Here is a 72,089-nt window from a genome sequence, read left to right on the forward strand (position 1 = left end):
TTTCTTTTTAACGGTGAGTGTATCCACAAAGAGCAAAACTAATTTGCCCTCATGCTTGGCGGATCACTCGAAGAGAAGAGAACTTGAACATCTATAGACATCACCGCAGGAAGAAGAAGAAGACGAAGGGGTGTGCTTTAGTTGGGTTTTTCGGGGTAGCGTTTAAAAAGTACTCACGAAACAAGTTAGAGTGGATCAATCTGAAGCTCCGAGCGGGAGCGGGAAATGATTTAATTGCCTGGAAGTTATTAATTGTTTCGGTCATTTCTTGCTTTTTTTTGGTGTTCCAAATCGCGTACCCCATTTACGTAAATTAACGGGTTAGTGGATGCGCCGGGCCGCACGTCGGTTGAATCAATAGATGTAAACTGTTGTGCTTCTAGCATTGTGATTTAACGTTATAAAATCTACAATGCATTATCGTGTGTTATGCGTTGTTGACTTTGAAGCCAATCAGGGCTGGGAATTAAGCAGTCGTTCGAATGGAGGTTGAGGGATTGGAAAGCTCGAAATTGCGTTTTCGATTATGCGGTATTCGATTTACCGCACCGAAAGCTTCTTTTTTTTTATTGTGCTCTGTACGTTATAGGTAAATCATTCACTTTGTGTCGCCCTTGCGGTAATCGCTCTGGGTGGTTTGGGAGGAGGTTGTAGGTAGAAGGTTTGAGGGGATGATTCTACCCTTTGTAGTGCGCACAATAAAATACACTTTTGGAAGGGGAAGACTGATAATAATAATGCACTAACCGATGCTATTGGCGCTCGATGCCGAAACGGCGGCTCAGCGTCGACGTTGCCTGCACTTCCGGCGTCGACGACACCTTTTGAACTTCCGGTACAGCCGTCGTGCTCGGCGTTCTTGCAGTAGTCATTCTTCTTCTCGAAGTCGTTGTACTCATCGTCGTTGGCCTGAAAATTATAAAATATTACTTTACAGTCTCAACAAAAAAAAATAGTCTTGGAATTTTACATTTTAGTGAAATAAATACAAAATTGCCAGAAATTTCTAAATTTAGTCCCAACAAATTTTTTGACAACTGAAGATTTATCTCTTGACCAAATTAAATGATTGTACATTTACTAGAAAATAATAATAATGATGTACTAGGTATGTTGAAAAGAGTTAAGCCCCCTAAGTAACATATACATAATTGATTAAACTCTGGTCGAGTCGTGTGCCCCACGATTGGAAACAGTAGTTTTTATTAAATTAAATTATTGATTTTGTGTTCTATTTTATTAGAATTATTTAAATAAAGAAGCAAAAACAAGATACGAACTTCAATAACACAAAATTATTGTATTTAGATTTAAGATAATTTAATACAATAAAATTAAATTTATTCTAAGTAAATTCTTGCATTACATCAAATATGTTAGAATTATATAAATAAAAAAGGAAAATAATAACAAAACAAACTAAATCTAACTTGATTTACATTTTAAAGCTTACAATTTTTTATTTGATTCAAATCATCATAAATAATTTCAAATTTAATATATTATTTTATATTTTTTTAATAAGAAATATAATCCACAAATAGAATTTTAGCATGTAAGGAAATCCGCATAGGAAAAGAGTAGTGGTTTCTATTATGTAATTGTGCGCAATTTAAACTTTGGTAAATATATAAGTTTTCAAACTATATAACGTTAGGTAAAGCCCTTATTACGGGGATTCGAGTTTCTATACTAACTCAAAGCTGATTGATAATATAATAATATAGATATTTCTACGTTTCGAGAAGATTTATATTAATTAAGTCGTCTTTATTAATATGTAACAAAATTTGCTATGGTCCGATATGAATATTTCAATTGAGCAAAATCAAAATAAATTTAACAAATGCCAAATAATTCGGGATATTGATGAACACTATTGCCAATTTTATAAAAATAATTATTAATTTGGATATTTTCATATAAAAATATGAAAATTAATATTTAGCATTAATAAAATAATGCTCTAATACCATATATATTTAGTTTGGTTTATATTATATTTAATTAATATGAATTTGTAGGTTTACAGAGCTTGGATGATGAAGATTAAAAGTTTCCAAAACAAGAAAACTTTTCTTATTTTCATCTTATTAAGCACAAGTTATTAAGCATAAGTTGTGAATGGAACAAACTCTCATTCATTTTTGTTAAAATTATAATAACAAAATTGACTGTATCTTTTAAATAAGTACTTAAATATATAATTAAAAGTAATATTATATAGATATCTCGCATAGTGCGATTCCGACAATAGTGGTAACTATTCGAAACAGGACTAATCGAGGACTTTATAAGCGCAGAAAAATAAATTTATAAAAAGGGACTTTTCTACTTCTATTTTGTCAATTAAATATTAATATTTAGAACAGAAATAATTAGAATATTTAATATATTAAATTCTATATGTAATACATTTTATTGATTTCAAAGTAATAAAATAAAACAATCATAAATATTGATTTTACAATTCGTTTATACTAAACCTATAATAAATTCGTACAAATAGTCTAATTTGTGTAAATTTTATTGTTGGTATATAAATAGTGAAACTGTGAAAGCGTTATGCAACGAAAAAAATTTAGTATATTGAAGCGAATTTACGAATAAATCATTCCAAAATCAATATTCCACTCAAAGAGTGAAAAAAATATATATAGAGGGAGAGAATAAACCTAACGCGAACCAAGCGATGAATAATGCATGCCAATAATGCTGCATTTCGGATATATGAGGATGGAATTTAAATAATAACATTCTGATACAAAAATAAATTTACCACAAAAATGGAGCTAAAAAAATATAACGGTGCAAATAGATGCATGAAAATTGTATCAATTTCGTTTTTTGTGTTCTGATATTATATAAAGTAATTTGGTCGTGTATAAATTTGGTGTTAATTTTATTTTTCTAAAAAAAACATTATATGGATGAGAAATATCAATTCTCAATTGACAAAAGTTAAATAACGTAACATTATATATTATATTCTTATAAAATAGATAAATTTAGGCATATTTTGATGTTGAATGTGGTTTTAAGTCTTCTTATTCATAAAGAAATCAATATACTATTAACCGCATGCGGCTCTTTCATGAGAATTTGCGGCTCATTTCGTGTAAACTAGCAGGTAATCAGTTCCGCCAATATTTCGGATTATTTGAAACATGACTACTCGAGGAACCAAATACATACAAAATAGAAAAAGAAAATTTAAAAAAATTTATAATCTTTTTTAAATTTATTTTGCTCAATTAGAATTTAGTTTGTTTTGAAATTTTCAAACCGGACTACCTTGAATCCGGATTGTTTAAGTCATACTATATGAGGTATTTTTTATTATTTTTAAAACGTAATTAATTAAATTTACAAATAAATTTATTTAAATAATTATTTTAATAATGTGGGTTTATGTACAATAGATTACAATAATTATATACTTATTGGACGATTCCAATTAAAATTATGTGTAACACAAACATGTAATCCACAGTGTTCAATCTCACAACGTGCAAACTTTTAACAAGCATTAGGAGCTTGAAGTAAGACAAGATTTTATACGTAAATTCAGAAATTTATAATGAAGCTGAAGCTAAAACTAAACGCGATAACCAGTTTCATTATTAATTACAAATGATCATAAAATAATTAATGATGTACATATATTTTTTGGACTGAAAAATATATATCAACTTTTTTCAGTATATAAAATCTATTAAAAAAAAAGTACAGGGAATCGCACGTAGTATTATAATCGCTCTTTTTAGTTGTGAAAATAATTTTCCAGCATAGTATAGCATCTCCTTTATTTATTTGTCTTGTAATTAAATTGAATATACTACTGGAATAAAAAATACCAAACAAGAGAACATATGAATATGTAAATCCGTTAAAATTTAAATTTTCCATTGAAACACTGACATAAATATGGTATTTATCTTGCAAAACCTATACAGAAATACCTTGCATAGTGTTGGCAATCATGTTCGTTAATATAGAGATGGGGAAAAAATAATAAATTATGTATAAAAAACAAATTTTAGTTTTGAAACCTACAAACAGTACTATAGTGAATCCTCACTGATCAAAACCGTACAATGCGAGGTATTGTTGCATAATTTTTAAACATACCTAAATGAAAGAAATTAATGTTATTAAAGTAATTTTAAGTAAAATTTAATTAATAAAAAAAAATACAAAAATATTTGTTGCAACCATTGAATTTTTTGTACAATAACTTAAAAAACATGATAAATTAAATATTTCTACTAATTATAAATCCTATACAAGTCCATAAACACAGTTACGTTGTTTAACCATGAAAATGTAGCAGGTTATTTGAGGCAAATCTATGTAATGCTGTGTGTATAGAACTTATATACACACTTTAAAGTAATTGGATAATCTTTGTATAATTTGCAATTAAATTTAATTAATTACATCTTAGCATTAAAATAAACATGAACATTGTGTGATATTAAAGCCTGTTCGTATACGAACATTATAGTTGTTTAACTTACAAAAACTATCAAATTTTGAGTGACAAGTATTTGTATAAAATTAATTGAATATGCATCTTCAAATAAAATTTAATAGATTATACCAATACTCAAGTTACTGTAGTTTACCGAATCTTAGATTAATTTATATGAAAATGCTCCAAATTTACGTATTAGGTATTTACTGTTTACTTTTAGCGTATACGTAACTTACAGTATACGAAACTCAACTTTTCTAAAAAAAAACTTTCTTAAAAAACTCTGATATATTACATACAATTATAACACTAATGCTTTTTTCATCATCTCAGTCAAATTGTATTAAATAATTATGATTATATAATTAATTATCTCACTTTTTAAAGCTAGTGGAAGAAATGCGTTAGACAATTAAAGGAGAAATGTTACTAATTTTAGTTTCTCCTGAATTAGTGCTTCTACAGCATGTAACACATTAGAACTAATTTCAGTTTTCATTTTATCAATTCACGAGAAATTAAAATATACCTTCATTTGTTAATAAAATCGCATCTTGTCGTCGTAAAGCCTCACTCCTAAACATATTGTTAAGAAGCTTCACAATTTTACTATACTCTTCTTCATTCCATATGTGAGAAGCAGCAATGTCATTTAGAGCGAGATCAAAACTTTTTTATGTATATAAATCTTTCTAACGTGGCCTCTAAACTATTCCACCTTGTTGGCAGTCAAAAATAAGTCTTAATTCCTATCCAATTTTCTGTTTGTTTCATAAAACAATATTATATTTCCGCTTGTTTTTTGGCTAAGACCAATTGGTGAAACGTAATAATTAATTAATTTTTATATTTTTTATTTGACTCAAATTCATTTTTTGTGAACAAAAAACGGCTTAAAAAAACTGACAAACCTAATAGTAAAATTGTCTAGAATTAAAATAAGCATTGTTTAACTTATAAAAAGCTGCTTAGTTCAAATGCGTAATCATATTTTTTTATTTTATTATATTATTTCAATACAAAAAAAAATAATATTTTTAATTCAATTAAATTAATTTATGAAAAAAAATGGAAATTTCAATGTCACACTTTTAAAATTTGTCTATTAAGTAGTGTATTGACTAGTTTTTATATAAATCTTTTAATTACATTTAAAAAATTATATTTAAAAAATGTTTGAAGATTTCTTACAAGTACTAACTAAACTTTTAAGGTAGTTAAATGTAGGTAATTGGATTAATACATCCAGCATATTGCGTAACAAATTTTAAATAGGAATAGTTCGCAGAAAGTTGAGTAATCTTTTAGCATCTTGAAATTAAGTTCAATTAATTGCGCTGTCACGCAAAGCAAAACTTGAAGTTGTTCACGAGATAAGAGAAAATGAATTTGCGGAGAATGGAAGTTTTTCACGCCGCATATATATTTTTTTTTATTTAGTATATTTTTTTTGTGGGAGGTTGAAAAACTATTATTCCGTTGAAGAAAAGTTACGACGGCAGCGGCCCGTGTAGTTGGATATTTCATATTGGATCTTATAATGCCATTAATCTTTCGACGCGAAAATAAATTCCTTTTTCGGGGAGTGGGAAAAACCCGTCGAGAAATGGATCGAGAGGAACGGGAAATGAGGACGAGCTAGTTTATAGATATAATTCGATTTCGCCTCCTTCGAGCGAACGCACTAAATCATAAATATATATAATTCTATCCACGGCGTGAAAATTCAATTTTCCCGCGCAAAATTAAGACGCGTCTTCTTTAGAAATTAACTATGTTGAAAATAAAAAAAAATGCTAATACGCGTAATGTAATTTACGTACCGGTATCATTAATTACGTCATCTCGGGTAAGGAAAAAAATATAAAGTGAAGTAAAGTGTGCTCTGATTAATGGCGGAGGCGCCGGGGCGCTGATTCCACCAAAAACATACATAGGGCGCGTTTCAGTTTTAAGTTTTAATCTAGGAAATTAATGATTGATTAAGCTATGGGTACATAAAGCCGTGAAGCTCCTGGATCGATTCTATCTAGAGTGGACCCAGAATACGGATATCGCGTAAAGCTGCGACGCGAAGTGAAAATAAAAAGGGAGGAGAGCCCCTTCGGAATATGTTAGCAGAATAATTCCCCGGAGGAAAATACAAATCCCGGGGAAACGTCTTCGTAATCTGAACACATCTGATTGGGGAAAGACGCACTGGAGAATTTACGGAGAGAGAGACGAAAAAAATAATAAGATACGTATGTATAAGTGTGTATACGTGTATAGAAAAACACGCCTTACAGGAAGAGTAAACACGTACGTCTGTGTGTATATATTTTATATACTTGAGCTCAGCGAGTAAATAAAATTTGGGTCATTTGATTTATTTTAAAAGCCCGAATATAAATCCGGAGTGTTTGCAACGTTTCGAGCAATTTATTTCGTGACATTTTCCACTAAGGAACGCTACATTTCCAACTTCAAAACACCATCACAATCCTTATAGAATTAGGTTTTATTCCATTACTACATTTGTGAATACAAGATATGTAACTATTATTTAAATTATTACATAATTAATTTATGAAAGATTTTGATTTATAGAATTTTGGATAATAAAAAATATAAAAATAATAGTAGAGCAAATTATGTAATATTATGTTCTTCATAATATAAATAATAATCTTCATATAAATAATCTTCATATAAATAAACATGATTTATAAAATATATTCAAATGTAGGTAAGTTACATAATTTAAAAATTGTTATAACTATTTATTAATTTATTTGACTTCTATATGAAAGCATTTTCAATATTTTTTTAAATGAATGCGACAATGTTATATGTTCATTATCGTATGTTATATATGTTTCAAATAATAAATAAAATATAAATATAATGGACAGTTCAAATGTGGATTTACAATTTCGTTTTAATTAGTTATTAGTGACATGATAATGTGTGCATCATCGTGTAAATGTAATTGAAATTGCTACGTTTCCATTGGTCAGAAAATTAATTACCAACTGTGAAATTATTTGATCGGTGTCCACATAAAATACATCGTAAATAAATATTGGACAACAAAAATAAAACGTGTTTGTGGTAATCATATTTACTGTAATGTAAATATTTTTTTTCGAAATTGATAAAACTAATTACAAAACTATACATTGTAATAATATGTCATTTTCATATTCTCATATTCACAAAATTGTTGCATTCACTATAGTCTGGTTTCATGCAGTCCGTAATATGAAATCAATAAATAACATAAATCAATAAAATTAATAGTTTCTAAAAATTGATTAATATTGAAAAAACAAATATATTTCTTCAAAAAAAAAATAATGAAAATTGTACTAAAAAAAAGAGACAAGAAAGAAATCTACAGTAAAGTTATAAAATACATGCAAAAATAAAAGTTTCTCTCATTTTATCGTTTAGATAAAATGAGATTATGGGTTTATTGAGTATGGATTTATTTCAAATGGAAATATTTGAATTTAAAAAAACACTTGCAATAAATATATTTTTTTTAAATAACTTCCTATGATAAGTTTATTGATTACTTAAGTTTTTAAAATCATTTCATTGTATAATTTTTTGATTTTTTTTTAATACGTAATAACTAAATGTGTATAATTAATTTTGTGAACTAAAATATACTAAAATTAAACGTAAAAAAAAATACGCAATATTTCACATTTCTAAAAAAAATATTATATATTAGATAAACTAATTATTAATGGATGGAAATAATTTATTATAAAATTTTTACAGTTATTTACTGTGATTACTGATTCTTATTTAAAATATATATTTATTTGGTTTATTAGTTAAGAAATTAATTATACATCAATGCCTCGCATAGTGCGGATAATTGTTTCAATCAATATCCCAGAATGTTTAAAATCGGACTAATCGAGGAACTAAATACATACAAAATTTACATCAAAATGAATCAATAGAAAGTATTATTGGATTATGTATCAATAATAAATATATTTAGATTTCTATAAATTTACGGTCATTGAATAATTAATTATTCTAATGACCTGCATGTTAGAGTAAGTTATATGTGCAACTATACCTGCAAGTTTGTGAGGATAGTGAACTAAGAGAATGGTTGCGAGCAATTAAAAAGTTTGTAATTTCCGTTAACAACCAATCGGGCGTTTCCGAATAATTTCCAAAGTTTTAATTCAAAGTCATGGCAGACGACAGGCTATTTGCCACGTACAACATTCACTTTTCACCGCACCAACTTCACACTATATAAAAAAAACATCAAGAAAAAAAATAAACGACAAACATTGATGTATGTTCGCATATTTTGAAAACTTTTAATTAAAATAAATACAATAAAAGTAGTTACATAATTATTTATAAAATTATTATAATTATATCAAATACTCAATGTGTGAAGAGATATACAGCATAGTATGATCAGTTCCGCCAATATACCGAACTTTTTGAGACTGGACTAATCAAATACCAAAATAAAACAACATGTATCCCGTAGATAGGTTCCTAAGAAAAACGAGTATATGGAAATTGTAACTTTTGAATGTAAAACCGCAAAACACACAAACCAAAATATGAAAAGGCTAAAAAATATATTAATTAAATGCAAAGTACAAAGGATAAAATAATAAAATCTAAAGGATTCATTAAAAAAAAATGAAACCGTATTAAACATTGTTTCAACATTTATTCTTTTTTTTTTAAACCGTCTAAAAGCCAAAAATTGCAAAGAAAGTACCGTGTAAAACGAGGGTAAAGAAAGTATCGTGTAAAACGAGGGATAGGTTATTTTGAACATATATTATTTATCATTTTATAAACCGTGTAAAAACAAAAACTTGCAAAAATAAAAGTACCGTGTAAAACAAAGGATAGGTTATTTTCAACATTTATTATTTATCATAAACCATGTAAAAACTTGTAAATAAAACGAACACGCGTAACGCATTGTTATTTTCAACATTTATTTATGTTTATGTATAAAAATTAATATTATTTAATATATTTTTAAAATTTATTTTCATTTAGCTCAATTTTACTTTAGTAAATTTTGAAATTTTCCACCGCACTAAGCGTATAAAAAATATTAAAAATTAGATTAAATTGATTTAAAAAAAAAAGTACAATTTAAAATGAATTAATTACTAAATAAATAACAATTAATTTGAAAGAATTTTATTTTTCATTTGAACTATCTTATCTTGTCTTCGTTATAATTGCAATATATAAGTTTTGTTATAAAAAATTATAAGCATTTGGAAATGCTCTGAATTTGGTGAGAAAAAAAACTAAACAATCCTCTTTTAATTATTTTTTTATTATGCAATAAATAACAATTATTTTAAATGAATTTGCTTTTCAATTGCAATTACACATTATCTTCTGGTCGTTATAATTGAAGTGCAATCGTTCGTGGAGTTCGAGATTTTATTTTGCGTTCAGATTTACGGAACAAAAGGAAGAATTTGATCTGAATTAAAAGCCGGCTTTGCTTGCGCCCTTGATCTCATCCCGACTTCATAGAATGTCGTCGTTAATTTACGGCCGCTCTTTTTATCGGCCAATTAAATGGAAACTTTTAGGGAAATAAAAATTGCAGAATCCAGAGGTCATCATAATCCGGAAGTGATAGAGATTTAGGTCGCACCGTTAAACTCCTTAGCGACATTTATGATTCGAAGTTTTATATATACCAACCGCATCTTGTACATGAAATTTAAATGGGCAATACTGGATTATTATTTTTTATTACATCAATCTATCTTACAAGACAATAAGTATAATTATAACAAAAATAATATTGAGTATTATTATTAAAAATATAGGAATGTTCATTTCGAATTTCATTTATGTTAAATCTGTATTACAATTATTTATTTCTTAATTGATAAAAAATATTAACAATATAGTATAAATTTAAGAAAATACAATTATGAAAATACTGGATAATAATTATTATTACCTCACATAGTGCAGATTTCAATATAGTCCGGTTTGAATATTTCAAAATAAACTAATTTGTAGTTTTGAATTTTTGTATTTAAATGATATTTTTTACAGTCAAGCAATTGGTACAGTGAAGTGCTGTTTATTCTTTGTATGTATTTAGTCTCGATTAGTCCGGTTTCAAACTGTTGGGGATACTTGGCAAAATCGATAACCTGTAAATAACTTCTTCTAAATTAAACTTTTTTTAACTACTTCAATTTACTAATTTCCATTTTTTAATGTTATTAATATTATACAAATAGTAAGTAATAAAACTAATTTTAATTTAAGATATGATAGTAAGATTTTAGGTATTTCCAAATGTAAAAATAATACTACTATTTCGTAGATTAAACCGTTTTCAATGGTGCGTTTTAATCCAAGTTTTAGTGTTACACATTTGTACATTTTCCCCACATTAGCATAGACAGCAGGAAGGCCTAATTGTCCCTTCAGAATTCCGACCTTTTCCGCATAAACGAAACATTATTTCTACTTATACTACGCTTATATCTTCTCATCCCTTTATTAGCACTTCCCACATTCTATGTGTATTTGCTATAAACTCACATACAGATATTAAATGTATATATAAAATACATCATAAACAAAATAGTCCATAAATTATACGTAAAAATGAATGAGAATCTTTTTTCAATGAATTTATTTTTTATAAAATTATTTCAATTACACTGAAAATAGTAAAATATTATTCATATATTAAATAAAAAGTCATATAAAAAGACAGAATTTTAAGAAACAAATTCATTTTATAATAAATAATATTTACAGTATTTAACTATATTTTAATAATAATATTTTTTATTATATAGAATTTAATTAATTTGCTAATTTATTGTTTTCTGTTAATTATTTGAAAATATTATGCTTGTTATTTTAATTTTAATTAAACAATATTTCTATTTTCAAACAACAAAATCTATATCTATATTTAATATAAATATTTTTATTATATTGAAATAAATACTGGGCGTTGAAATCCTAATTAAGAGACTGGAATAAAGACGTGTGTATGCGTGTATGTAGATATGATTTCGTGGTCGCCTTTGGGGATTCAATGTCGGAACTAAATTAACATTTGAAGCGAGCTCCAATTTGTTTTACGTTGCGTATGAATGTTTACATTTCAACGAGTATATTAATTTATTTTAATTCATAAAATTTCCTGTGTTTGCTTTGCATTACATAATTCTTTTTAGTCAACAATTTACATATCATAGCTTCTGCAAAACACATTTTAATGAAGAGTCTCTTTATTGGCAATGTTTTATATAAATAAAGTATAATGAGTTTCTAATATAGCAAAACCTAACGTAGTTTGACTTCGATTAATCCGGATTCATTACAGTCTGGTTTGAAAATTTTAAAACAAACTAAATTTGAATTGACAAAATAAAAATAAATTCTAAATAAATTATACAAAACAAAAAAAAATGTATTTTTTTCTAAATAATTCATTTTTATTATTATTTATACAGTAAAGTTCTCAATTAGTTCCTCGAACTAATTATTCTAATTATTTATTGATCATTATAGTAGCGATTTGACGAAGTTTATCAGTTATTCCCATATTCTATATATGTTTAACTTTAAAAAGTTGTCTTATATTCATTTTAAAGTTTTTTTTTTTTAATTTTTTACAATTTTTCATTGTTTCTGTAACTAATTCAATCTAAAAGTCCAAATATATCTTTAAAAAAATATAAATTTTCCTATATTTATAAAAAAAAATAGACATGACTAAAGGATAATTGTTAATGCTTCCTAAAATATTGAGAAAATGATGCTCTTAAAGATTAAAGATAATCCACTAGTATTTCATTCTATAATGGGCTATAAACTGGAATTAATGTGAATAAAAATATAGTTATAGCTACATGGTTAGAATAAATGTAATGCTGCATCCATGTCCCATAAGTTATTGGGACATACATGTATATCAGACGTACCAACTACGCAATGTATCAACACGTTTGAGAATATATACTGTCTATAACCACGTATAACTTAAATACAATTTTATTTACTTATATTTTTAGAAATATACGCAAATTGCATTAAAAACTACGATTTTACATCTCATGTATAATGTGTATTCAGTAAACGCCATCGCCTGGGTCGCAAATAAATGTACTTGTATAAACTGTATATTTTATAACGCAATTTTTTCTAAGTAAATTTACAAATATTCTTAATGTAATTTCCATGCTTATGGTTGCTTGTTTCCAAACACATGATCTTCTCGAATCGTGCATTAAGAGGATTAAAGTATAGAATATATTATAACTAATTGGCAGGTTGTTTATGTGATCATCTTAGATTATGTCACCCTTTAACATGTTACTTACTAGCAAAATGCCATTAGTAAAAATGTTTTATTAACATATTAATTTGAAATATTTGTGCTAGATGTTATGATACAGATAGATTTTAATTTGAATATTACAATGCAAATTATTTTATTTCGTGAAATATATGAAGATTTTTATAAATTGAACTGAAATTTGTTTATATAAGTAAAGAAGTATACTGTAGTTGTAGTTTTCGTGATCTTCTAGGTGGTGGGTTTCTTGGTGGGTTTAGGTTTGAAGCTTGTGGGTTTGTGGCTTGTAGGTTTCTGTTGGGGTTTGGTCCTGACTTTGGTGACGAACCCCGGTTCTGTGGTGACCTGCCATTGGTGGTGATGTGTGGGCTTCGTGCTGTGGCTAATAGAGTTCTGGCTGAAGGATTCCGTGCTCGTCGCCAGATGCCAGCTCGAGGGTTTTCCGTCGGTGCTCATTGGCCTCAAACTAAAGCGAGAGGGCGGTGGTGGCGGCGACGTCGACGTTGTTCGCACATTCAATGACGTCGCGACGCCGAACAAAGAGAAAGGGGGTTGCGAATTACCGCCGTTAGGTCGACTGGAAAACGAGAAACGTCATTTACTTTAGCATCTTTCGCATAGTACCACTAATATTTAACGGTTTTTAAAACCTGTTATTTTATTTAAGTCTATATTATCAATATAATTTGATATTTTTGCTAAATAAATCATAGAAATAAAACCATTTTTCCATAAGGTTTTCAAAATTGATATAAACTTATGTAAATTCAGAAGTTTAGAAAAAAAACTGCATAAGATAATTAGTTTTTCTAGAAAATTTGTATAAACTATACTTAAGTCAATATTTGTACTAGCTTTTGATTATTTTACCAAGTTAACGGAAAAACATATACAAATTATATAGGAAAAACATATTTTTTTCAAGAGATTTTCAAAATTGATATAAACTAAATATCAAATCCTTTATGCAATAGATTTAAGTTATATTTGGTTTCAGTCAATTGATTTGAATCGGCGTTTATTTCGGCACCGTCGGGATTTACATGCATTTACATATTACATTTCCGTGACAGAAGAAACTTCCGGTTTATTTTTTTTTGTATTTATTTCCATTTGTTTCATATATACAATTTTTTTGGTTGATATTTGTATTTTATTTGTGCCACATGTCTGGTTTTCACCAAACGCAAAAATATGCAAAATGCACGTAGGGAAAAACATTTTATTGATGCAGCAAATGCAAAAAAAATAACGAAACAAACGATTAACTAAAAAGCACATATCAGTGAATTTAACATGTATATGGGAGGACAGGCAGGAAAAATGTTCTTCATCCCTAACACACATTTTTTTGTATGGTGAAAATTCAATTTTCCTGGAATAATATTTGCAGTGCTACACACAAAAGATGCGAGCCGGCTTTTGCCACCTCATAAACATGTTTCCATCTCCTGTTATTAAATTTCTATTTTCATAAGACTGTTTATTTATTATTCGGTATTCTTTCCAAAACAATTTATAGCCTACTACGTCTATGTATTGAGCTCCATTCATTTGTTATAAGCTGTGAAAGTTGAGCATTAAAAAAAACTAGTTTTAAAAAAAGCGGCTTCACCTTTTATTTAATTTCAGTTAACGTCCGCCAGTTACAAGCTACCAAAGTTTTGTTCGTCAACCAAGATTTCACTGCAATTTTTTATTTTAATCTATAAATTAATCGATAATATTAATATTAGTTATGTATACAAAAAACATTGATAATCAAATTAAAATATGTACAATTTCCAATAAATGTAAATTTTGCAAATATTTCAAAACATTTATATTTCTAAGAATTAAAATTAAACTCAATTTAATAATACAATTTTGATTTCCTAATTCATACTATATAAATATAAATAAGGAAAGTTGGATAATAAAAAGAGAAAATAATTTGTATTCCAAATGTATTATTTGTTTCATTAAAATATTGTTAAATTATGATTTTTCAAACAAATTTTACGAGTTTCAATGATTTGCGATAAATTTTGCTACAACTTCTCGCAAAAACTACTTTTTCGAATGCTTGCTATTTCGCAAAAACTGTGGCTGAACACAATTCGAACACATTTTTTTAAAAAGGCACGAAGCAAAGAAGAAATGTATTCATTTTATATCAGAAACGACGAATTTAATCATACATAAATATAATCAAGAAAATATAGCGGACAAATTAGTAAGAAAAAAACGAAGGTCAACCATAAGGGCCTTAAGAAAATTGAAGAAAATGACTTGTACTCATGATTCCAAGTAATAAAAAAAAGTCAAAAAGAAAAAAAAACTATTTAATAAAAACCGAACATGTGGCGAAATGCTGACTCATGAAATATTGAGATTTTGCAAATAATAAGAGAATTACACAAGAGAAGACAAATCGTGCGTGAGTGAGTACTCAACGACAACAAAAGAATTTCAACAATTATATAATCAACAATAAAATACAAAAACCTAACATCAGTAATCCGATGCGAAATGAAGAAGACACAAGAGTCAAAAGCAAAGAAATATAGTCTATATATTCCATTACTATTGAAAAATCAAGACGATCTATGGTAGATGCTTATGAAAAGCTGGATAATGATGGAAATGAAGAAGAAATAAAAAAAATAATTAACCCATTTCCGGATTAAAACAAACATAAATGGAAACAAATAATTGGAAGCACTTGCAACAAATCAATATTATAATAAATTACACAATTGTTGGTGTTACTGAGCTTTGAATCTGCCAATTTTCATATCAGTATTGTATTTCGAAATCAAATCAAACATAACTTGATGGTTTTTAGTTTGTGTTGGTTAATATTTCTATACTTTCATCAATATCATGGACATAATTGCCGAAATAATTAATTACATTTCAAGTGATTTGGATATTTAAGATGTCCAATATCCATGTATGAGAAAATCTTTAACTAATGTATCTTTATTAGGAACTATTAGAAATTACAAATTAAAAAATCACTGTACTTGCAATTTTCATTGTTTTTGGTAGTTCACAATTGCTGCACTGCATAAATATATTTTTCACATTTCTGACAATAATTTGTATCCTTATGTTCTATCCTTGGAATATGGACATAATTTAAATTAACTTGGAACACCGGCGACCTTGTAAGGTTTTACTAAAGAAAAACCAAAATCACTTAGAAAAGTAGCTCCATTTTTTTATTCCATAACCGTCAAATCAGAATTAGCTATAAAATGGAGAACTCTACAATGTTTCTTGCTGTTATATATTAATAGCATAATTGATCAAAACTGTCTGTTCTACCTTTTGTTGGAACAAAATCATGTTGAGCCGTCCAGTTGTTTCAATCGCTTCAAGATCTCCTTTGTTAATAAATCATACGCAATACTAAGAGTCTCTAGTTTGATACTGATGTCCACATATTTTTCACAGCGTAGCTGTTTCGAACAATAGTTCTTTGTGTGTTTGTAGCTTTCGCACCTCAGACACTTGAGACATATCTGCGTTTGGTGTTGGTGAGATGCCAAACCTGCCAACTTTCGTATCAAATTATCTGATAAAGGCTATACGTTGCTATAAATGATTACATATATTTTTTTACATCGATACGGTGTTTCTTTCTCTTTTGCTTTCGATTTCAATGATTTGTAACAAACAGACAATCTATTTTTTCTCGAATGATAGCCAATCCTCAAAAAAACTGTGGTTCACTACATTTCGAAGACATGTTTTTTGTTTTCAATTTTATCTGTTTCGGATTCATTCTATATCAAAATCCCATAGATGGATTCCAAAACTTTCTTTAGAAACCCAATTTTTGGTGTTACTCAACAATTTTATTGAGCGTATATAAATATTTGAAATCAATGCGTTCCCCAAGAGCGGCTCCAAAATGTGAAACAAGTAATGAAAGTTTTCGTTGAAAATATTGTGCATTGTATGCGTCAACGATTTACTTCCTATATACAAATTCTCGACGTGAATGAAAAACAATCCATTTACGTAAGCATTAGCTTCCTGCGAAATGATTTACATGTGGAAATCTCCTTGCTTCACGATGATCATCATATTTATAGTATAATTTACCAAAACGTTTGCTGAAATAGGAGTAGAAAAAATGAGAGAAAATTGTAATAAGAATTGAAAAAGTTATAGAAACTTTCGCTAAAAATAGACTTACTTCCATTCACAAAAATATGGCTCGTACTGTTCAACTTCAAATTGAACACATTTCCTTTGAGTTGGCAACATCTTATCCATGGGTGATCAACAATTCAGCCGAAATTCTATGATTACTCAAATCCGCATCGACTTTCGTCACTTCGATGTCTTCAAGCCCGGTCAGCTTGTAACTCCAAATCCCGAATTGGAAGCCTACAAACTCTGTGAAGGCGTAAGGAGTTTCGATTACCTTCAAACTGGGAAAAGAAAGCTCTGGAACACCTTCGAAAAGGTATGGTTTTGAAGCTTGGATGTTGTTCAAAATGCAAGTGTTCAGATCAAGAGAAGATCTGCTACAAGTCTTGATGAAAAAAAGCTAAAAACAAATTGATTTATATTTTTTAATTACAATACAAAATATTTACCTAATTCACAGTACACTAAACTCGTATAAAAGCCTAATAAAAGAAGTTTAATCATTGTGATTTTTCATGTTAGTTTTTCACATAATACTCTGCTTCGTTTAACGATATCAAACTTGGAGTCTTCAAAGTATATTAGGAGCAACGACTAGTCTGATTGCAAAAATATCGATAAGCTGAAACATTTTATATCTACACTGCAAGTGATCGACTAGGTAAAGTTAAATAAAATGTGGAATGAGATACAATCTATTAAATATTTAGTGTAATTTTTATAAATTGAATGTTATAAATAACAAAAATATAATATCCATTAAAAACATCTTGTGATCGCGATCGACAGTTTGAGCACCCCAGCTCTTAGACTTCATGTAGTCTACCTGCAGGAAATGAAAATTCAAACAATTTTGCACCCTAATACCAAGAAACTTACCTGCTTAATCAGTTTATTGCCAGGCTGTCTTTTGGTCAGAAAGTTCTCTATCTTACTTGATGAAAAGCTGTACAAAGCTTAGTTCCACAGATAATGTACACATGAAAAATATTAATTTAGTTTTTAAGCAAAAGTTATTATATTAAATGTGATAGTAAATCTATATAATATATATCATGCTCTATGTCTGTTATTCCAAAAACTAACTTTATTTATTAAAAATATATTAAATATATTTGTTGCCTGTACAATTGCTGTATTGGTTAACATAGTATTATTTAGATATTAAATTTAATAAAATCTAAAACGTTAATATTTAAAGTTTAGCACGTCTGTCTTTGGTTCAACAGTGTTCAATCTGATTTAATCCTATATTAAAATATATATTTGTGTGGTGTCGTCTGCAAATGTAACAATAGTTATTTTATTTGGAGGTGGGATATCTGATGCGAAAAGGAGATTTAGAGAATATATTTTGAATTAATGTATTATCAAAGAAAGATGATATTCTGCGAAATAGTTAGTGCATAATTATACTTGGAAGAATCCTGTCGCTAACGTGTTCGTATTTTTCCAACATATTTGGGCGGTTGGGTTAATCATTGTGTATCAAAGTTTTGTGTTATTTTCTTAAAATGTAAATTATAACTCGAAATTAGTAAATCTTCGATTTCTGAACAAAATAGTATTTTATCCAACCATTTATATACGTATAGTACGTATATAAAAAAAATAAGTTTTTTTATATAAACAAATAAATCCGGTAAGATTAGTTAGTACTCATTCTAGTTGCATCTTAGTGTCGTTTATGATCATACATATTTACAATTTGTATTTAGACGTGTTATTTGTGACTTTTATGTGCAAAATTTAATAACACTTGTGTGTATCAATAATAAGTAAAATAAATAAAATGACCATTGTTCATTAATATTTATTTCATTATGACTGCCACTGATTATACTGACAGTCCCCGCAAATACGTGTTTCCGTATTTGAATTTTAATCTAGTTCCTTGGAAAGATCTTAATATTTCTTGACAAACACCCTTTTTTATTTTATCATATCAAACTTGAATTCAACGTTCGAGTCTGTAATGATCATTAAAGACTCATCTGAAATCTTATAAACGCAGAACACAAGTATATATTAACGTAATATATTACTTATCCTCTTTTATTTAGTTATATTATAAATCTTGTTTATTATTATATATATAGATAATTTTGAATATATGATTTTTATTATTCTTTTTACAAAAGAGACAATTTTTTATATCAGGTGTTCTCACAAACTTTTTTTGTACATAAGGCGCCCCAAGTCAAAACATTGTTCATATGAAAGATATTTCGTATATAATTTTATAATTTCATATATATGTCATTAATTAATTATTATATTTTTAATGTTATATATGATTTATGAAACAGAATTTAGTACATTTTAAAAAATGAAAATTAAATATATAAATATATACTAAAAACATATTGTTTTAAAAATTAACGAACAAATTTAACAACAACTTTTTGTTGCAACGGATGGGTTCTTCCAACTAATTGCATTATACGTGTTATTTGATTTGGTCCAAATTTAAGTACCTTTTCATCATTTTCCATTGTTACCAACACATCAGTTTAATTATGAGCTGCTGGAGGTTTTTGAACTTTATTTGGAGCTTTCGAAATCTGGATTCCAATAAAGTTTAAATGTTCTCGGTAATAAGCGTTTCGTGCTTCTTCTTTTGCCAGACGATTTTTCCACATTAATAATTCCTTCTCTGTACTCGTCATTTCCGCGGCCAAATCGTGTTGCACCTCATCATCACGGCTATTTGGTAGCTGCAACTCCGTGCATAAGGTTTTACGTTTGCTAGATTTCCGTGATATATTTTTTAAATGGTTTTCACGCATTTCCTCTAAATTTTCTTCAATATATTTTTTGGAATCTGCATAAAGAAATAATTGTTAATGCTTGAAATAAATATCAGTAATTGAAATTAGTTACCATTGATACTGACGACAGTCCCCCGCATTTTTACTTTTCCACATTTGATTCTTATCGTTGCTCCTAGAAAAATATCTTCTTCTTTTTCGCAAAACACTCTGCTTCTTTTTATAATATCAAACTTGGAGTCTTCAAAACACATTAGGAGCCACGACTCATCTGTTTGACTGGAGTCAAAAAAAGCTGTAAAAAATAAACGTATTGATCAGATTCCATTTAATTTCCTAATTCTATTTGCAAGTTATAATTAATGGAATATAGTCCACTAGAATTTAAACTTGACTAATTTGAATATTTGTATTTAATTAACAATAGTTTTGTGCAATAACATAAATAAATAATTGATAATTTGTAATGATACTACAAGCAAACATAACTTACCCATTGCTGAAGTTAATGCGATGAAGTACAAACTTGCTACTATAATATATAAGCTATAATTGTAGATTATTTTCTTTACTTGAACGGAATACAAGAAACGAAGAAATGAAGCTAACTTGACTACTCAAGGTGCGAATTTTAACTGCTGATAGGAGTAGCAAGAACGTCATGTACTCTCTAGAACTTCATGTGGAAGGGATACATTAGGTACCTTTAGGAAAGGTAAATTCGAACAATTTTGCATCCTAATACTAAGAAACTTACTTCCATGACCGGTTTATTGCCCGGCTGGAGTTTGATCAGAAACTGCAATATCCTACTAGAAGGAAAGCTATTCAAAGCTTAGTTCCTCAGTCATTTTACACTGGAAAAATATTATATGAATATTTGAACAAAATATATTATATTGAATTTTTCGAGAATATTATAAATACTTTTTTATGATTTATTTGTAATAATAATTCTAGATAATAAATATCATGTTTCAATTTTGTATCTCATGATTTTAGGAAAATTACGCATAAAATTAACTTTTTACAATAGCTAAGTAAATGGGACACTCAACATCTGTACTAGCTAACATTGTATTATTTCGGTAATTAAATATATGTGGTAAGACTAAAATGATGCAATTTGTATATATATATATTTTTCAAGATGGTTTACATAATCCACAGTTTGTTATTTAAAGTTTCTTTCCTCACAGTAATGCTGACCTAAGTCTAGTACGTTTTATTGGCATTAATACGCCAGTCTTTAGTTCAACAGTTTTCCTATGTTACTATAATAGTGAATGAAAATACATTAGATCATAAAATTTTTGTGAAATAGATGCACTAAGAAAAACATCATTTCACTTGGAATATATCTTTAGCTAATGTTAGGAATATCTTGTTGGTGTGAAAAGCTTTAAAGGTTCATATTTTCCAACAAATTTGGAAAAAGTGACAATGAATTCGTTACAATAAGTTTCATCTATAATTATTTATTTTTAAAATTTACCTTTATTCGATCATATCATAACTTTCACTTCTAATATCGTACATATAAATTTTTTGAAATAATATTTATTATTACAATATTTGGAGAAACAATATTTAATATAAAAATAATTTGCCCAATAAAATATTATTATTAAAATTATAAAAATGCACATTTCATTAAAATTTATTTATTTTGTATATTTTTTTATTTTGGTATTTCAACAGTGACGAAATAATAATTGTATCCTCATCAAATTGGCATTGCTTGAATTACTTCATTAGACGGTGATGTACATTTTGCATTTTTAATGGTAATATTCGTTCTGGCGATAATTGCGATGATCTAGCAAATACAACATACAAAATCAAGAATCACTATCACTATCACTATCACTATCACTATCACTATCACTATCACTATCACTATCACTATCACTATCACTATCACTATCACTATCTTCTCCGTATTCATCACTTTCTTCATCTAATGCTTCCTTCTTTATACGTTTTTTGTACATTTTATTATCATCCGCGCATTTTGAGCTAATGCAATTTCTAACGACTTTTGCAGCTACGGAACACTTGGAACTTACTAAACATATAATGTCTGCAATCTTTTCCGGATCCAACATCGCTTTAACTATTCGCTTCTTCCCTTTCGATGCATTACTCTGTTTTCCTGTCATGTTATGTGTTGCCAATGTTTTATGGCTAAAAAATGCTGACAACAAACCTCTTGTTGCAGCAGATGGGGTCTTCCAACTAATTTTATTATACGTATTATATGGTATAACACTTTGATTTGGTCCAAATTTAACGACTTGTTCATCCTTCTCCATTGTTACCGTCACATTACAAGCTGCTTGAGGTTTTTGTGCAGGATTCGAAGACACACCCTTGATAAAATTTAGCGTTTCTTCCATTTTACAGTTTTCTTCTTTTAATTCTTGCACGCGACGTTTGATCTTTAAAATTTCCTTATTCATTTTCCTGATCTCATTGCAATGCTGCTTTTTATTAGAGGATGAGCGACTACGTTCCTTAGAATTATGTGATATTTCTTTTAAATGTTTTTCACGCAATTCCTCCAAATTCTCTTCAATATATTGTTTTGAATCTGCATAAAAAAGTAATTGTTAATGGTTTAAATAAATATGAAGAATAGAAATTAGTTACCATTGATTATGACGATATTCCCCCGCATTTTTACTTTTCCAAATTTGATTGTTACTGTTGCTCCTTGGACAATATCTTCTTCTTTTTCGTAAAACACTCTGCTCCGTTTTACTATATCAAACTTGCCTTCAAAATACATTAGGAGCCACGACTCATCTGTTTGCCTGGAGTCCAAAAAAGCTGTAAAAAATAAACGTATTGATCAGATTGCATTTAATTTTATAATTCTATTTGCACGTTATAATTAATGGAATGACTTGACTTGACTAATCTGATTATTTGTATCTAATTAACATTAGTTTCATGCATTAACATAAATATATAATTGATAATTTGTAATGATCATAGAAGCAAACATACTTACCCATTGCTGAAGTTAATGCGATGAAGTACAAACTACAAACATGCTACTATAATATATAAGCTACAATTGTAGATTATTTTCTTTACTTGAACAGAGTACAAGAAACGAAGAAATGAAGATAACTTGACTACTCAAGGTGCGAGTTGTAACTGCTGATGGGAGTAACAAGAACGTCATGTACTCACTAGGATATCTTGTGGAAGGGATACATCAGGTACCTTCAGGAAAGGAAAATTCGAAAAATTTTGCATCCTAATACCCAGAAACTTACTTCCATGACTGGTTTATTGCCCGGCTGGCGATTGGTCAGAAACTACAATATTCTACTAGAAGGAAAGCTGTTCAAAGCTTAGTTCCTCAGTTATTTTACACTGGAAAAATATTATATTAATATTTGAACAAAAGTTTTTACAAATTGTGCTGAAATGTATTTAAATGCAACCTGAGGGATATTGCAACCTCTTTAACATGATTGCAGATGATTTACAGCCTCGAATATTGTAGCCTCATATAATTAACAATACTTGAATTACTTTATTAGACGATGGACCAGCATTGTTAATGGTAATATACCTTCTGGTAATATTTGCAATGACTCTCTATGAACATTTTCAAAAGGTGCCGGTGGCGGTTCTTGTATAGGATTATACATGTTCCGAACCTGATATCTGATTAGCTTTATCGTTTCTTAGAAATGAGTTTCTTCTGTTTTTAATTTATCCAAGCGACGCTTCAATATTAAAATTTATATTTCGGTATCTTTGTTAATTATTATTTCCTTGGCCAAATCACATTACTGCTCCAAGGATGACAGTCCCCCGCATTTTTGCTTTTCCATATTTTATTCTGATTGTTGCCCCTGGGAAAATATTATTGTATTGGTTAACATAGTATTATTTAGATATTAAATTTAATAAAATCTAAAACGTTGATGTTTCCTCGCCGTAAAGTTGACATAGACTCATGTCACCTCTACGTTTTCTTGGCTTTAATACGTCTGTCTATGATTCAACATTGTTCAATCTGATTTAATCCTGTATTAAAATACATTTGTGCGGTGTCATGTGCAAATGTAGTAATAGTTATTTTATTTGGTGTTGAGAAATCTGATGTGAAAAGGAGATTGAGAAAATAGAAAAAAATATTTCTAATTAATGTATTATCAAAGAAAACTGAATTTTCACCTTAAATACAACCACAACCTATAGAATACATCACGTTTTGCGAAATAGCTAGAAATATCATGATGCAGTAAGATGTTTTTTAAACGGTTGTAACATTCCAAAGACAATAACATATTATAACTCCCGTACAAAAGAATTGTCAGTTTTTAAAAATATAGGTACTGTCTTGATGTCCATATTTTTCCAATATATTTGGGCAGTATCCTATTAAATTCACTAAATCTGTAACTAAAAGGTTCGAATACAAAACATTTTTGTGGAACGTTTTCTCATTCGACATTAAGATTGAGTGACAATGAATTCGTTTGATTATGCTTTAATCAATGTGTATCAAAGTTTTGGGTCATTTTCTTAAAATTTAAATTTTAATTATAAATAAGTAAATCTTCGATTTCATTTTTGCCATCTGCTATAAAAGTTCAACAAAATAGTATTTTATCCAACCATTATATACGTATAGCACGCATATAAAAAAATATTAAAGTTTTTTTTATATAAACAAATAGATAAATTATCCTCTAGTAAGATTAGTTAGTACTCATTCTAGTGTCGTTTATGATCACACATATTCACAATTTGTATTTGGACGTGTTATATCTGACTTTTTGGTGCAAAATTTAAGAACACTTGCGTGTATCACTAATAAGCAAAATAGATAAAAAATGACCATTGCTCATTAATATTTATTTCATTATAATGACTGCCACTGATTATGATGACAGTCTTCGCAATTACGTGTATCCGTATTTGAATTTTAATCTAGTTCCTTGGAAATATCTTAATATTTCTTGACAAACACCCTTTTTTATTCTATCATATCAAACTTGAATTCAACGTTCGAGTCGAACACAGTCGAACGCAGAACACAAGTATATAAATTTACCACAATATGAATTCCTTTAAAAAGAAATCAAAATGCAATGACACTATTTTTGTTGCGAAATAATAAGTTTTTAATAACAAAAAATGACTTAGGTTTTTAATAATATTTATTTTTTTTACGCAATATATAACATATCATCTTTTATTTACTTATATTATAAATCTTGTTTATTATTATATATAGATAATTTTCAATATATGATTTTTATTATTCTCTTTACAAAAGAAACAATTTTTATATCAGGTGTTCTCACAAACTTTTTTGACATAAGGCGCCCCAAGTCAAAACATTGTTCATATAAAAGATATTTCGTATATAATTTTATAATTTCATATATATCATTAAGAAAATAATGAATTATGAAATGCCATTAATTAATTACTATATTTATAATGTTATATATGATTTATGAAACAGAATTTAGTACATTTTAAAAAATAAAAACAAAAAAATATATACTGAAAAAATATTGTTTTAAAAATTAACAAACAAATTTAACAACAACATTTATACGTGTTATGTGTTATTTGATTTGGTCCAAATGCAACTACCTTTTCGTCATTTTCCATTGTTACCAACACATCAGTTTAATTATGAGCTGCTGGAGGATTTTGAACATTATTCGGAATTTTCGAAATCTGGTCTCCAATAAAGCTTAAACATTCTCGGTAGTGCGCGTTTAGTGCTTCTTCTTTTTCCAGCCGACCTTTCCACATTAATAATTCCTGCTCTTTACTCGTCATTTCCGCGGCCAAATCGTCTTGCACCTCATTATCACGGCTATTTGGTAGCTGCAACTCCGTGGATAAGGGTTCACGTTCGCTAGATTTGAGTGATATTTTTTTTAAATGGTTTTCACGCATTTCATTTAAATTTTCTTCAATATATTTTTTGGAATCTGCATAAAGAAATAATTGTTAATGCTTGAAATAATTATCAAAAATTGAAATTAGTTACCATTGATACTGACAACAGTCCCCCGCATTTTTACTTTTCCATATTTGATTCTTATTGTTGCTCCTAGAAAAATATCTTCTTCTTTTTCGTAAAATACTCTACTTTTTTTTATAATATCAAAATTGGAGTCTTCGAAACACATTAGGAGCCACGACTCATCTGTTTGCCTGGAGTCCAAAAAAGCTGTAAAAAATAAACGTTTTGATCAGATTGCATTTAATTCCCTAATTCTATTCGCACGTTATAAATAATGGGATATAGTCCACTAGAATTTAAACTTGACTAATCTAATTATTTGTATCTAATTAACAATAGTTTTGTGCAATAACATAAATAAATAATTGATAATTTGTAATGATCATAGAAGTAAACATAACTTACCCATTGCTGAAGTTAATGCGATGAAGTACAACCTACAAACTTGCTACTATAATATATAAGCTGTAATTCTAGGTTATTTTTTTTACTTGAACGGAGTAGAAGAAACGAAGGAATGAAGATAACTTGACTACTCAAGGTGCGAGTTGTAACTACTGATGGGAGTAGCAAGAACGTTATGTACTCTCTAGGACTTATTATGGAAGGGATACATCAGGTACCTTCAGGAAAGGTTCGAACAATTTTGCATCCTAATACTCAGAAACTTATTTCCATGACTGGTTTATTGCCTGGCTGGCGTTTGGTCAGAAACTACAATATTCTACTAGAAGGAAAGCTGTTCAAAGCTTAGTTTCTCAGTTATTTTACACTGAAAAAATATTATATTAATATTTGAACAAAAGTTTTTACAAATTGTGCTGAAATGTGTTTAAATGCAACCTGGGGGAAATCGCAACTCCTTTAACATGATTGCAGTGCGTAATGACAAAAGATTGTTTATCGCAATTGTCAGCTTACAATAATTATGATATTTCGTATCGGGAAAAATACACAGCTTCGCCAATTCAATACGCCTTAATCTGCAGATATACAAACATACCAATCCATCAGCGATGGTAAATGACATCAAATCGCCATCATTTATTAACTACCACAATTTGTGGTTACATTAACATAATTTGCTAATCGTTTTATTGCAGTATACGCGACGATAGCACCGTTAAAAATTACGTGGATTGTCAATGGCCCATAACTAACATCCTCAAGAAAGGCTCTCTAGACATCCCCGAAGATGCTGATCTCATCTTCGTCTACTTATTTGCAGTAAGTCTTTACACAAAATCCAAAAACTTGTACTATATTCATTTTGGTATTAGGGTGATTTAGAGCAATTGACTATCGATCCAAATCCATCCGTGGTGAGTCTCCAATGCTCGACTTTGATCACACCAATAATAGACCCAGGCGGCGTAGATATTACTACAGTTGTTATTATAACTCACATACAGAGGCATTTAATTGAAAGAAACTCAATTATTAAAGATTACATCGGTTTTACGTTCGATGCTTCGGCAGACAATAATAATTAAAAGCGAAACATCAAAAAAGATAAATATATATGTGTGAAACATTCTCGTTTTTTTTTATTGGTTTCTTCATAACCTAATATTGTTTTATATATAAAATTGTTTAAATTCAAATAACAGAAAGTTTTATGCGTTTATCTAGTGTTATGTTGATTTGTAAATGAAATAAAAATTTATTATTTTATTTACCTATATAATTTATTTTAAGAATTCAACATAATCAAAAGGTATGTACATTTTTATTATTATAATCAATAAGACTTTTTCTGGCACATTATTTCAATTGCTTCAACTATATCGAATTAAAAATAATAGTAAAAATCCTTCCTAAATTCATTTATTCTGTTGAAGAATATCAGTTTTTGGGAATCTTCCCCTCATCAGATTATCACTTTCAGTTTCCGAGTCAAAAAAAAACAAAATTACTGGTGTTTCTAAACAAAATTTACCGGTAATTTCAGAAAACATATTGACCTGTAAAACCGGTTAACGTTTACTGGTAATGGAAGTCCTAATTCGAATCAAAATAAACATTGTGATATAATCATTTCATAATACGAACTGAGTGCTTCTGTATGTGTGTGAGGATTTTTTTCTTCTATTTTTGGTCTGATCCAGATGATGAAAGAAAAGTGCAAAGTGCTTTTACAGATCAATTTCGATCGTTTGACATTCTTCGGACAACCAATTTGTATTTATCGAAGCGTATACTGATTTCCTTTACAAACTCCACTAATATTTGCGCATGAATATTGCCTTGGCCTTTTCGATCTTTCAGTATTAAGAAACGCATCGAAACTCAAAGAGAATTTAATTAAAAGTTTTTCCACTGATATATTTAGAAGCATTTTGAATAAACATTATATTATTGTATTATAAAGAGAATAAGCAAACATATTTTAAAAATTAAAATTTATCTTAATTTGATGTTATATTTTATTCATTTAGTTTATCTATAATTATAATATTATGAACTTACATTGTAAAATGGACATTTCAATTAAACCTCTGTTCCAAAAGATATGCATTTAAAACAGAAAATCAACTCTACTCTCTATATTAGGAATTGGCAACCGCAAAAATTGGCAACCCCATAATGGGGTAATTCTTTTGTAAATGAATATATTATGGGGTAATAGTTATTTTCCTCTATATAGAGTAATGCTATTTTATGTTTTTATTTTACATATATATTATGTATTTTGCTATAAAAAATAATATCATTATATTGTTTAAGATATTATGTATTTCCATTACATTGTGTACATGAAATATATTGTTATATTAATGCTGTGGGAAAAATGATTTAGGTATTCAAACAATTGAATCAAATTATGTTCCGTGACAAATTTCCGAAGAATTTTCAAGATATAGTCTCGATACCCGGGAATTATCATACGATATTCGAAAAATAACAGAATAGAAAATGAGACTAAAAATATCTACTTTGACAATTTTGAAAGTGGTAATGATAACTCTGAAACAATTTCATCTAATAGTGAAGTGACGAACACCGAGATCTTTTAATATTGCATATGAAGTTAATGCAAATTATTGAATCTCCTACAAACCGGGATCAATATAATGTACTAAAAAAATAATTTAAAAATCTTGAAAACTGAAAAGAGAACCTGAAATTTAGATCTTTTATAAAATTCTTTCCTTTCTTTGTTAATGCAATGTAAAATGTAATATAGAATAAATAAATTGGTTATATAACAATGTATTTTGTTTTTATTAATTTTTTTTTAATATTCCCGAGAATTCCCGGGAACCAAAAAAATGTCGAGATTAAATTACCCTAGTTCCACTCGTAATTGATTACCTTTAAGTTCTAGTAATAATTTCATTAAATTTGTTCTTTGCAGTGGCTACAATTATTCTTTTCTTGAAGGTAATTTTATTCAAATATTCACAAATATATTTTTTTGCCAGGATATATAATTGTATCAAATTATTTTAAATTTCTTAAATATCATTGGTATAAATATTTCGTAATATCTTGTTAGAAACTAATTGATTTTAATTGTTACATTCGTTTCAAACAAAATTGACAATTGAACCCAAAGATTAGTATAATTTATAGCGTGTAATAAGTTGACTGTGATGTTTTTAAGTCGACCCAAATGACTGTATATATTGGAGACCACAGTTGAAAACACCCCCCTAAATTGTTCCAAGATTCCGATTCCTCCCTTCTTTTTTTTTATCACGGAATCCCATTCAATCCTTGACGCGTTCCGAGGGCAATGGTAAATTTTGCGGCTGCCAGGATGATTTGTACCCATAATAAATTCTCCCCCACTTATCAAAGCGTAACATTTTTTTTTGTTTACCAGAACACACACACAAATTCATCCAAAATCCTGAATGATAAAAAGAGACTCTTAGAGGTAATCGTCTTTTATCCTTCGACAGTCTCCAATTTATTTATAAATATTTTACTTTTAATACATATATTACATGAAATTTTAGAATTTGTTTAACGTTAAATGCATAATTTGATACCAGCCAACATTCCGATCTGCTTAAAACCTGACTAATCGAAGACCTTAAGACTAAAAAAATAAACCACGCTAACAGAGATTTGACTATATTAGCAAGTCAGAAACTTGACCGTTTACAACTGCTAATTTTTAAATGTTTTCCATTTTATGTTATAGTTTAGTTGTAAATATACACGGTATATATCCCTTTTAATATTTTATTATGAAATTGGATAGTTATTTTGGAACATATAATTTTTTTAAAAGTTTATAATGTATATTTTTAAAGTTGATTTGCTTAATTACAATTTATTTAATTTTGAAAATTTCAAACCTGATTATAGTAAAAGCGAAGATCTATTGAGGCTTTCCAAATGTTACACAACTTTTAATAGATTTGTAAAAGACTGAATGCATTTTGTTTTCTTTCATCTTTAGAAGGTTACTAAACTGACTGACAAATAATTTGGTCCAAATTAAACTTTTTGAAAATGCCAATTGCTTTTAAATAAATATGATATATTTAGGCATAGTCAATGGAACTTAGAAAACATTAGCACAAACAACCCAATCTCTTCATATCAACAGTAAATTATCTTATTTATAATACAACTATGTTATTGGTAAGAATTTAAACATAAGTGCAAGGATGAGTCATTCGATAGGAAAAATAGTTCACTTAAAGTTAATAAAGGCGAACGGGTAAATAGCGAATAGTTGAAAACTTGATTAGTTTGAGTGTAATAATTAAATGCGACAAAAAACTTCATTTTCACCAAAATTTGATCTCAATAAGATGCAAGTTAGCCACCCCTGATATATAGTAATATTAAACCCTTAAGCGAATTGATGTAATGTATAAAGTGCCTCCCCTAGTGGCCACGTATTTTTCTCGATAGCTTCTATATTACTAGGAACGATTATGACTTATCGCCATAAGCTCTACGCATTCAAGGAACCATGGCGATTATATACGACATAATCAAGTAACGAGTTAATTAATTTAAATTGCTACACTTGACACCTGTCAAATATGCTAATAAGTATGCTAATTGTCTTCGGACAAACGAGAACACGTCAAAATACTATATTCATTATGTAATGTGTAATGGTCTAGCATAAAATAACATTGCATATTTATTTACATTAAATTATATAAAAATACAACTGGAAAATAACTAAAATATATAATTCATAGAAATAACAACGAATTTTAACAATGTAAATTAATTTATTGTATACAAAAAAAAATATAATTACAGTTAAGTCATCTTTGGAGCTGGGAGCGGGGTCAGGGTTTACATAATTTTCCGGCCTCTTCGAGAGGCGGGACACGGAGGGCTTCTAAATAAAAAAAAGGGATATGGGGAGGGCACGGATTTACATTAAATTATAATACTTATCTTATATACACAAATATAATATAAAAAAAAATAATAATAAAAAAACAATAATAATAGTTAGTTCTTTAAGTTACAATCTAGCCCTGACTTTGATATTGAAATTGATTTAATTAATTAATAATTAATGCATGTACAAAATATATGCGTATTCATATTTATATATATATAGAAAAAATATAGGCCACGTGTAACGTTTTTCTTTTTTTTACAAGTTTAGTCGTGGCAAGGTTTTATTATCATGCTTTATCTTATATTAATATATTTTATATTTTTTTTGGATCATGACTGAAACATCACATTCAATAGAAACGAAAAATACATTATGTAATTTATATTATATATATAATATGCGTGTGTGTTGATAATAAATTATGCTCTATTTAGGATGTGAATATCTCTTCTACATACTGAGTTAATATAATCGTGGCAACATATTCGTAAAATATGGATCGCCGGGTGCGTTGTATCTATGTGTATCTATATGTGAGAGCGTGATGTGAGATATGTGTATGTATATATTTATGTCGGTGTGTGTATGTACGAGCTACATAGAATCCAATACATCATCAAAAAATCAATTTGGGCTTTAAAAGCGACCGCGCATTCACTAAATTTATAGGAAATTCACACACCCACGTACACACAACACACACGCGTACATGCATACATACACAAACAGCAGCAGCAACGCTCACAAATGAAGGCAGATTTAACGTGCACGTAATACTATCGAGTGCCCCGATAAATCACGCTGTTACGCAACGGTCGTGCCATTGAAAACGAAGTAAACGTAAATGTTTATTTGGATGGATGGATATGATAGGTGTAGGTGTTGATGATGGTTTTCAAAAATTAGTTGTTGTTAGCTGCGGCAAGAATCAATAACATATTTGCAGTCACATTCGATTAACCCTCATGACAATGACAGAAGTTTGTTTCACATTTGTATCATCCAAAGTTTCGCCATTAGTGGTTATATCGTATAAATTCGTCATGGTCTCTTATATTGTACTTATGACGAATATATTCGCATCATGAATAATAAAGTATGCTAGCAACAAAAACACGTGACTACTAGGGGAGCCACTTCATACAATGTATCGATCCGCTTAAGGGGTTAATTAATCATTGAATCTAGTCTAACTACATTATAAACATAATCATTAATATAATTGGAGCATAAATCAAGTTTTATAAATGTCATAAGGAAATAATGAATATACCTTAATTCAATAAATTTAACATTAAAATTATATTGTTATTAAAATTATTGAATTAGATTAAAGTATTCAAATAAAATCAAATTATGAAAACTAATACAATTTTATTAAAGTTACCGACCTGATAATAATTGGAATGTATAAACTAAATCAAAAATTCAATATAAAGCACTAATTTTAATATTTAAACTAAAGACAATTATTTCAATATTATTTTATATTCATTTGCTAATGTACTTGACATTTTACCAATATCGTAACAAGAATTTTCAATATATCTGAAGTTTTCAATGTAAATACTTGAATGTAATTTAGGTAGATTCATTTATTACTGAAATTATATAATTTAAATTAATTTGTATAAGAATGATCATATTTTACTTATCACAAAGGTTAAATCATCATTAACTATCGATTTTTTTCAATATAAATGATATAGACATAAACCGGTAATTGGAGTTAGCTTTTTTTGTTAACACAATTGATTCGTGCAGTAATTGTAACTTTCCTGTCATATTTATGAGGGTTAACCGAAATCTGCAGTAATGTGTAAAACATTACTCTCTGGCAAAATTTGATAAGTTATCACTTGTGGAATCACGCACACACACTCCTTCACTCACGACATACATACTTCATCGACCATACGAAACAGCATACATTCTAGACAGTAGTCCATGTTGGTAGATGATTGTCCTTATCTTGGATTACGTCACGTTGTTGAGGATCCATGGGACGAACTTGGAAATGCGCGTGCAGACGCCGGGAAGGTTGGCTTCGGCGCATCCGATGCCCCAGGATATGATACCTGCGAGGAAGTAGCGGCCGTCCTTGCCGCGCACCTGCAGAGGCCCACCTGAATCGCCCTGGCATGAATCTTGTCCGCCGTTCTCGTGTCCGGCGCACAGGAAGATGTCAGGAATGAACTCGTGCCTTCCCGCCCTCAGGAACATGCTCTTACATCGGTCGTTACTTACAATCGGCACTTGCACCTATAACAAATAAATATATGTGATATAGAATCAATAATGAATTTACACGAAACATGCAGATATTTGGATTTAGGATTATTATTTAAACTTATATTTTTGAAACAACGGATAACATAACCTAAATACAGTAAGACCTTAGTTAACGCTGATCCGAAATAACACAGTCTACAACCTAAACGAAACTCTAAATTTATCTATTTACTATAATTTAATCTGATTTATACAATTTCTTGTTATTATAAAAAGAATATATTTATTACATCATTGCGTGAACTCCCGTCGACAGTAAAGTGTACGTCGATAAAAGACGTATATAAAAAAGTAAATACATGTATTTATATAGAAATATACAGTTACGTAAGCTCAGACAACAGAAATGTTGGTATGCATTATGTACGTTAACTGAAAAATAACTGCATATCAAAAGTTAACAAAACAATGATTTTCACATTAAATCATTTCAAATCTGTATATCACAATATCGACAAATATATTAGTTACTAGATTAAATGTGATAACAAATAATGAACAAATATATTTTTTGTTTTTATATAATTTTTATCTAATGTACTAATCTCTTGAAAATGACTAAAGTAATTTAAAACTTTCTCTAATTTCTTAGTTTCCAACCTACAAAATACCTCTTTTTTACCAATTCTTATTTAGCATTACATTTTCTATCCAATCTATATTTATAAGGGCAACTAATATTTCGTGGCATAAAATGAATCCATATTTACAGTGAGTTAGGCGGTATTGTGAATCGGCGTAAATAAACCAAGGGCTAACTGTATATACCTTTTTTCTATTGCTTATCGCTTCCTCGATTAACGCTGATTTGTCATAACGTAGTACACTCTTTAGCCTAAGTAGCACTAAATTTATATATAAGTAAATATGACTTCGTTTAACGATCAGTGATAAACGAGGTCTATTATTCTTGATTTAGCTTCTAATTCTTTACTATTTCCTTCGTATATTAGATGTATATTTAATGAACATATCTCTTATTTAAGTTAATTACAATAAAAAATATACAGTTTAGAGTGTTTAGATATTCCATGCAAACTGCATTCAATTGACATAATAATGTTAAATCTCCTACATTCAAACAAAGCATACTAGATAATATAATACTCAAGATCCGAGATGTCTCCTATTATGGTAGAGAATTTCTAATTAAATATAACAAGATTCATTGATTAGAAATTTCATTTATTAATACCGGACTGCAGATAATTGACAACACAATATTAATTGTTATTTGCAACAAACAATAGCATACCGCAAAATACCGTTCTACTACTATTTAGATAATTGTTTTTATCACAATGACTCATGCATTAGAAATACGATATTAAATTATAAAGTCAAATTAATATAATTTGATTTTAATTTATAAAAATTAAATAAAAGTGATTACAATAGAAATCTCTTATGAAACAGAAGTAAGACGATAGTTATAAATTTATTATTTGCCGATACTTCGAGGATACACATAATCCTATGGGATTATATTCTAATGCTTCAAAGTTGAGCTTAATAATAGTGGAAACATTTAATAATTCTATGAAGAATGAAGTGTATATTGCTATAAATCTAAAATATATTAAGAAGCAGCAGTATTCATTATATAAATCTCTCTATTTGCAGATGTTACATGGTAAAAGTAGTAATTCGATTAAACAAAAAGAAAGGTTACTTAAAAGTTAGTTAGAAACCCATTATTTTCTGAGTCTTCAAGTTGAACTTAATCTTAATAGGAAATAAATACTTATTGATGTAAAATTAATAAAGAAACAATGGAATTCATTAAATCAATCTCTATATTTGCAGATGTAACATAGACAAAGTAGTAGTTATTCGATTGAACGAAAAGAAAGTCGTATACAGTTATAGATTTTATGGACATCCTTAATAATTACGCGCCGTTTATTTGTTCTCGAACATTTCCAATTATCTTTTATGGAAATGCTGGAACACATCTAGACGACAATGGAAGCCTTTGAGCGATGCGGTACAAACAGAAGCTTGTGCCATCTATAAAGAAACATATATCTATATATATATATATATATATATTTCATGTGCCTTCTCTGGGAGGTCAATATCTTCGTAACGAGGTATCAGGGCATGTGAAGAAACCCCGGAAAGATTCGAAGATTTATGTCCCTCTAAAGGGTCCTTAAATCAAGAGCCGCCGCAGATTAATAGATTCGTTAAAAAGATCACTGCCTCCTCTTAATATTCGTGTTCGAGAGATGAAACACATCCGATGTTCTACTTTCCTATGCAAGAAGAAGCCGTGCACTTGTTAAAACGATTCGCCTTCGCATATAAAGTATGTAATGGCATTATGTAGTCCATTTAATGTCTCGTCCGTGTCTCTCGGGAAATGACATCAATGGAGCGTTTGATTTCGATTACACACATATACGGTCTTCTTTATATGGCTCAAAAGGGAAATTTCTCTTATTTCCTGTATCGAATTTTATTCTCCATCTCTCGCAAAAAAATGTACTTTATTGAAATGCGAAACATATACATGCATTCCATATTCAATACATGACTTATATAAAATGTGTAGAAATATCATTTTGCGTTAATATTTTTTTAGGTCTATTTACAAAGGACAATTGATTTTTTTATTCCCTTCTCACGTTTGATCTCCAATATTTCTAAAGAAATATTTGTATTACCTATATTTTATATATATATATTCAAAGTTCCACCAAATCCGCGTATATCCTTTGATAAATGCTTAAAAAAAATCGCAGATGCAAGGACCTGAAGAAGAGCCAGTAAGGAAGGAAAAACGAGATCGAATTAACCTTTCATTGCTGCTACTTGTTTTTTGTATTATTTTGCGCTTTTGTTGGGTCTCCCGAAAACGGATGGGTTTTTAATGTACGTTAATTAAATTTTAGCCAAATCCTTCGAGATTAATTCGAATTTCATTGTTGCCAAGTACGCCGGAATATTCAAAACCTATAATGTAATTACGTCCACCAAGGTATTAATTAAAAACTTTTATGTTAAACTTCAATTTTTTTTTTCAGATCTCTTCGTCTTCTATTTATTAAGAGTTGATTAAGTAAATTGAAATCACGAATACATCATTTAATATTTGAATAAAACTATCATAATTGAATAATACTGATTTAATAACTATTAAAAGTATTTATAAGGAAAATTGGAAAATTATATTTAGAAATAAATTCGCGGAAAACCTTATCTTTAAATATTTTAGTTAAGAAAGATACGCTTTTTATGCTTTAAATCTGTGCTTTAAATGTATTTGCATTTTAAAATTATGCTTTTTTATGAGATGAAATGAAATACTCATCAACTCTCTTGCTTGAAAATCTTCTATAAATAATAATCAATAAATTAAAAAGTTAAAAAGTAGATATGTTATTTTTATCATATTTAGTTAAATAATTCCTGACAATTTAATCAAATAATTATAAAATATATTATACTAAAGTGATTACTTTAATTTTTGTACTGTACATTTATTTACGTCATGTAATTGATAATAGATGATAGTGGAACGAGATTTTATAAGTTACGTAATTTGTCAAACAGATATTTTCAATGAGAGATCTTTGATGTGCAAATTTATACGTAGAAAAAGAGCGAGTTATACATTTAATATTTCTATAATATTCATTATACTTATTTGCTTAATCAATGATATAATTTGTTTGACTTATTTTTATTGCAATTGATTTCACTTCTATTGGGTTATTTCGTTTATTAAATGCAATGTGTGTTGTTTAACTATGGTAAACATTTATATCTGATACATATAAAATTACTTAACGTTCGTAAATCGTCAATTTCATAATGATTGCATAAAATCGATCATTATACAATATTTTACATCTGTTTTATATTCACTAAATAATTATATAAAAATGTATTTGACAAATTAAATTATGTAATTAAATATTCGATTGGTTTTCGATTGGAACCGTTCAGTCGGTGCGAGAATTGTGCGACTGGCTAAATGTACGAAACGTGCACAGATTATAATGAGAAACGGGAGTGACTTCGCGAAGGAAATTAATTAAAATCATCAATTCGTACGATTCGATAATTAAATTATTAATTTTCAATTTAAACGCCATCCATCATTCGCGTGATCCCCACCTCCAAAAATTGTAGTAGCAGTAGTAGAACAAAAAGATGAAGGAAAGGTCCCTTACCTCTTGCAAAACCGATGGAAGGGTTCCGCCTTCGCTGAGTCTTCCCCAACCGGTAACAGTCGCATTCTCTCCGATGAGCAGATCATCAGTTGCAGGAAGGCAGATCGGTGAGATGTGAGGCGCAAAATCCAAGGATTTATCCAGTTGGACCAAGGCCAGATCATACTCGTAGGTAAAGAAGTTGTAAAGAGGATGGACTATTTTTTTCTTGACAGCTCTTTCTACGTAAGGAAGCTCTTCTTGAACGCTGGAGAAGTCGTATTCTCCTACCCTAATCCGGATCTGGGATGTCAGTAAACTAAAAAAAAAACCGAACATAAAATATTATGTAATTAAATAATTAATGAAATTGATTGAAGTTAATACAAAAAATCTTAGAAATTTGGTGTTTTTTGACTCAAAAATACATAGGACGAGTATCGGACAATTTTTATAAAATAATATTTATTATCTCGGACCATAAGACGCAATTTTTAAAGTCCGAAAAAAGTATGTGAAAACTTTCTTTTACTACTTGTAAATTAATTTACATAGATTTAAATGAATGTTTTGTATTTATTTTAAAGGACTACTCAATCCAAGTAAACTTTGTTTTCAACTCAATTATAATAAGTTTATTTATTGCCCATTAAAATAATTAGTATAACTATGTTATGAAAAGACCATAGTAAAATAGGTTGTAATGTATTTTATATATTTTTTTGTTTGAGTTTAGGAGTGAGACAAATTAATTAGTGATTTAATTACGAAACTCGGAGAGAGTAGAAGGTTTATTTCCATCAAGAAATCCCGACGGCCGCGGCTGACTGAGATTTTAATGCATTTCCTTCAACAATTTCCGCTAACCCACAGATATTCCGTCAACTTCCGGTCCGGATTTGCCAATACCCAAACCACCCGCATATTCATGCATGCATATATACAAACCCAATACAAATACACATCCACCCTTCCACCACTCCACTCGTCGCATCGAATTCGGATGCTTGCACACTACTCGAAATCATTTCGAAACGTTTCGCAAATCACTTTCTCGTTTTAATTAAACGAAATAACGCGCTCCTTTGACCGAGGAGCAAATAAATTGGATGTAAACTTAGTTGTTTTCTATTTCGCCCAAGGGCTGTGCAAAACAAGATTGAAGCGTGCCTTTGTTCTTGATTAAAGAAGTATTTATCTACCACGTCGAGTTTCTGGTAGTGATTTTCTCTCTGTTTTATATATTTTTTTTTTTAATATTTAATCTTAGTTGATTTTATATATTTTTTGTTAATAAGTAAACTATTTGCAATAAACATAATTATTTTTGTCATGTTTAAATTATGTTTGTTATGTACAATAACAAACTTCATGGTTTCCAAACACATTTTTTATTTCCAAAAATCATTCAGATTCCATAACCTGTGATATATATGGCGAGTATAATATATAGTGTACTACAATATTTATTTTTGATTACTAATATAATATGTATATGTGTATCGGCAACAATGGTTGGCATATATTACTTGATCAGTAACTTGGCAAATATTTGTGCAATGAAAGCTTGGTTTCAGAACATATATACAGAACAATATAATCAACGGATTTTGAACAAAATGTCGTTTCTCGAATAAAATTTGATTTATATGGTGATTAGAATAGTTTCGGTTTATGAAGAACATTTAAAAAGATTTTTGTTTAAAATCGAAATATCATAGTATTTGTGACAAATTATTTGGCATGTATTACTTTCCAAGTAACTTGTCAAATATTGTGCAATGGATACTCTGTTCTCGAACCTAAACTCAAAACAAACAACTCCATGTATTCCGAATAGTGTTTCAATTCCCGAAAATAATTTAGATTGTCCAATAAGTGAACATAATATAATAGTTTCGGTTTAAGAACAACCTCTAGAAAAATTAAAATTCGAGAACCGATGTATTTTGGATACACATATGTACTCTTGAAAAAGTAAATATTACATAATATGTATTCGTTTTCATAGTTGAAAGTTTGGATTTGTGAATTATATAATGTAGACACGAAGTAAATGATTTGCATTGGGTAACGAGATTCGCAACAGATTCAAGAAACGCATTATATTTTCATGTCTCGAATAAATCAGTATTTTCAATTCTGATGTGATATTATCATATAAACCTGATTACATTACATTATATGTTAATTTTTCTTAACATCAAATTATGGATCACTAAAAGACAGGTGTCACCTTGTGTCAAGCATCAATTTTATCTTTAAAACTGTTGGTTCACAGTAGAAACACAAACAAGTATGTTATGTCACCCGACAGAAAGATTCTACATAGAATATTACAACAAGTTACTTGGCAGTAAAATACTTACTTAAGTTATATTATGGGTTAATCTATTAGATACAAGAGTTGTTAATATGTTTCTTTTTAACATAAAATAGGTTACGACCTCGTCGTCCCTTCACGTCTAAATGAAGTTTAATCAGTAAAAGAGTTGAACTTACTCATCGACACAATGGCCGGCGGTGGCAATCCAATTTTCGTTGAGAATGGCGCCGCCGCAGCGATGGGTGCTGGAGAATCCAAAGAAAGACGTCCTTCGCACAGAAACCTGGTTTCATCATAATTTCCGTTAGTCATACATTGCAAACAAGAGAGAAGAAGAAAAGGACACAAAGAAAAAAAAATAAGGATGAAGAAGTAAGAAGAAGCGCATCTTATCTCACCTGCCAGGGCCATCGTCCGAAGGGAGCATTTTTGCCTCCCACAATCCTGGTTTGCGGCTGTGGGAACAAGGGCGGCTGGCCACATCCTGCAACAGAAAGATAACATAACACAACACCCTTTCCCGGCGAAACGCAATAATAAATTCGTCGGATCCCATTTCCGCCTACTTTTCAGCCCACAATGCCAAACCGACATAATCCTGCGGGAGCAGAGACGATGGTTGGTGCTCGAGGAAGAGGAAAGTTGCATGATGATGAGGAAGAGGAGGATGGTACAGTCGTCCGACTTCTCCCAGTTATAAATTAGACTAAAATAATTTCATTTCGCCACCACGGATAATTCCGTTTTATATGCATCCCTCTCTGTATAATTCTAGAGTCGCTTGCGAAGAAATGCATGTGGGTGACATGTGAAATGCAGCAGCCCCAACGGAAATGTACATTAATATATTGAAAATTAAAAGTGAGGTTTGCAACGTTACAAAGAGCGTAAATTAATTTACTCACTTTCAGCTGTATTTCTGTGTTCGCCACTTACACGCAGAGTTTATCATGTACAAAGGAAAGAGACTGGGGACCGGAACTTCGTGTTCCTCAAGCGCGGAAACAATTTTCGCGCAGCCCTCAACCACGCATTTAACTTATTTAATAAGATGGACAGAAGTAAGAGCGAAACCAATATTCCGAAAATGTTAGTTTTTAAATTTTATATATACGATATATATATTAGATATTTAATATATTTTATGGTAAATGATTTTTTTAATTATTTATTAAACATTTAAGCTTACTTTTAATTATGAGCCGGATATTTTTAATTTCATAGAAAATAAACGTCTGTTTTTTATTATTTATTATGTAAATTACTTATTTTCGCGTTAATATGTATACTTAGTTAATGAAACTTTTATAAAAAAAAAATATAAAATTTATAATTGACTATAAATATAAATTTTCAAAACATTAATTTTTTAAATAGTGTGAAAATATACTTAGTCAGAAATAATGTTTTTATAATTAATTAATTAAATGAATAAAACAAGCTTGAAATAGCCAAAATTCGTTTTACGACTGCAACAAAAGAGGAACCTTAAACTGCGACCCTTTACACAAATGAAGACGATAAATGTAGAAGTTTAACGCTTTTAGAAATTATTTAAACTTTCTAATTTTTTATTCAAATAATTATATATTATTGAACAGTCTAATAACACTTATATAAAAAAAATATACAAATTTAAATAGTTTTATATTAAATGTGTGTATTGTATAAAAGCTCTTTTATGACAGAACTGTATGAAGTTCCTTATAATATACATGCTTTTTAATAATAAATGTTTAATTTCGTGTTATTTAGTTGGGTTTTTCGAGGTAGCGTTTAAAAAGTACTCACGAAACAAGTTAGAGTGGATCAATCTGAAGCTCCGAGCGGGAAATGATTTAATTGTCTGGAAGTTATTAATTGTTTCGGTCCTTTTTTTGCTTTTTTATTTTTTTTTGGTGTTTCAAATCGCGTACCCCATTTACGTAAAATTAACGGGTTGGTGGATGCGCCGGGCATTATCAAGCCGCACGTCGGATTGAATCAATAGATGTAAACTGTTGTGCTTCTAGCATTGTGATTTAACGTTATGAAATCTACAATGCATTATCGTGTGTTATGAGTTGTTGACTTTGAAGCCAATCAGGGTTGAGAATTAAGCAGTCGTTTAAATGGGGATTGGAAATCTCGAAATTGCGTTTTCGATTATGCGGTATTCGATTTACCGCACCGAAAGCTTCTTCTTTTTTGATTGTGCTCTGTACGTATAGGCAAATCATTCACTTTGTGTTGCCCTTGCGGTAATCGCTCTGGGTGGGAGGAGTGGAGGTTGTAGGTTGAGGGTTTGGGGGGATAATTCTACCCTTTGTACTGCGCACAATAAAATACACTTTTGAAAGGGGGAGACTGATAATAATAATGCACAAACCGATGCTATTGGCGCTCGATGCCGAAACGGCGCTCAGCGTCGACGTTGCCTGCACTTCCGGCGTCGATGACACCTTTTGAACTTCCGGTACAGCCGTCGTGCTCGGCGTTCTTGCAGTAGTCGTTCTTCTTCTCGTCGTCATTGTACTCATCGTCGTTGGCCTGAAAATTATAAAATAATACTTTACAGTCTCAACAAAAAAAAAGGAATTTTATATTTCAGCACAATTTAATTATTTTATTTAGTTTTAAATATTTTATACTCTCAAGCTTTTATTTGAAAAATAATTCAAACTTCGATAATCTTAAATAGTGAAATAAATACAAAATTACAATTTTGTAAATAGTTTAAACCTATTCCTAACTCTTTGAGGGCCCAAATTCGTAAATTTAGACCCAACAAAACTTCGTTTACTGAATCAACATCGGATGGTATGGCCTATCAAGATTCATCCCTTGACCAAATTAAATGGTATTTTTTGTACATTTTCTAGAAAATAAAAGTAATGATGTAATAGGAATGTTGAAAAGGTGGTACATTGCTTGCAACACCGCCCCTCAAAAAGTTAAGTCGTGGGCCTCACGTTTGGAAACACTAGTTTTTATAAGCTTTTATTAAATTATTATTTTTTTCTTCTATTTTATAAAAATTCTTATATTTATTATTCTTTATTTAGATTTAAGATAATTTAATAGGATAAAATTAAATTTATTGTAAGTAAATTCTTCATTACATCAAATTTATTAGAATTACATAAATACAAAAGGAAAAAGGTAACAAAACAAACTAAATCTTGATATAAATTATAAACTATATAACATTAGGTAAACCCCTTATTACGGGGATTAGAGTTTCTATAAAAACTCAAAGCTGATTGAGAATACAATAATATAGATGTTTCTACGTTTTTTAAGATTTATATTAATTTAGTCGTATAATAGTAATATTGTGTGACAACATTTAAAATTTAAAAAAAATCTCGCATAGAGCGACTTCGATCAGTCCGTATTTAATATAGTCCGATATAGAAATTTCAATGGAGCAAGATCAAAATAAATTCCATTTCTGAAGTTCATCGGTTAATCCGGTTTAAAATAATTTAGGATATTGACGAACACTATAAAGGTATTAATGTATATTATATTTATATATAATTGTACCTATTTATAAAAATTATTATTTGTTATAAATTTCATATAAAAATGAAGCTAAAAATTAATATTTAGCACTAATAAAATAATGCTCTAATATCATATAGATTTAGTTTGCTTTAAATTAAATTTGATTAATATGAATTTGCAGGTTTACTTGAATGTATGGAGAAACTCAGAGCTTGGATGATGAAGATTAAAAGTTTCCAAAACAAGAAAACTTTTCTTATTTTCATCTTATTAAGCACAAATGTGCTGCACAAATTATGAATGAAACAAACTCATTCATTTTTGTTAAAATTATAATAACAAAATTGTGTGTATCTTTTAAATAAGTACTTAAATATATAATTACAAGTAATATTATATAGATATCTCGCATAGTGCGATTCCGACTATTCGAAACCGGACTAATCGAGGACTTTATAAACACAGAAAAATAAACTTATAAAAAGGGACTTTTGTACTTTTATTTTGTCAAATAAATATTAATTTGTATTAAGTTTTTCGTTAAAAAGTATTTTGATTGAAATTAAGTAGAACATTTAATATATAGAATTATGTATGTAGTACATTTTATTGATTTTAAAGTAATAAAATAAAACAATCATAAATATTGATTTTACAATTCGTTTATACTAAACCTATAATAAAACAAATAGTTTAATTTGTGTAAATTTTATTGTTGGTACATAAATAGTGAAAGCGTTATGCAACGAAAAAAAAATAGTATATTGAAGCGAATTTACGAATAAATCATTTCAAAATCAATATTCCACTCAAAGAGTGAAAAAAAATATATATAGAGGCAGAGAATAAACCTAACGCGAACCGAGCGATGAATAATGCATGCCAATAATGCTGCATTTCGGATATATGACGATGGAATTTAAATAATAACGTTCTGATACAAAAATAAATTTTGTAATTAAAGGAGAAATGTTACTAATTTTATTTTCTCCTGAATTAGTACTTCTACAGCATGTAATACATTAGAATTAATTTCAGTTTTCATTTTTTCAATTCACGTAACAGAAATTAAAATATACCTTAACTTGTTAATAAAATCGCATCTTGTCGTCGTAAAGCCTCACTGCTAAACGTATTGTTAAGGAGCTTCACAATTTAGAGCGAGATCAAAACTTTTTAATGTATGTACATCTTTCTATCATGGCCTTTAAACTATTCCACCTTGTTGGCAGTCAAAAATAAGTGTTAATTTACGCTTATTTTTTACCTAACACTATTTCCAAAAATAAAAACTTATTACAATAAAGAAAGTTCTCTGTTATAAGTACTAACTAAACTTTTAAAGGTAGTTAAATTTAGATAATTGGATTAAGGCATCCAGCATATTGCATAACAAAATTGAAATAAAAATAGTTCGCAGAAAGTTGAGTAATCTTTTAGCATCTTGAAATTAATTTCAATTGCGCTGTCGCGCAAAGCAAAACTTGTACTTATTCACGAAATAAGAGAAAATGAATTTGCGGAGAATGGAATTTTTTGACGCAGCATATATATTTTTTTTATTTAGTATTTCTTTTTTTGTGGGAGGTTGAAAAACTATTGTTGGATATTTCATATTAGATCTTATAATGCCATTAATCTTTCGACGCGTGAAAATTCAATTTTCCCGCGCAAAATTAAGACGCTTCTTCTTCAGAAATTAACTATGTTGAAAATAAAAAAAATGCTAATATGCGTAATGTAATTTACGTACTGGTATCATTAATTATGTCACCTGGGGGAAGGAAAATAAAACGAAGCAAAGTGTGCTCTGATTAATGGCGGAGGCGCCGGAGCGCTGATTCCCCTAGAAACATACATAGGACGCGTTTCAGTTTTAAGTTTTAATCTAGGAAATTAATGATTGATTTAGCTATGGGTACATAAAGCCGTGAAGCTCCTGGATCGATTTTATCTAGAGTGGACCCAGAATACGGATATCGCATAAAGCTGCGACGCGAAGCGAAAATAAAAAGGGAGGAGAGCCCCTTCGGAATATGTTAGCAGAATAATTCAAAGGCCCGAATATAAATCCGGAGTGTTCGCGATGTTTCGAGCAATTTATTTCGTGACATTTTCCACTAAGGAACGCTACATTTCCAACTTCAAAATTAGGTTTTTTTTTCAACTTATAGAATTAGTTTTTATTCTATTCGTACATTTGTATAAGTACAAGATATATAACTATTATTTAAATTATTAATTTTCTATCGAATATTTGAATTTTTTTTAAAAAAATTGTTTAGATTTAAGAATTGTAATTTAATATCTATTATCTTTTGAATATTTAATATCGATAACTATTTAACGCTACCGCCCCCTGATGATCCCCCATTGATAATTGCAAGGGGGCAGTGAAAGCATAAAAATATAAGAGAATATTTAGAAAAAATGATATCCAGGGGCGCTAAATAATATTTTTTCTGTAAAGTTAGCGGTAGGCCAAATAAGTTTGGAAACCACTGATTTAACCCATTGTCGTCTGACGGTACTTATAAATACCGACAAATTTTTGTCACTATTTCAATTATAGAGAGACGTGAAACAGACCTAAATACATGTAGGTACTTTAATGTAATCTTTATTATTGTATACAAAAATTATTTGGTTTTCATTTGGAAACATAAAATGAGAATAAACATACATTCTAGTAATACTAGTCACTTCAGTATATGTTATTTTTTATATTGTTACTAAATATATATATATATATATATGAAAATTGATCCGTTTTTGTAATCTAAATCACTATAAATCACTTAATATACGATTTAAGCTTAAAATCATTGAAAATATTGCTGAAATTTCATAAAAATGTGTAAGCAACTTAATTTTAATATGTTGTATAAATCCAAAGAAAAATTTTATTTTTTAATATAAATATAATAATAATTTATTGGCCAGACATCAATACAAAAGAATAAAAGTACATTCTATAAATAAATAAATTCTAACATAAAATTAAAAACAAAAATCGCATAATTTTTACTAGGAGATACAATGTAAATATGTTAATTCATTCGTAAAAACAAATAAATACTTTAGAAATAGAATTTCTAGGTAATTTTAATGGACAGTTCATGATAATGTGTGCATCATAGTGTAAATGTAATTGAAATTGCTACATTTCCATTGGTTAGAAAATTAATTATCAACTGTGAAATTATTTGCTCGGTGTCCACATAAAATACATCATAAATAAATATTGGACAACAAAAATAAAACGTTTTAGTGGTAATCATATTTACTATAATGTAAATATTTTTTCTAAATTGATAAAACTAATTGCAAAACTATACATTGTAAAAATATGTCATTTTCATATTCTCATATTCACAAAATTGTTGCATTCACTGTATTGCATTGTAAAAATTAGTCGTTAAAACAAATATGTAATATTTCACATTTCTAAAAAGTTTATTAAATCTTAGTTAAACTAATAATTAATGAATGGAAATAATTTATTTTGAAATTTTTACAGTTACATTTATTTAATGTGATTACTGATTATTATTTAAAATGTATATTTATTTGGTTTATTAGTTAAGAAATTAATTATACATCAATAAGTTTTATGTAACTATTATATTTTTTTCATAATTTATTTTATTTAGATATAAAAGTTTTTTTATTAAGAATATTTTCTAAATTAATCAATAGAAATTATTATTGGATTATGTATAAATAATAAATGTATTTAGATACCTGAAAGTTTGTGAGGATAGTGAACTAAGAGGATGGTTGCGAGCAATTAAAAAGTTTGTAATTTCCGTTAACAACCAATCGGGCGTTAGCGAATAATTTCCAAAGTTTTAATTCAAAGTCATGGCAGACGATAGGCTATTTTCCACGTACAACATTCACTTTTCACCGCACCAACTTCACACTATACGAAAAAAACATCAATAAAATAAATAAACGACAAACATACATGAAATGTTCGCGTATTTATATTATTATTTATAAAAATGATCATAATTATATGAAATACTCAATGTGTGAACAGATATAGAGCAATACCTCGCATAGTCCGCATGATCGGTTCTGCCAATATCCTGGACTGTATGAAACTGGACTAATCAAGCAACTAAGTAAATACCAAAATAAATGACACATGCACACCTATCCCCCGATTTTTAGGTTTCTGAGAAAAACTAAAATAATAAAATTTAAAAGATTCATTCAAAAAATATTAAATAATGCAAAAATGCAAACGTGTAAAAAAAGTACCGTGTTAAACAAGGAATACGTTATTTTCAAAATTAATTCTTTAATTTTTTTAAACCGTGTAAAAGCCAAAAATTGCAAAGAAAGTACCGTGTAAAACGAGGGTAATGAAAGTATTGTGTAAAACGAGGGATAGGTTATTTTCAACATATATTATTTATCATTTTATAAACAAATCATTTTGTATAAGCGAAAACTTGTAAAAAAAGGACCGTGTAAAACAAGGGATAGATTATTTTCAACATGTATTCTTTATTTCTTTTTTAAACTGTATAAAAGCGAAATGTTATTTTCAACATTTATTTATGTTTATGTACAAAAATTAATATAATTTTAAAATTTATTTTTATTTAGCTCAATTTTACTTTAGTATATTTCTAAATTTTCATACCGTACTATAGTGAATCCGGACTGATCAAAGCCGCACCAAGCGTATAAGAAAATATTTAAAAAAAAATAGACTAAATAAATAACAATTAATTTCAAACAATTTTATTTTTCATTGCAACTATTTTATCTTATCTTCGTTATAATTACAATATATAAGTTTAGTTATACAAATTATAGACATTTTGATATTCTCTGAATTTGGTGAGAAAAAAACAACTATACAATTCTCCTTTAATTATTTTTTATTATGCAATAAATAACAATTATTTTAAATGAATTGTCTTTTCAATTGCAATTACATTATCTTTTGCTCGTTATATTTGAAGTGAAATCGTTCATGGAGTTCGAGATTTCATTTTGCGTTAATATTTACGGAACAAAAGGAGGAATTTGATCTGAATTAAAAGTCGGCTTTGCTTGCTTGCGCCCTTGATCTCATCCCGACTCCATAAAATGTCGTCGTTAATTTACGGCCGCTCTTTTTATCGGCCAATTAAATGGAAACTTTTAGGGAAATAAAAATTGCAGAATTCAGAGGTCATCATAATCCGGAAGGGATGGAGATTTAGGTCGCACCGTTAAACTCCTTAGCGATATTTATGATTCGAAGTTTTATATATATACCAACCGCATCTTGTACATGAAATTTAAGTGGGCAATACTTTTTAAATTAAACGACAAATCATGGATTATTATTTTTTATTACATCAATCTATCTTACAAGACAATTAGTATAGCTATATCAAAATAATATTGAGTATTAATATAAAAATATAGGTATGTTCATTTATGGTAAATCTGTATTAAAATTATATATTTCATAATTGATAAAATATTATCTATTTCGTTTAAATTTAAGAAAATACAATTATGAAAATACTGGACAATAATTATCATTTTTATTGCACTAAAAAATAGGCCAATACCTAACATAGTGCAGATTTTATTTGTTCAATGTTCATTTCGAATTTAATCTACGTTAAATTATGAAAAATATTTATTTCATAATTTACCAAAAAATTAACAATTTCCTATAAATTCTACAAAATAAAATTATGAAAATGCAGAATAATGATTATTATTTTAATGTTACTAAAAAATATAGGACAATACCTCGCATAGTGCGGATTTAGTCTGTCCCAGATTCAAGATATGGTTTGAATATTTCAAAACAAAATCATATTTAATGATCGTTTTCTTTATACAGTCAAGTGAGATCTTTTATTTGTTATTGTTTAGTCTCGATTATTCCGGTTTTAAGCCTGGAATATTGGCAAAACTGAACTAAATAAATTCTTCTAAATTGAAGAGTCTAACTTTTTTAACTACTTCGTTTTGCTCATTTTTTTTATTATTACTGTTATAAATATACTATTATTATGTAATAAAACTAATTTTAATTTAAGATATGATCATAAGATTTTAGGTATTTCCAAATGTAAAAATAATACTACTGTTTTGTAAATTAAACCCTTTTCAATGGTGCGTTTTAATCCAAGTTTTAGTGTTACACATTTCTACATTTTCCCCTCATTAGCATAGATAGCAGGATGTCCTAATTGTTCCTTCAGAATTCCGACCCATTCCACATAAACGAAACATTATTTCTACTATCCTTATATCTTCTCATCCCTTTATTAGCACTTCCCACATTCTATGTGTCTTTGCTATAAACTCACATACAGATATTACGTAAAGATGATTTAGAATATTTTTCAATGAATTTATTTATTATAAAATTATTTCAATTACAATGAAAATAGTTAAATATTATTCATATATTAAGTCTCATTTGAAAACAAACAGAATTTTAAGAAACAAATTCATATATATAGAATTTAATTAATTTGCTAATTTATTGTTTTATGTTAATTCGATGAAAATATTATGCTTGTTATTTGAATTTTAATTAAATAATATTTCTATTTTCAAACAACAAAATGGTTTCAATATAAATATTTTTATTATATTATATCTTTCATTGATATAAATACTGGGCGTTGAAATCCTAATTAAGAGACTGGAATAAAGACGTGTGTGTATATGTAGATATGATTTGGTGGTCGCCTTTGGGGATTTAATGCCGGAACTAAATTAACATTTGAAGCGAGCTCCAATTTGTTTTACGTTGAGTATGAATGTTTACATTTCAACCAGTATATTAATTTATTTTGATTCATAAAATTTCCTCTGTTTGCTTTACATTACATGATTCTCTTTAGTCGACAATTTACATATCATTACCTTCTGCAAACACATTTCAATGAAGAGTCTCTTTATTGGCAATATTTTATATAAAAAAAGTATAATGAATTTGTAATATAGCAATACCTAATAGTTCGACTTCGATTAACCTGGATTCATTACAGTCCGGTTTGAAAATTTCAAAACAAACTAAATTTGAATTAACAAAATAAAAATAAATTCTAAATAAATTATACAAAACAATGTATTTTTTCTAAATAATTTTCTTTTTTTTATTATTTATAAAGTAAAGTTTTCAATTAGTTCCTCGAACTAATTATTCTAATTATTTATTGATCATTATAGTAGCGATTTGACAAAGTGTATCAGTTATTCCCATATTCTGTATATGTTTAACTTTAAAAAGTTGTCTTATATAATTTTTCATTTAGAAGTTTTTTTTTCAAATTATTTACAATATCATTCATCATTGTTTTTTTAATTAATTAAATCTAAAAGACAAAATATATCTTTAAAAAATATAAATTTTCTTATATTTATAAAAAATAGACATGACTAAAGGATAATTGTTAATGCTTCCTAAAATATTGAGAAAATGATGCTCTTAAAGCTTAAAGTTAATCCACTAGTATTTCATTCTATAATGGGCTATAAACTGGAATTAATGTGAATAAAAATATAGTTATAGCTACATGGTTAGAATAAATGTAATGCTGCATCCACACCATATGTTATTGGGACATACATGTATGTCAGACGTACCAACTACGCAATGTTTCAATACGTACGAGAATATATACTGTCTATAACCACGTATAACTTAAATACAATTTTATTTACTTACATTTTTAGAGATATACGCAAATTGCATTAAAAACTACGACTTTACATCCCATGTATAGTGGCTATTCCGTAAACGCCAACTCCTTGGTCGCAAATAAATGTACTTGTTATACACTTATAAACTGCATTTTTTATTACGCAATTCTTTCTAAGTAAATTTACAAATATTGTTAAGGTAATTTCCATGCTTATGGTTACTTGTTTCCAAACACTTGATCTTCTCGAATCGTGCATTAAGAGGATTAAAGTATAGAATATATTATAACTAATTGGCAGGTTGTTTATGTGATTATCTTAGATTATGTCACCCATGAACATGTTACTTAATAGCAAAATGCAATTAGTAAATATGTTTTATAAACATATTAATTTGAAATATTTGTGCTAGATTTTATCATACAGATAGATTGTAATTTAAATATTACAAAGCAAATTGAACTGAAATTTATTTATATAAGTCAAGTAGTATAGTGTAATTAACTTACCTGGGGGTAGTGGTTGTAGTTGTAGTTTTCGTGATCTTCTGGGTGGTAGAGGTGGGTTTCTTGGTGGGTTTAGGTTTGAAGCTTGTGGGTTTGTGGCTTGTAGGTTTCTGTTGGGGTTTTGTCCTGACTTTGGTGACGAACCCCGGTTCTGTGGTGACCTGCCATTGGTGGTGATGTGTGGGCTTCGAGCTGTGGCTAATAGAGTTCTGGCTGAAGGATTCCGTGCTCGTCGCCAGATGCCAGCTCGAGGGTTTTCCGTCGGTGCTCATTGGCCTCAAACTGAAGCGAGAGGGCGGTGGTGGCGGCGACGTCGACGTCGTTCGCACATTCAACGACGTCGCGACGCCGAACGAAGAGGAAGGGGGTCGCGAATTACCGCCGTGAGGTCGACTGGAAAATGAGAAACGTCATTTACTTTAGCATCTTTCGCATATTACTTCTAATATTTAACGGTTTTTAAAACCTGTTATTTTTATGAATTAGTTTAAAACCGGTTATTAAATATTAAAAATAACAGTTTAAGATACTAGATATAATATGTATACATTTTGCATTAAGCTTTGTTAACTGGTAGAAGTAGTATAAAACTTTTTTTTAAAGAAGATTCCATAAATTTTTAAAATTCGACCGGTTTAAAATACTAGATGTAATATGTAAAACTAGGTTTTGTTGACTTTTTAATAATCGTTTATAGATATAACCGGTTATAACATTTAAAAGAAACAGGTTTAATATGTAAACCTTTCGCTTTGGGTTTTCTTAACAGCAAATTTTGTAAACCAGTAAAATTTTAAAACTGATTATTCAATTATAAAACTATTTAAGATACTATAAATTATAAGTAAAAAAATATTATTTACATTTTTAATGAAATCAACTTCGAGATTTCAGTAAGAAAATAACAAAGAATTAATTACTTGAGAACATTGTCTATTACAGGGTTACAAGTTTATGAAATTATTTAGTAGACTTTTTATGTTTTTTAGAATCATATTTCCTTATGAAAAATGCAATATTCTTTGACAAAAATTCTGAAACCAGTTTTTAAATACTGGAATCCAAAAAACCGGTTTTTTCAAAAGTCGATTTTTGTATAAACTCTAGATTCATTATATTGTTTATTCCAGTTTGGCCTGTTTCATTTATGAATTTATGCAGATTGCGATGAAAGCCGTGAAAGTGGACTTCCATTCGTGAGACAATCATTATACCTTCACATTGAGAAGATTCTTGAAAACGGCAAAACAAAACAGCAATTATTAAATCTTACCTGGTTTGTTTGGGTCGACTAGTGGTTGGCCTTTTCGTGGCCTGACTAGGTGGTGTGTAAAGCACGGATGGCCGATTGGAAATCGGAAGTATTGAGTTTTGGGTGGCGTTGTGGGCGCAACACGAGCCGAACATGAAGGAGTCCACGCACATCCCTATGTGGAATCCTTCGGATTTGATGCATTCGTAGACAAACATGCACGTGCCTTCCATACCATCCACCCAGCATGGTTTCGGACTGATTTGATAACCTGTAACAACAACAAACCTCAATCACAAATCTTCACATAAAAAGCAACCACAAAAGATGCAATATCTTCCTCTGGTGATTTACGATTCAAGTGGTGCAGACCAAAAATAATTGCGTTACAAATTGGGCCCGTAAAAATATTACTGCATGTAATAATCGTTTTTCTTGGGTAGCCACCAAATGGCCTGAGAACCGTACGGATGAAATTTATGTAGCCGTCCCAAATATAATTTGAAAGAAGTTCTTTTCTTTAGTACTGTGAGATACGTGTACGAACTGACAAATATAAATAATGAACTTACGGTAAATAAGAAATATTGAAGACCTTTGTAATCTTTGATGCTTGTGAATAAGATAATTCTCAACGAAATAGCTTTGATTGACGTTTTTAAAAAATGTATGACAGTTAAAACTATTGTAACAAAATCATGTAACACATATATTGTTACAAGAACAATTTTCTAATTGAAAAACTCGTCTCATAAAAATTTGAAGTTCTTTTTGTTATGCTTTGCATTAGAATCAGCTAATTTTTTATTTCTCTTTCTTAACCTCCACACTTCTCACTTAGACTGTGCACAATTTAGCCAATATCCGCCAAAACGACTAGTTAATTTTATTTAATATAATTACACAAATATATTTTGTAATAAATAATTCTAAACAGAAGAATCTAGATTTTTTTGATTTTGATATTGAACTTCTATAAATAAACTAATTACTAAATATAAAATAATTTATAAGATAAATTATCTATGTTATATTTAATCAGATTCATATTTGTTTTCTTATTTATACTTTAAAACTATAATTAAATTATACTTTGAAGTAATCATTCAGTAATCAATTTATTTGAGCTTTTTACATGCAATAAATGTGGAACTAATAGGATTTGTAATTAGTTTTCAAAGTCACATTAAGTAAATATCAAATTATCATAATAAATACAGAAATACCGGATTCATATACAAGTATGAAAATTTAAAAATTAACTAAATTTCAATGAAGTGAATCAACATAAATTAAAAATGAATATTACAGAAAATTATTGTTTTCTACATAAATGATTCTTTTCTTCTTTTATACAAATATATTTTTATGAGGATTATTTTTGAATATATATTTAGTTCTTCAATTAGCCTGGTTTCAAACAGTCCGGAACATTGACGGAATCGGTAATCCGCACTATAACATATATTACATTAATATGAAATTAGACGCATTCTTAAGAAATATTTATTAATGATGTTTATATATTATCTAATAAGGTAAATATGTTTATTGTGAGTATGCTGTATCCATACAGTAGCGGAACTTCTAATCTTTGTCCCACGTGCAAAATATTATTCAGGCTCCTAAATCGCTCGTGATTATTTTAAGTAGTGAGGTACTCAGACAAATTTGATGGCACCACGTAAAATTTTATTTGAGGTCCCTCTTGATTTGAAATAGAGAAAATCATAGAGTCATAAACAAGAGTTACAAAAATTGATGAAGGTGGGTGGAGTGTTGGTTCTAGGAGGGCCACATTAAGAAAGTCTAGGGAGCCTAGATACCAGTTTTACTACTCGAGGGCCCCTATAGATCCGCTACTCCACTCACCCGGATTACGAGGATCGGCGGCATTGAATTCCATCCACGCTATGTTTTATATGAGACTAATGTACTGTAATGTAATTGTACTGTTCATGAAAACTATGTTTTTGGTAGTTGGTACTTTTGGCAGGTTATGTTTCATTTCATTTATATATATAAAAGTAAAATTATTTCAAGCTGATATTTCTCAGGAGCATTATTATTATATTATAACAATGCTATAAAATAAATGTATAGGAAACAGTTATAAATGTTATAATAGTGATAAATTGAAAGATCCTTGACGGTAAAACCTTACAAGGACTACTTAAAAATCTAGATCACAGAATTTCCAGGTATTTGAATACAATAGCAACATAATGGATTTACTATTTGATTCTTCGAGGTAGGTCTCGCAGGAATCCAATGCATCGGCAATACATTACCTGGGCTTCTCTGTAAGGCAGTACTAATTGGTCCAATGAATGCGAAAAAGATTCCGAAGAGCCGCAGCATCCTAGCACCTGGAACAGAGCGAGATAAATATTAATAAAGAGGATTTTATCCGAGATGCGGAATAGCAGTTGAGATACTATGGATATATATACAAATGTGTGTGTATATGTATTTAAGTGTGCACGTGTAAGACGTGTTGCGTAATTGAAGCGCACTTGTCGTCGCGGTGAGTAGTGGATGCTACTTTCCTGAACGTGCTTATATCGGACATTATTTATTGGCTCCGGCAGAATGCCGATAAGAGAGAAGGATAAGAGCTGCTACTGGTATGTAGGTTACACAAACTCTTTGAACAATACACGGCTTCGCAAACTATATGTGTAACATACTTTAGTAGCGTTATCCACGGACCGTAACACAGATCATTATATTATTATCTCTTCTTATACAGGGTGTATACATTATTCATATAAACAGGTAAAACAAGAGCAAAAGCAATAAAAACAACAAAATAAGGAAAAGGGATAATGATCTCCAGATGTACGCACTCATTAGTAAATTTCATTTTTTTGCAATTATTGAGAAGTTAAACAGTTACAAACTTACGCAATTGTCGACAAGAATACATTAATTAGTACATCCAATATTCTTACATAAACTAGGTTAAGAAAGTAATTAATATTTTGGATCTTCAAATAATTATATATAAAAAATAGTATAAATCGGTACAATGTTATAATTCATTTACTATTACACAAAATTAATGTTTCATACATAAATATATGTATAAAACATACATAAATCGGTTAGTCCGATTTCAAATTAAAATGTATCAAAAAATAATTCAAAATAAGTTGTGAAATTTTATAAATTTATAACAAAACGTTTTTTTTTAACTTTATTGATAGCATTACTCAACACTCAATATTGTCACTATTAAATAACGCTGTAGTTGGTGTAAAAGGACGTGGGTAGGAGGCAGACAACTGAATAGACAACATAGCTGTTACCATCTGAATATAACGGAGAATGTCGCGTGCTTGTGAAATGTAAGAATCTGATTCTGCATAGCATACCAAAAAAAACAACATATAATAATGTCATGCAAGGGAAATTAACTTAATAAGTGTTTAATTGTGAGTAAATGTTTAATTACTTTTTTGGAGCACTCTGCTAATGAGAGATGTATGGTGTTACTGGAGATTCTGTTACAGACACCGTTGTTTGAATCAGCGTTAAGTTGGGTATAATATGATACTTTTAATGCAAAAAAAACATATATAAATGACATGAAACATTTTTTACAGTTTGTAATAAAAATAATTAATTGTTAAGTAAATTATCATTTTTTTTACTTTTATATGATTATTTATTAAATAAATGTTTTAATTTTGTATCATTTCGTATAATTTTTTATTAATAAATAAGTGAATTGGAGAAATTCTACTGCAATTAGAATTATTGATACATGAAAAACAAATTAATTTAGTCATTGAAACGGACGCTTTTATATTCTATAATTTGATATAATGTTAATATGATTAATAAATGGTTATATTTGAATATTTTCTATATATGAATTTTTAAATTTGGTTATCTTTAAAAATATTTTAATAATAATTTATTGGCCAAACATCGATACATAAGAAGAAGAGAAAAAAAAAGTACAATTTATACATAAATAAATTTTAACATACAATAAAAATATATATACTAATAGACTGGCCAAAGGGCTAACGACCGAGGTCTTTCCGCCCAAAAATATTTTAATAAAGTTGAAATCAACTTTTTATATATTTAAATTACTATATATTAAATCTACTATATATATAATTTGTTACGATACAAAAGATACAGATAAATACTTGAGTTTACAATCAAAATTCCATGGAATTATGTTGACATTATTGGTTTTAAATGTTCATTTGGACAATACAAAACTAATGTATGTGAATTATTAGAAAAATTATAAAATTACAAATAAAATAGAAAAAATATATAATATTTTAGAAGATTATTTATATTTAACTGTATTTGACATCATAACATCTTTATTACCAAACTTAATGTCAAATTTAAAATAAAAACCTGTTTCCTTTTGTAGTATCAGCAATATAATGAAAGAGTAATATATGTAGTAAAAAAAAGTATTAGTAAATAGAACTTATTGTAGTTTTACAAAAAAATACATGTTTCTTTAAAGGACTATTGACAGTATTAGTTGTGGCCCCAATTTTTGTATCCATGAAGATTTTAAGTAGTGCAACTTTTTGTAGGATGTAAAACACATATGTTTTTGGAAGTTATTCCCATTCATACGTTGGGGCCCCATGTAATATTTATGCTCGGGACCTCAATTAATTTCTGCCATTTAAATTTGAGAATAATTTTGATGATAACTATTGTATCTTTTATACAATATAATGTTTGTATTAATTGACTTGCATCTCAATTATCATCCTGACTTTCTAATCTTTATATCTGTGGTAATTCTAATACAAAATTGATAATAATGTCTATAATTATAATTATTTGTAATGTATAATGAATGAACAACGTTAACTGAAGGATTCCCAAACTGTGCACCGCAAAAATCGAATAAAAACTATTATTTATATAAAGTTCGCCCTGAGATAGACTCATGTTTTGACTTGGTGCGCCACGGAAAATTTTTGATTTTTTATGGGCGACTTAAACCGAAAACGTTTGGGACCCCTGGGTTAACTGTAACTTCAGTATAAATGTGTACAAGTTGAGACAATAATTTTCAATATGAAATGAATGAAAGCTGATTTCTTTGTTATAAGTAATTGTATTAAGTACAACTTTAGAATAAATGTTATAAAACGTATATTAGTTGAGACACCGTGTATATTTCCTAAAGTACATTATATTAGAGTTGTGTGTGTGTTCCAACATCGCAGAGGATCGGAATAGATTTCCATTTACGAGAACGGTTAATAAATTATTAACAATTAATTAGTCGTCGAAAGATGGAAGCCTTCCTCTGGGAGAGCTTAAATCATGACACGGGACGTTTTATAAGTTAATTTGTGACCATTAGGACGTGGCCTCCATGTACATCGGATACCAACTCAGAAGCTAAACCACAAGTGTGTGTATATGTATGCGAGTATCCTCATCTGGTATATTCAAATCACATGCGCCATTACCATTTTAATTTGATTCGCTTTAAATGCGAATTTAACGAAGACGAATACGGCCGACTAACTAGTAGCAAATTAAAATCAAACTAAGAAACGCAACAAACGGCATCCGGACTCTCGTAAACCCGCTCGACTTTATATTATGATGCTTTATTACGAAAACACTTTACGGCCTATCAAAATTGAATTAACTCGGTGCATGCCCCACGAAGGAGGTCCCATTAAGGTCTCCACTAGGTATCATCATCATCGGTAATGGATCCAATAAAATTAGACTTATTTCAACACTTCGCTTTTATAGCTACTCAATTCATTAACGAAACACATTCGGATCATTACAAAATATTGTCGAATGTTATGGCAATCGAACGTAATTACGAATCATAACTGTAACTTTATTTGTTTCTTGCTTATTAGTTGCACCACTTCAATACATAAATTTAAATATTTGAACCAATTACATTTAATTGGATAAAACGTAACAGATTCTAGATGCTTTCCTAGTTTCAATATCTATTTTAATCAAAGATTTCTTATAGCATTGATTTTAAACTAGATATTTTCAATTCAATTTATTTTGGTAATGTCTTGCAAGAAAAAATATATATAATGCTTTTTATTTTTTACAAATTTCAATACTTAAATATATGATTTTTTTAAATTCCAATATAAACTAAATAAAAAATAGAGAATATTATTTTTTTCCGTTCTGCAGTATTTGTGTGATTTATTTTTTGTATGTATCTTCTTCGATTAGTCCGGTTTTATACAAACATTATACAATAATTAATTTTAATTTATATATAAATACAATTACGTATTTTAATGAAAAATTACAATATTTTAAATATAAGATAAATACTTTAGCAGGCCATTATGTATTTGTTTTAATTGTATAAAATAATAGTTTTTAATAAGTTTTTATACTATTATATTTTCCAAAAACTCAAGGTTATATTATCAAGGTTAATGTCAAAATTAGCGTATTTGACATTCAACAAATATATTTGTTAAACAGATATTTGGAAAATATATCTGACAACATATATTTAAACCAATTATTTTGATCCCATATTAATAACTGGGTTTCGTATATTTAGATTCTATCATATAATTGTAACTATTAAAACTTGCAAAATTGACATTTTTCAATTGTATTTTACAAACAGATTTTTAGTATAATTGAGGTTACTTTAAAAAAAAATAACGTATATTTGAATAAAATGCATCATTTCTTGTATGTTTGTCCTTATTGCAATTATATTAATTAATTTGGAATTTACATATTTCCATTCCATCATATGACATTTGACAAGTATACTTGTCAATAAGATTTTAAAAAAAAGTATGTTAATAGAAATATTTAAACTAATTACTTTTATATGTATAAAAGACAACATTTTATATCCATTTTGTCCATTTCTAACATACAAGACATATTGCAATGATTTCATTAAGCTTGATTTCTTACATTTTATCATATACTTGCAACTGTCAAAAGTGGCGAATTTGACGTATATTTGTCAAACATATTTTAAAACCAAGCATTGTTACAAGAAATATTTAAACAACCTACATTTGTTTTAATAAATTACATTTTTTTAAATTTATGTCTTTTTCTATTATTTAATATTTAGAAACAAAATTATATAAATTATTATTATTAAATAACATTTCTATTACATTTTTGGTAGCGTTTTTCATATAAAACTTTCTACTTAAATATTAAATTTCATGCTTTATTTTTTTTTTACTTTTATAATATCTTCATCTTTATTCTAAAATCTATTATAAATATAAGACACAAATAACTATCATAATTTATAACTCATCATTCGATATCCAATATATTCTCTTTTTTATTCACGCATAAATAACTTAAATTAAAATTGATGGTATTTTCGACTTTAATTAAAACTCGAAACTCGTAAAATAAACGAACAAATAAATCAGGAATTCCTGTTTCGTTTAGATATTCTCTACGCATTTTTATTTATTTTGTTTGTTCATTTATTTATTATTTCGTTTCCAGTGTGAATTGTAAATTGGATGAATGGAATAATGCCATAAATTAAGAGCATCAAAGGCGGCTCAAAATGAGTATCAATTAGGGAAGTCGTTTGTCGTATTTCCTTCCTGTCCACCATTTTCATTACATGTTTCCATTTAGAATTCACTTTCATTTACTTAATTGGACATAAAACAAAACAGAGAACTTGAAATTTATATTCCCATGTTTATTACAATCCGTTGGAAATAATATTATTTTTTTGTTGTTTTGAACAATTGTATGCAATTTTCATTAAATATATAATAATTATGTAAACGTCAGATGATAATTGACTAAGTTAGATGTATTTATTTGAAATGTCATTTGTTATGTCCATACTATTTATACTTAAATTACTTGACTTTCCTTGAAATTGAACTGATTTGAATATTAAATTACTAAATTTCTGAAAAATAATATGTTATTATTTGTTAAAATTATTATTTTTTTCTTAATTCGAATAAACTTATCCTTTAATAATTAAATAGAAGGTTAGTAATAGAAAAGTATCATCAAATGTAATGGCGTAACAAGTGTGGGTCCCATTTAATTTTATATTTTGGGGTCTCCAGCATATATAATTTGATCAAGTTTTAATATGGGACCTCAGTAAATATCTTGATCAAATGTCTTGAAACATAATTTATTACGTTTAAGCAAATTCACTTAATTACTTAATATTATTTATATTTTTAATTGAAACAATGATAAACAAACTTTATTGCAAAATAACATAGAATAGGCTAAATAGTAACAATTAACAATACATATATAGCTCATTTCCAGTGGGAAGTATAACTCAGACAAGAATTCTCACACAAATCTAATTTTCAGTTCTGGAAAATATAATGTGAACAAAACTAATTATCCGTGATTTTGTCAACATGAACATGCGGATAAGAGGCGTTACGTAATTGCTGCAGAAACGACCAATAATGAGGACTGCGAGACCAAAAAGTTTCGGTTACTGCAACCGTTATCCGCCGATATTATTGCATTTAGACAGATTACACATATTAATACAAATTATAAATCGTTTATTCTAACTGGCCTTGCTAATTTTCTGAGCATTCCTCGAACCCGCGTATGCAAATGCACACTATAAATAACTAATTGATTTTAATGTGTTTCTTCTATTTTCTTAATTCAATATTAATATTGCCGTGAGATCCGAGAAACGTTTAAAATCAATATCTCCTTTTTTGAACAATTTGTATCTATTAAAAAAAAATAGAAAATTTTTAATAAGTTTAATTATAACTTGAAATTATTATAATTTTGTATAAATATTGATATTTTATGTAATTAATAACTATAATACTTATGTCTAAGTAATACAGTTATCTTCATATTAATATTTATAATGATTTGCTTTTAATTATGTCACATATTTACATTTTGTCCAATATTGGACGCATTGAACAAGGGCGGTATTGAATCTATGCGGTAAAAACATAAGTACATCTAATTGAGTAAGCTCCCAAAAAAAATGACAATACAGAGGATTTTAGGTAAGGCCCCTCGTGCAATTGTAGTCGTGGGCCCCCCAAATACTGTTATCAAAGGGACTCAACAATGTTAGCCGAGGCCCACCAAAGCCGTGTTAATCGTGGGCCCCAAACAGTGTGTGGCCAGGCCTCCAAAAGCTGTATTAGGCAAGGCCCCTCAATGTTAGCCTAGGGACCCAAAGTAAACGATCCGCTTCTGGAAGTATATGAGTATACTGAGTATATTTAGTATACTTATTAATTGAAATACTTATTTTTGATATTGTTTAGTAAATAATTAAGACTAGTAAATTTTATTGCTGCTCCTATGAAGAATTTGTCAATTGATTTATCAAGTTTCAATTGCAACAGAGATACAATAAAAAACTTTTGTATATTATTTCTTAGTTGATACAAGAAGCAATACTTCGCATAATGCAGCAGCTTCGATCAGTTCGGATTCACTATTGAAAATTTCAAAATAAACTAAATTTTATGTGTCTAAATAAAAATAATAAATTCTAAAAAAAAAATAGTACACAAAACAATCTTTAATTTTTCTTATATACAGTCCTCGATTAGTGTAGTTCCAACAGTCCGATATAATGCGGTAACATTTTCATTATATTAAATTAAAATCAAATAAATGATTAATTCTATTAGCAATAATTTCAATAAAACAGATGTTCTAAATTACAGTAAAAAACTGACATTATTTGACTAGCCTCTGCATATAATTGAAAATTGGAACCATTAATAATTTCAATAGTAGCACAGAAAAAAAACTTGATTATAGCAATCAATTTAATGATATAATGACACAACTTTCTTTGCTTCTCAACACCAAACTTGATTTTAGAAATCAATTTATAAATAGTTTACTTTTAACTAATTTATTAATAATTTTTAGGATTAATGCATTTTTCATACACAACATTTTCTGAAAATTATTATAGAAGTAATTACAAGAATTCCTAGATATTAATTAATACCAATAATTTATTTAGTATGTCGATAATTATGTTTATAATATAAATATATTTAAATAAATATTTTAGGGAATAAAGTTATTTAATTTTATTATCTGAATAATTCCATTAAAATCATGTAAATTAAATGTTTATGATAAAGAAAATGTATAATTCTGTATAAAAAAGTAAAAATAATAGCAGGGTCATGACATATGCAAATATATTAAATTAATTTTATTCCACAAAATTAATTTTAATGAATTTTTATGATATTTTTTTTTTGTTTATTTCACATTAAATAAATTATTATTTTATTGCTTCAGAATTACTAAAATATATAAAAAATGATATTAATATATCTATAAAATGTTAATTTTTAAAATATATTGTCTTCATTTCACACAAAAAAAAAACCAATTCGTTATTGAACTATGTCGAATTAACAAATGAAAAAAAATGTAATAATTTCAACTTTTCAGAGGTCAAATATTAGTATACTATAGCAGGGGTGAGGTCAATGAGAGCCGCATTTCGATTTTTCATATATTATAGCTACATTTAAATTTTCAATGGGAGCCGCACTTGTTTCAACGAAGAGCCGCATACATTTAATATGCACAAATGGGTAATTCTAGACAACCTTTTAATAGAAACAAGTAATCAAAACTAATACTGAAAGTTTGAATCTACGTATATTGTTTAAAAAAAAAACTAGTACTTTTTCGGCTATCGACCAAATTCTCATATGGAATTCAATTATTAATTTGAATCGACGACCAATATAAAATGTTCAATTTTTCTGTTAAGTTTTATACAAAAAAACTTCTTACAGCTCATAATATTTCCATTGCATTTAATATATAAAGCAGAAAGAAAATCTACTAGTATTGCTTAAATCTAATTCTCAAATTCTAAATTTACACGTCTATCTTCCCAATTTTCATATTAAAATAAATAAAAAAATAATTAAAATTGGCGACTAAAAAAAAGCAACGTTATGTTAAATATAACAGTAACCGGGAATAGTTTCAACTAGAAAGTAAACAGATTAGCACAAAAAGATAAATTAAATCTGCTTAAATGCGATGTTGTTAATTGTGTGTGTTAACGAGTATGAAGAAATCCGCGGCGTAATTAATCCGCGATTCATTCACGAGTTGCGCATTCATTCATACTTACATTTCCACCAGGATTTCTAATAGAAATTTTCATTCTGGTTTAAATATTTCACCGCAGATTTATTTCGCGACTTGCGTGCAGCCAGAACAAAGGCATGCAATAATCCAGTAATTTTAATAAGTGTGTAATCAGGTTATACACATCCACAAATACAAAAACAAACGTGTTCAAAAGAAACTATAAAAAAGAACGATTAAGAAAAAAAAAATGAAAAAAGGACATCTTTGTGACCTTTTCGTTCTTCGGTTGAGATTCGTATCAGCCATTAATTTTTATTGACTCCAGTTTATTTTATTGATTTGGAATGTCGATGTTTTCGCGAATTAATTAATAGTTTCGCGTTTCGTTTTTCTCCGCTGGAATGAATTTGTAATGTTAGAGTTGGTAACTAGGGAATACGAGACGGGATTTGATTCGGAATGCCAACTGAATAGCTCCTCTCTGCTAATGTAATGAATGCGCATAGATCCTAATCCGAATCACAGTTTACTCCGATTGTTGCGTTTAAAAGACCGTTTGGTGGACCCGGATTACCGTCCATGTGTGATGTACGCTCAGCTTTGCACATAAATAAGAGTGGTTTAGGTGTGAATGTGAACGAGCATATGTAATGATATAATTAGTGCGAGGAATGACCCAGTTGATCACAAATCAAGTGCTCTTATCGGCAGCCGTAATCAAACACCCGGTACACATGCTAATTGCTATTATATGGCGTGCCTAGCCTAACGAACACATCCAGTTCTGAAAACGAATCATTCCATTTCGATCCTCTCTATGCTAACTGAGCATCTGATGTGAAGAAATAAAGAATAAGGAATTTAAAGAAGTAGAAATTGTCCCATTTTGATCCGTTCCTAATTGAAGATCTGTTGAAAGAGACGAAAAACCGTCAATGAAAAGTAACAGAATTAATTCCATTTTGATCCTTCTACTTTTCTTCATACCTAAAGACAAGACACAAAGAAACGATTCTATTATCTCTAAAACTGATTATTTGAAGAGAAGAAACTGAGAACTATGAAAGAAAAGAAACAAAAGCAATTTCATTTGAATCCTTTCTATTCTAACTATAATGCAGAAGAAAAGAATCATGATCAGAGCAAAATTCATTATATTTCATCTCATATCTATATTTTTTCATAAAATATTGACTTTAGAAGCTAAATTAGTATACAAAATTTTGGTTCTCGAATGTAGATCCAGCAAAAAACGGATTCGAAATAAAGAATTAAATAAACAGAATATTTTTCTTTTCAGAAACAGAACTCCATAAGCCAAATTCTCAAATGTGGATTTAAAGCAAAAAAAAATCGTTTTTCGTACAACAAACTAAAAGAAACAATAACAATTTTCTTAAAAAAAATACTCCAAAAGGTAAAATAAATACAAAAATAATTTTTGAATAATAAACGATAGAATTTTGATTAGTATAATGGTTTCGGTTCTCGAACAATTTATTTTTTTTCAAATAACCTTTGAGAGAAAATGCTCAGTAAACAACGTTTCACTGCACTTTCTGTCATCAAAATATATTATTTAATTATAGAAATCATAAATTCGACGCAAAAAAAATTAAAGATTGATTACTAAAAAAATCACTAAGTTTTTTTTTAATACAGAATATATTGCACTTCCATACTCTTCTAAATATATATCTAAAGAAACAATTCCATCTTGATTCTCTCTGCATATTCGAAGAGAAGAAAGTGAGAATGTAAACAACTAAACGAAATAGAAGCAATTCCATAAAATAAAATATACTCAAAAACTCAAAATACTATACAGAACTTCGGTTCTCGAATGTTATGAATTCAGTACTCCCACATAAAAATATGATCATCAAAATTATTTGGAAAATTATGTAATTAATATACAAATATTAGGATTTTGATACTCTCCTAAATTATATATGAACATACGAAGAAATCGAAACTATTTAATTTCTATCTCTTCTAATAAACACACATAGAAATTTAGATCTTTGATAATAAGTTAATCTGAATAAAAACTAATAAAACTGAGAATTAAGAAAACATAAATATTTTAATTTCGATCCATTCCATCCTAATTAAAAAGATTAAGATAAGAAATAAATATAATATGTTACATTTCGATCCTATACAAACTGATTATCTAAAGAGAAGCGCAAATCGAAGTACAAAAAGAAATACAAACGATTCCATTTCGATCCTTTCTATCCAAACTAAAGACTTGAAGATAAGAAATAAAGAATGAAGAAAGAAAACAAAAAACATAAACCATTCCATTTCGATGCTCTCCAAAATGAACACCTGAAGAGAATAAACGGTGAACGAAAAGAAAGAAAAAACATGTAGATGATGATCCAAAAAAAAAATTGTGGCCCAATTAGTTCGCTAAAACCGGGGCTCACGGATAAACACATTACGCTGTCTACGAGATTCCGCTTCCAATTTGCATAAGGAGCGTGTAATTTAGCTGTTTGATTATGAAATGAATTTATAATCGAATTAGAGAACGTGATTTCGATTCACTTCGCTCGCGACGATAAAAGTCTCGGATTGAATATTAAAATCATACGTTAATATGTCATTTGTAAACGTATTCCAATCGATTTATTTTTCTTAACTCCGGATGGAGATTTAATTTAAAGTGTTTGAAAGCTTTAATAATGCTCTTAGTATTGATAAATTGAATTATCTTCATAAGTAATAATTATAATTTTCCTATTACTCTATTTATACTTTAAATTATATCAAATTATGTATATAATTTTAATATGAAGATGTTTAAACTTCAGATTTAGTAAAAAAAAATGGGATTTCTTATATATTATTTTTAGAGCAATAAATATGATTATAATTATTATGTATTATTATTTTTTATAATATTTTGTCAAACCATATTTTGTCAGATGGATTTTTCTTCCATTTAATAAAATTTACATTAACGTGATTCAAATTGTTCTAATAATATTTATCAATTTAAAAAAAAATTACAAAACCAAAAGTTGATTACAGAAGTCAAACTTAGTTGTAATATGATTTTCGAGTCTTCGAAGGTAATTATATTACACAACTGATGTGGATTAGGTTATCGAACAAACTTTTAAGTGATTTTCATGCCTATTGAAGTGAATTATACTGATTATGTACGTGATATGTAAGTCAAATACAGTGGTTTCGGTTTTCGAACAAATTCGATTTTTTAGTTTTTAGGAAGGAATTATATTAGCAAGTGACGTTTATTTGGTACGTGATATGTACGTTCTGAATAATAGTTTCAGATTTTGAACAAATTTGATTTTCTAGTGGTTTTTAAGTCTTTAGAAGAGAATATTTCACAACTGATATTCACTAGGTAGGTGATTTCGGTTTTCGAACAAAATCAATATGTATGTGGCATGATATGTACGTCAACTAAATAGTTTCTGTTTTCGAACACATTCGATTTTCGAAAGGATTTCAACCTTTCAAAGGGAATTATATTCAACATATATCTATTAAATTTAACAGATTACAACAGTTGTTTTTTTTTAATGTCATCCACAAAAATCGGTGAATAAAATATCTAAAATTTAAGCATGAATACTAAAAATATCTCAGTTCTATAAATCAAAGTCAAGATGAATTAAATTAACAGAAGAGACGAATATCAATCAATCTGCAAAAAATCTATATTCATCAATGAATATATTAAATATACAGTTCTAATTTGTTACTTTTTGTTTGATATTCTAGTTTTTTTTTTAAACTAATCACTTAATTCTTAAATTTAATAATAAAATAAAACTGTTTCTGATCAAAACATTTCTTTAATTTGTTTAATCTGCCAATTTCGATCAACCATTTAAAAAATGAATAGTTTTCCTATAATTTAGAGATATTTACTTATTATTACTCAAACTTTTATTATATTCTAATAAGTAATTTAATTGAATATTATATATTTAAGTAATTTATATCATCTATAGTACATAAGTACATAAATATCTTGCAATACCTTAAATTTATGTAATTATTATAAAAATGGTGTTTAAACATATGTTTAGAAAACGGGGATTAAGAAATTAATTTCTATTCGTTTTGATAAGAGAAAAGGCATAAACAATTTATTAACATTATTACCAATTTGATAGCTTTCCATTAATAAATCTTAAAAATAATTTAGATGTAATTAATCTTCTTTCCTCTTATCGTTAGTAACAAATCAGAATGAGCATTAAAAAATATCTATTTTCGAAAACTAATTGCATTTAGGACATGCAAGTAAAACGTCAATAAACGCACGCCGAGTTTCCCACAGGTCTATAAATACCGGAGCCACACAACAAAACGATCGCGGTAATTAATTAAATAATTAATTAATTGCGAAATACATACGATTTATAAACACTTGTCGAAATTAATTACACATCATATTTTCCATACGGGAGAAATTGAATACATTATGCGATGCGATTAATGTCTGCCATCGTGCACACATTTCATCAATTGTATAACTATGGAAACCCGATGTTCTCTTGCGACTGTATTTAAATAAATGAATTGATAATCATCAATGACATCTACATTAACGGCGCTTTTTCACCATGCGTTTGTTCTCTTTTTTTTTTCTTACTTATTTATTTTCCATTTTTTTTTCATTTGCATTTTTAATTGGATACACAGCAAGAATAATTGATCGGATCGTAGTTCCAATCGACACGAACCAATTAGATTTATCATCTCTCAATAACTTCATAAATCAAGTTGTCTATACATTAGAATTAAGAAAGTCTTGTTGCCTCCAGAGAGATTGTAAGTTTAATACTGTTTCGTCTTCCGGTTTACATTACAAATGTAAATATTTCATTGTTTCAATTAAGTACATTTGCATTACACTTCATCTTATATAATTATATATAATTAATTTGGAATTTTCTAACTCCAACTTACGATATCTAATGAAGTATTTACTATAGGGTGCATAAGGTATTGAGGACATCCTTTTTTCTTTGATCTACTGCATTCTAATAAATAATACTTTTCAAGTTAGTAAGTTAAATGTAATGGTAGACGCCCCGATGTCTCAAGAAATGAAAAGACATTCTATAATTTAAGCTTTAAAGCAGATCATGCGATTTCTGAAAGTTGCTATGTAACATGTCAGAAGTGTCCAAGCGTAAAAAAAACATTCTAAAGGTTCTGACAGAACGAGAATTTGTACAACACTAAAGATTTCCTGAAAGCTGGTATAGTCAAAATAATGTCTGTTATGCTATGAATCAAAATCACTTAATTCAAGTTTGTCGACGATTTAGATCTTGTATAGAGGCTGTTATTCATGCTGACGGTGGTTTAATTGAATGGTTTTACGAAGAAATATAATGTTTTCAATCCTTTTTTTTCAGAAATAAAGTTATTTTTTTGCAGTATTTGTTAATTCTTTGGAGAGCATAAATCTGTCCTTAAATACCAGCATCCTGTAGATTTTAAGAGAAAATCATCATTTTTTTTGGCGAAAATTTATCAAATAACTCTAGTAATCATAAGTATCTATATATATTGACATTTTATATTTATGTTGATAGTTATGTGTACATAACTGTTTTATCTACTGTCACTGCAGTTTCATTGCTGTTATTAACAATATTTTTATTATTGTTGTCTATATTAAATAACTAAATATCTCATGTGCATTAAAATTATTAGAAACTAGAAGTATTATCAGTATTAAAGTATATAAACATATATAATTAATACGAATAGGGCTACTAATAGCCGAATGGTTAAGTCGCCCTATCCACGATCGAACCGGCGCCGGTTCGAATCCTGGTCAAGCTAGGCCCTTTGTGAGCCCTCTCGGTGCTTGCAGCAATAGGGCCATCGTTCATCACAAATGAATAGTCAAATGAATGAGGTTCAGCATATGGACCTTCAGCCAAGTCGATGGACAATGACAGTGTTAAGGATAGCAGCAGATTCACAGTTAAAGGAAATAGTCGAATCGCAGAGCATCAATATACTACTGAAGTTAACCTACAAGACGACAGCCAACCAACAAACTAAAAAATCAAATCATCATAATGGTAACTATCCACCAGGAAAGATTATCCATTTAATGTCAACCGCGATCTTAAATTTTCTCAATGTTCACATTGATGAACAGATTGTGAATAAAATTATACGACATAAAGAAAATATAATACGAATGTTTGTATATTGTGGTGTAACTGAATATTTTAACATCTATTATTTAAGTTGGTAGACAAGTCAACGCAGCTGTTTCTATCATGCAACTGTCACGTCAGTTTCATTTATGTCATTAACCTTCATTACCATAAACTTTATATAATAAGTTAAGTCATAATTACATAGTATCAAATACACGAATTTAAATGAGAGCCACACTTATCTCAATCACCTCTGTTATAGTGTAATAACTGAAAATTAAAGATGATGATGTACATTTATATAAATACTGATTAGTACTTAATTAATAAATATAACGTATACAAAACATATACAATTGAAACAAAACTTTGTATATAATGGTGTAACTATAATACTTCAAACTTTTGTAATGTCAAAATGTATATACGTTTAAAACAACTTTATATACAATTATTATAGTCTGAATTAATAAATTAAAACTAAATAGATTTGAAGCAACTTTGAAGATTATTGAAAAGAGATTCAATATTTGCTAATCATTGTATTTCATTGATTTTTTTCGTTAATATTTTGCACATAATAAACAAAATCAAGAAAAATAATATGGTTCTTAGTAAAATGCAGTTCTAAGGGACTTTAATTACTGATTTAGTATAGCGAGCTATGAGTGAAAAAATTTCCCAGGAATTTTGTTATTTCTTTCCGGGAAAATAAGAAATCATAAATATCATAATATGATCCTCTTAATTGCCATAATTAAAATTGAAAAATAAAATATAATTATGATTATTAACATTATTAATATTTACTGACTTTATTTTATCAATAAACAATGATTATTTATTATAATTATTATAAAACACGTACCTTGAACATAGAGAAGTAATCATTAGGAAGTAAATATAAGACATTCAATATTTAAGTTGGTACTTGAAAATTGGGCATCACTGTGGTAATTTTCATTATTTCTAAATATTAATTCTATACATCTTTACTACTTTCAACTAGTACTACTTTCGTAGCATATATTGTACTTTCAATAAGTGTAACTTAAAATACATCCATGACTTTTAATATTTCAAATTCATTTGTTATTACTATCGTCCATGTCATTGAATTCCATTATTTACTAATTAGTATTAAATATATAACTTTTAATTAGGTTTCATTATTACAGTTACACGTATGTCCTTAGTGTTAAAATAATACCAAAGGTTTACCCTTATTTTATATAATCATAATCATTTGTACATAAATTGTAAACTTGAAACTGTTATTTTGCGATTAAAAGCTTGATTCCATTGAATGTAGAAACGCAGTGAACGCCCTGCCGAGCATTACGTTAGACGATTATCCATAGCCATAGAAACAGAAGATAGCCTTGTTCAACAGATTGCATTGTTCCGTTTCGAAACGGAACGGAATGAAATGAAATGGAGACGTTAAAATTTGGGTTATCGTAAATTGAGCCATTACGATCTTATCAATGGCGAGGCTTTAATTATATGAAACGAAAATGCGTCCGCAGCCTAAGCACGCATAGAAAGTTCGCTATGATTTGAATGTGATTACATCTACTGAAATATTAAACGAAAAAGCTGCAGGTTATGTATCTCTTGAAATCTAGAAGGCATTAATCTTGCGTGATTCGATGATGGGAACACGAGATACCTCGGATGCATTCTTAAAGACCGTTTCGGATATTCCTCTGCCGCAGCTGAAGAGAGGTGTTGCATAACTCGGTCATTGGATACAAGCATTTTCGTTGTTGTAATTTTAGTATTTTCTTATACCAAGTCAAATATAATCATTTAATTCCCACGTTTTATTTTCTTAGAAATGCATTTTTTGTGTTCCTCCCATTTGTTTAACTTTGAAAGGTTTTCATTTAATTAATTATACTGTTTTTTTTTTCCTTCGAGAATGATATGCATCTAACTGTAAGTTAAATAATATGCATAAATACCCCAATTAATTATAAATAACATCACAAATCAATTACGTAA

General features: G+C 28.4%; 2 protein-coding genes across 2 annotated transcripts; both read right to left on the reverse strand.

The window, feature by feature from the left end:
• Positions 1-19,344: 19,344 nt before the first annotated feature.
• Positions 19,345-20,353, reverse strand: LOC108559316. The gene is made up of 3 exons (XM_017916557.1): positions 20,235-20,353; positions 19,854-20,036; positions 19,345-19,794 (listed from the first exon to the last, which is right to left on the reverse strand). Exons 1-3 carry the CDS (start codon positions 20,236-20,238, stop codon positions 19,484-19,486), a joined length of 498 nt encoding a protein of 165 aa, XP_017772046.1. The 5' UTR covers positions 20,239-20,353; the 3' UTR covers positions 19,345-19,483.
• A 12,533-nt stretch (positions 20,354-32,886) lies between these two features.
• On the reverse strand, positions 32,887-55,152 carry LOC108559315 (serine proteinase stubble). Its single transcript, XM_017916556.1, has 8 exons — positions 55,083-55,152; positions 52,813-53,062; positions 51,543-51,932; positions 42,233-42,393; positions 40,263-40,348; positions 40,041-40,147; positions 37,560-37,857; positions 32,887-33,348 (listed from the first exon to the last, which is right to left on the reverse strand). Exons 1-8 carry the CDS (start codon positions 55,150-55,152, stop codon positions 33,064-33,066), a joined length of 1,647 nt encoding a protein of 548 aa, XP_017772045.1. The 3' UTR covers positions 32,887-33,063.
• Positions 55,153-72,089: the final 16,937 nt, after the last annotated feature.

This window comes from Nicrophorus vespilloides, unplaced genomic scaffold, assembly GCF_001412225.1.
Source record: "Nicrophorus vespilloides isolate i.1.1-1 unplaced genomic scaffold, Nicve_v1.0, whole genome shotgun sequence".
Lineage (NCBI taxonomy): Eukaryota > Metazoa > Arthropoda > Insecta > Coleoptera > Silphidae > Nicrophorus > Nicrophorus vespilloides.

Bases quoted from the DNA above. Each gene is read 5' to 3' on its own strand.
- LOC108559316 (XM_017916557.1), bottom strand. The intron at 19,795-19,853 runs GTAACTAATTTC...TTCTTTATGCAG, and splicing joins GACTGTCGTCAGTATCAATG to ATTCCAAAAAATATATTGAA.
- LOC108559315 (XM_017916556.1), bottom strand. From the start codon at position 55,152: ATGCTGCGGCTCTTCGGAATCTTTTTCGCATTCATTGGACCAATTAGT. The intron at 51,933-52,812 runs GTAAGATTTAAT...CTCATTTTCCAG, and splicing joins AGTCGACCCAAACAAACCAG to TCGACCTCACGGCGGTAATT. The intron at 40,349-42,232 runs GTTTGTGCATTA...TTTCTGTTGCAG, and splicing joins ATCGAGCGCCAATAGCATCG to GATGTGGCCAGCCGCCCTTG.